The 72,089-nt window shown below is 32.4% G+C and overlaps 2 protein-coding genes and 2 non-coding genes across 6 annotated transcripts; 2 read left to right on the forward strand and 2 right to left on the reverse strand.

Moving 5' to 3' along the window:
• The first annotated feature begins 19,868 nt into the window (after positions 1–19,868).
• On the forward strand, positions 19,869–19,975 carry LOC139873875 (small nucleolar RNA R71). The gene has a single exon (XR_011767588.1). It is a non-coding gene; the product is annotated as a small nucleolar RNA R71 (small nucleolar RNA).
• Positions 19,976–51,141: 31,166 nt separating this feature from the next.
• Positions 51,142–53,573, forward strand: LOC139872884 (E3 ubiquitin-protein ligase CSU1). Its single transcript, XM_071860817.1, has 2 exons — positions 51,142–51,407; positions 52,814–53,573. The coding sequence occupies exons 1-2, from the start codon at positions 51,169–51,171 to the stop codon at positions 53,487–53,489; spliced, it is 915 nt and encodes a 304-aa protein (XP_071716918.1). The 5' UTR covers positions 51,142–51,168; the 3' UTR covers positions 53,490–53,573.
• Positions 53,574–55,180: 1,607 nt separating this feature from the next.
• On the reverse strand, positions 55,181–64,333 carry LOC139872166 (uncharacterized). Of its 3 annotated transcripts, XM_071860002.1 has the most exons (15): positions 64,317–64,333; positions 60,898–61,009; positions 60,054–60,135; positions 59,832–59,935; positions 58,097–58,223; positions 57,800–57,894; positions 57,562–57,685; positions 57,359–57,439; positions 56,995–57,093; positions 56,750–56,908; positions 56,604–56,652; positions 56,450–56,514; positions 56,304–56,348; positions 56,038–56,208; positions 55,181–55,812 (listed from the first exon to the last, which is right to left on the reverse strand). In XM_071860002.1, the coding sequence occupies exons 2-15, from the start codon at positions 60,933–60,935 to the stop codon at positions 55,405–55,407; spliced, it is 1,647 nt and encodes a 548-aa protein (XP_071716103.1). In that variant the 5' UTR covers positions 60,936–61,009; positions 64,317–64,333; the 3' UTR covers positions 55,181–55,404. The 3 variants fall into 3 exon arrangements, with proteins under 3 accessions (XP_071716103.1, XP_071716102.1, XP_071716104.1); XM_071860001.1 differs by lacking the exon at positions 64,317–64,333 and having other exon boundaries at positions 60,898–61,210; XM_071860003.1 differs by lacking the exon at positions 64,317–64,333 and having other exon boundaries at positions 60,049–60,135; positions 60,898–61,210.
• Positions 64,334–65,825: 1,492 nt separating this feature from the next.
• TRNAS-UGA (transfer RNA serine (anticodon UGA)) lies at positions 65,826–65,908 on the reverse strand. Its single transcript has one exon. It is a non-coding gene; the product is annotated as a tRNA-Ser (tRNA).
• Positions 65,909–72,089: the final 6,181 nt, after the last annotated feature.

Raw genomic sequence — 72,089 nt, forward strand, 5'->3', positions numbered from 1 at the left:
CGCTGCTTTTTCTATCTGGCCTGTTTTCCAGCCTCATGCGATCGCATGAGGTTGGAGTGTAAACCCCATGCGATCGCATGGGGGTCCGGGTACAGTAAATTTTTGTTTTATATATATATATATATATATATATATATATATATATATATATATATATATATATATATATATATATAAACCTTAAAACTTATAAAACATATAATTAATAAAATTTTAAAAATTTGTTTCTTTTTAGGATGAGGGCGTTTCGGATCGATGTCCTAGTCCGTCCCTCGACAAAATTTTAAAATTTGTCAATTCAAAGCGCGGTTTTAAAAGTAAAGATTTTTGGGTTTTTTTTAATGTTTTTTGCATACTTTAGTTCAATAAGATTAAAAATAATGATAATAAAAGTTCTCGTCCCTCCCTTGGGTAGAGCAATTTCGGTTCAATTACCTAGTCTTCAACTCACAACGAATTTTTAGAAATCAATATTTAACTTAGCGAAATAAAGTAAATTTTTGTTTTTAAATTCACACCAAACTTAAATTTAAAATGCATAAAATTAAAAATTCATATTAAAAATTCACACCAAACTTAAATTATATTTTTGTTTTTATACATACAAACTTATATTAAAAATATTAATTTTTCAAATATTTACAATTTTAAATCTTTTGATTTTAAAAAGTTTAAAATATCAATTTAATATTTATATATTAATTTTAAAAACAAAGTAAAAATAAAATTAAAAATCTTTTTGGTCTTTTATCCCACTTTAATCAATCAAATATTATAAAAAATATACGCCCCTCTTTTCGGTAAAGTAATTTCGGTTTCATAACCTAGTTTAACTCATGACGAATTTTTGAAATATTTTGGGTTGATTGATTAAAGATATTTATACCCTAAGAATAAACGGTAAATTTTGCAGTGATGTAATAAATTTTTGTATGATATCAATAATTTCGATCGCAAGACCTAATTTTATTGAATACCAATTTAATACTTTATAGCGAACAATTTAGCGTTTATTATCAAAAGGTTAAAAATAAAAATAAAAATGAAAACTGTACATACTTACCTGTGAAATAGATTTCTTAGTGATATGCTCTATCCCACTCATAAGATAGTCGGACTAATTGGTTTTCCATAGCTACATAGGCGTAACCTCGAGTATTCAACGTTTTTTCTTCTAAACATATGAACGGTCCGTCTCTGCATAAAGTAACAAATTCGGTATTGGAATATGTCTGATTCGTCGAGCATTTTCCTTCGTGTGACCATTTTCCGCATTTGTGACATCTTTCAAGGTGTCGTGCTCTTCTTTTCGCTGCGGATTTTGATTTTCCTTTACCAAACTGTAACTTATTATTTTCGTTCCTGGATTCTTTTCTTACTCCGTCCAATTTACCTCTGATTAATGATACTATTTCACTTGGAAGGGTGTCATTATTACGTTTAGTGATCAAAGCGTGTAGCATTAGACCATGGTTTAGTTCACAGGAAGTCTTCATCTCGTAAAACCTAAAAAAAAATAAAAATTCAGAATGGGGGAGAAGACTAGTTCTTTAGGGTCTGCTAGGGAAAGACCATTCGAATTCCATTTTCGAGAACTACACGAAAACAGAAAATCTAACTCTAACAGAAATATGTATTACCCTAACAAGATTCGAACCTCCCCACACTTAGTTGAAATTGTGATTAAATTCATTGTCAACTTCCATCGGATCATGTACGTAATGTTTAACTCTGTGACCATTAACTTTAAATTCAATCCCATTTGAATTTATTAACTCTATTGTTCCATATGGGAAAACTCTTTTGACTATGAATGGTCCAGACCATCTTGATTTCAATTTTCCAGGAAATAGCTTGAATCGTGAATTGAAAAGAAGAACTCTGTCTCCTTCTTTAAATTCTTTTGAACTTCTGATTCTTTTATCATGCCATTTCTTCATTCTTTCCTTATAGATCAACAAATTTTCGTATGCTTCTTGTCTTAATTCTTCTAATTCGTTTAATTGACTTAATCGTAGACGTCCGGCTTCATGTAAATCAAGATTACATGTCTTCAAAGCCCAAAATGCTTTGTGTTCAATTTCTACTGAAAGATGACATGCTTTTCCGTAAACGAGTCTAAAAGGTGTGGTTCCAATTTGAGTTTTGTAGGCTGTTCTAAAAGCCCAGAGTGCATCCTCCAATTTCATGGACCATTCCTTTGGATTTGATCCTACGGTTTTCTCTAGAATACGTTTTAAAGCTCGGTTGGTATTTTCAACTTGTCCACTTGTTTGTGGATAATAAGCGGTGAAGATTTTATGAGTTACTCCATATCTTTTGAGAACTTTCTCAAGTTGATTATTACAAAAATGAGTACCCCGATCACTTATTAAAGCTTTTGGTGTTCCGAACCTTGCAAAAAGACGTTTTAAAAAGTTGACTACAACTCGTGCATCGTTAGTTGGGAGAGCTTGTGCTTCCGCCCATTAAGATACATAATCAATGGCAACGAGAATGTAGAGATTATTATGAGATTTTGGAAATGGACCCATAAATTCAATACCCCAAATGTCAAATACTTCACATACTTGAATGACATTTTGTGGCATTTTATCACGTTGACTTATTTTTCCGGTCCTTTGACAAGCATCACAGGATTTGCAAAGAAGGTGTGCGTCTTTGAAAATTGTAGGCAAATAGAATCCAGTATCATAAACTTTTCTTGCTATAAGTTGAGGCCCATAATGCCCTCCTGTTGGTCCTGTGTGACAATGGTTTAAGATTTGACTAGCTTCGTCTCCAAAAATAGTGTTTTATATCACTAAAGAATTTCTTTCGTTTTTGGTACGACAACCCTTTTTCAAGGAATCCACATACTAAGTAGTTTGCATAGTCTGCAAACCATGGAATTTCATTATAATCTATCTTCAATAGATATTCATCAGGAAAGTTGTCTTGTATGGCCGATTCATTTAGAACTTCTAATTCGGGATTTTCTAGACGAGAAAGATGATCAGCGGCGAGATTTTCTGCTCCCTTTTTATCTCGGATTTCAATATCAAACTCTTGTACGAGTAAGATCCAACGGATTAATCGTGGTTTAGCATCTTGTTTCGAAAATAGGTATCTAAGAGCAGAATGGTCGGTATAGACCACCGTTTTTGCTAGAACGAGATATGAACGAAATTTGTCAAAAGCAAAGACAATAGCAAGGAGTTCTTTTTCAGTAGTTGTGTAATTCGTTTGTGCTCCTTGTAACGTCTTACTAGCATAATATATAGGTTGAAATCGTTTTTCAATCCTTTGTCCTAAAACGGCTCCCTTTGCAAAATCACTTGCATCGCACATTAGTTCGAATGGTAGATTCCAATTTGGAGTTATCATGATCGGCGCATTAGTGAGTTTCTCTTTAAGAATATTAAAAGATTTGATACATTCATCCGAAAAGATGAATGGAGCATCCTTTTCTAGGAGTTTATTCATAGGAGTGGCAATTTTAGAAAAATCTTTTATGAAACGTCGGTAAAAACCGGCATGCCCTAGAAAACTCCTAACTCCTTTAACATTGGTGGGATGTGGAAGTTTAGCAATTACATCTACTTTAGCTCTATCCACTTCAATTCCTTCCTTTGAAATTTTATAACCAAGAATGATGCCTTCTTTAACCATGAAATGGCATTTCTCCCAATTAATTACTAGATTTGATTGTTCGCATCTAATAAGCATTCGTTCAAGATTAACTAGACATGTTTCAAATGTATCACCGAAGACTGAAAAGTCATCCATGAAAACTTCCATGCATTCTTCTATCATGTCGTGAAAAATCGCCATCATGCACCTTTGAAAGGTTGCAGGGGCGTTGCTGTAGTGACCCAAACTTTTCCATGTTTATATACATATTAAATGAAATTTTTATTTACATGATTAAGTGTTTCCAACATGTTAAGCAATCAAACTTGTTAAGACTTGATTAATTGAAATAGGTTTCATATAGACAATTGACCACCCAAGTTGACCGGTGATTCACGAACGTTAAAACTTGTAAAAACTATACGATGACATATATATGGTTATATATATAGTTAACATGATTTTATTATAAGTATGTATCTCATTAGGTATTTTAACAATGAGTTATATACATAAAAATGAGACAATTAATTTAAGAAACTCGAAAACGATATATATAACGATTACCGTTATAACAATGTCTTACTAGGTACATATGAATCATATTAAGATATTGATACACTTGGTTAATTATGTTAAATTATAAGTAAATATATTATTAAGTGTATTAACAATGAAATACATATGTAAAAATAAGACTACTAACTTAATGATTTCGAAACGAGACATATATGTAACGATTATCGTTGTAACGACATTTAACTGTATATATATCATACTAAGATATATTATATATCATAATATCATGATAATATAACAATTTAACATCTCATTTGTTATAATAAACAATGGGTTAACAACATTCAACAAGATCGTTAACCTAAAGGTTTCAAAATAACATTTACATGTAACGATTAACGATGACTTAACAACTCAGTTAAAATGTATATACATGTAGTGTTTTAATATGTATTTATACACTTTTTAAAGACTTCAATACACTTATCAAAATACTTTTACTTAACAAAAATGCTTACAATTACATCCTCGTTCAGTTTCATCAACAATTCTACTCGTATGCACCCGTATTCGTACTCGTACAATACACAGCTTTTAGATGTATGTACTATTGGTATATACACTCCAATGATCAGCTCTTAGCAGCCCATGTGAGTCACCTAACACATATGGGAACCATCATTTGGCAACTAGCATGAAATATCTCATAAAATTACAAAAATATGAGTAATCATTCATGACTTATTTACATGAAAACAAAATTACATATCCTTTATATCTAATCCATACACCAACGACCAAAAACACCTACAAACACTTTCATTCTTCAATTTTCTTCATCTAATTGATCTCTCTCAAGTTCTATCTTCAAGTTCTAAGTGTTCTTCATAAATTCCAAAAGTTATAGTTTCATAAAATCAAGAATACTTCCAAGATTGCAAGTTTACTTTCAAGTTTTCTAAATCCATTCCAAGTAATCATCCAAGATCAAGAAATCTTTGTTACTTACATTAGGTTATCTTTCTAATACAAGGTAATAATCATATTCAAACTTTAATTCAATTTCTATAACTATAACAATCTTATTTCGAGTGGAAATCTTACTTGAAATTGTTTTCGTGTCATGATTCTGCTTCAAGAACTTTCAAGCCATCCAAGGATCCTTTGAAGCTAGATCTATTTTTCTCATTTCCAGTAGGTTTATCCAAGGAAATTGAGGTAGTAATGATGTTCATAACATCATTCGATTCATACATATAAAGCTATCTTATTCGAAGGTTTAAACTTGTAATCACTAGAACATAGTTTAGTTAATTCTAAACTTGTTCGCAAATAAAAGTTAATCCTTCTAACTTGACTTTTAAAATCAACTAAACACATGTTCTATATCTATATGATATGCTAACTTAATGATTTAAAACCTGGAAACACGAAAAACACCGTAAAACCGGATTTACGCCGTCGTAGTAACACCGCGGGCTGTTTTGGGTTAGTTAATTAAAAACTATGATAAACTTTGATTTAAAAGTTGTTATTCTGGGAAAATGATTTTTATTATGAACATGAAACTATATCCAAAAATTATGGTTAAACTCAAAGTGGAAGTATGTTTTCTAAAATGGTCATCTAGACATCGTTCTTTCGACTGAAATGACTACCTTTACAAAAACGACTTGTAACTTATTTTTCCGACTATAAACCTATACTTTTTCTGTTTAGATTCATAAAATAGAGTTCAATATGAAACCATAGCAATTTGATTCACTCAAAACGGATTTAAAATGAAGAAGTTATGGGTAAAACAAGATTGGATAATTTTTCTCATTTTAGCTACGTGAAAATTGGTAACAAATCTATTCCAACCATAACTTAATCAACTTGTATTATATATTATGTAATCTTGAGATACCATAGACACGTATACAATGTTTCGACCTATCATGTTGACACATCTATATATATTTCGGAACAACCATAGACACTCTATATGTGAATGTTGGAGTTAGCTATACAGGGTTGAGGTTTATTCCAAAATATATATAGTTTGAGTTGTGATCAATACTGAGATACGTATACACTGGGTCGTGGATTGATTCAAGATAATATTTATCGATTTATTTCTGTACATCTAACTGTGGACAACTAGTTGTAGGTTACTAACGAGGACAGCTGACTTAATAAACTTAAAACATCAAAATATATTAAAAGTGTTGTAAATATATTTTGAACATATTTTGAACATACTTTGATATATATGTATATATTGTTATAGGTTCGTGAATCAACCAGTGGCCAAGTCTTACTTTCCGACGAAGTAAAAATCTATGAAAGTGAGTTATAGTCCCACTTTTAAAATCTAATATTTTTGGGATGAGAATACATGCAGATTTTATAAATGATTTACAAAATAGACACAAGTACGTGAAACTACATTCTATGGTTGAATTATCGAAATCGAATATGCCCCTTTTTATTAAGTCTGGTAATCTAAGAATTAGGGAACAGACACCCTAATTGACGCGAATCCTAAAGATAGATCTATTGGGCCTAACAAACCCCATCCAAAGTACTGGATGCTTTAGTACTTCGAAATTTATATCATATCCGAAGGGTGTCCCGGAATGATGGGGATATTCTTATATATGCATCTTGTTAATGTCGGTTACCAGGTGTTCACCATATGAATGATTTTTATCTCTATGTATGAGATGTGTATTGAAATATGAAATCTTGTGGTCTATTGTTACGATTTGATATATATAGGTTAAACCTATAACTCACCAACATTTTTGTTGACATTTAAAGCATGTTTATTCTCAGGTGAATACTAAGAGCTTCCGCTGTTGCATACTAAAATAAGGACAAGATTTGGAGTCCATGTTTGTATGATATTGTGTAAAAACTGCATTCAAGAAACTGATTTCGATGTAACATATTTGTATTGTAAACCATTATGTAATGTTCGTGTGTAAACAGGATATTTTAGAGTATCATTATTTGATAATCTACGTAAAGCTTTTTAAACCTTTATTTATGAAATAAAGGTTACGGTTTGTTTTAAAAATGAATGCAGTCTTTGAAAAACGTCTCATATAGAGGTCAAAACCTCGCAAGGAAATCAATTAATATGGAACGTTTTTAATCAATAAGAACGGGACATTTCAGTTGGTATCCGAGCGTTGGTCTTAGAGAACCAGAATTTTGCATTAGTGTGTCTTATCGAGTTTGTTAGGATGCATTAGTGAGTCTGGACTTCGACCGTGTTTACTTGAAAAATGATTGCTTAACAAATTTTGTTGGAAACTATATATTTTTAACATGTGAATATTATGTGATATATTAATCTCTTAACGCGTTTGATATTATGTGATAGATGTCTACCGCTAGAACAAGTCCCATTGACTCACCTAATAATAATGAAGAGTCAAATGTAAATTGGAATGATTCGTGGACTGATTCACAAGTTCCCGAAGAGGAACCGGAAGAAGAGTCGGAACCGGAAGAAGAATCGGAACCGGAAGAAGAATCGGAAATGGTGGGGGAAATAATAAAACGGTTAAGTAAAAGAAAATCCTCAACCAACCGACCAAGGTTAATTATGGTCAATGGTGTTTCCGCCAAGGAAGCAAAATATTGGGAGGATTACCAATTCTCCGATGAATCGGATTCCGACGAGAATTCCGATGATGTTATAGAAATTACCCCAACTGAATTTAAAAAAGCAAAAGAAAATAATAAGGGAAAGGGCATAAAAATAGAGAAATCTAATTCCAACCCCGATGAACTTTATATGTATCGTCAACCCCCGAAGCCCTTAAGTTATAACAATGACCCGGGAACCTCTAAACCACCAGGTTTTTCTAAACCGTTGTGGAAAACGACAGCTCGTATTAGGGGAACATCATATATCCCTAGAAACTTGGCAAAACGAACCAAAACCGAAGAAGAAGAAACGAGCGAGTCGGAATAAGATAGTTGTATTCGTGTGGTGTAATATATGTAATATAGTGTGCTTATGCTTTATGATATATGTAAAAATTGCTTGTATTAATAAGTATTTTTTTTATGAATCTAACTCTTGTCTATTTTACAGTATAAAAACACAAAATGGATAGACAACCCAATATTTAAAGAGACCTACCCGGAGACATGATTGATGAAATCTTGTCTAGAGTCGGTCAGAATTCTTCGGCACAACTATTTATGGTGAAATCAGTTTGTAAGATATTCGAAGAACGTTCCAAGAATGTCTTGGTTTATAAGAGACTTTCGCTTGAAAGATGGGGGATATCACATTGGGAAACCCATAAGTTACGATGTGTTTACTTTGACGCATATATTGCGGGGAACCCAAATGCTATTTTACGCAACGGGTTAAGAAATTATTTTGACTCAATGTATCCGAATATAGGACTTCATGATTTAGAAAAAGCGGCTAACATGCAACATAAAGAAGCATGCTATGCTTACGGGTTAGTAATGTTCGCTTCTCACCAAAGTGAGAAAAAGAACATCGGGCTACAACTATTAAACAAAACGTTCCCACAAGTGACGGAGTCGGTAATTGGGGTAAGAAATGAGGTTTTTAGGTTATTACGAGACTGTTGGTCATTACGTAACCCTCGTCCCTTTGACGACGTTACAACACGCTGTCTTATCAACGGCCATAACGGTTATGTTCCACAAGATCAAGGATGGGAAGTAGTCCTAGTAAAACCAGAATGCATGACTTGTTTCTGGACATATGAATTACGTGTCTTTATTGCCTTTGCTAAACGACTTGTGTACTAGCTAGAATTATCTTCACAACTATCTTGTATCAAAGTTATTGTGTGCTATATTTCATGCTTTATGTAAAATAAGCGGTATTGTAAGTTTGTAAAATATTGTATAAAAGTTTGAACGCGAAATATTATTATAATCAGTTTTTCATATAGAATTGTAGTAGTTGAATTGTATATTAGCTACTAAGTATGAACTTAACGGGTAGGTACTACCCGAATTTAAACTTATAAAACGCTAATATGAAGAAAAAGCTTTTATAAATGAGTTCATATTATGCTACGAAATACTATTAACTACTCTTAATATTCTGTATGATTAACTTGTTCCATTTGACTATTTTGAAGGAAATGGCACCGACTACTCGACATACCGTGAATATGAATGAAGAGGAATTCCGTACTTTTCTAGCTTCAAACATAGCCGCAGTACAGGCTGCGCTACATACCAACAATAACCTTGGATCTAGCAGTACAGGAAATCGTGTAGGATGCACCTACAAAGAATTCACTGCCTGCAAACCTTTGGAATTTGATGGAACCGAAGGTCCGATCGGATTGAAACGGTGGACCGAGAAGGTCGAATCGGTGTTTGCCATAAGTAAGTGTACTGAAGAGGACAAAGTGAAGTACGCTACGCATACCTTCACAGGTTCTGCGTTAACAAGGTGGAATACCTATCTAGAGCAAGTGGGACAAGCCGATGCGTACGCACTACCGTGGTCAGCATTCAAGCACTTGATGAACGAGAAGTACCGTCCCAGAACCGAGGTCAATAAGCTCAAGACAGAACTTAGAGGGTTACGAACCCAAGGATTTGATATTACCACGTACGAAAGATGATTCACAGAATTGTGCCTATTGTGTCCGGGAGTGTTCGAAGATGAGGAAGAGAAGATCGACGCGTTTGTGAAAGGATTACCAGAAAGAATCCAAGAAGATATAAGTTCACACGAGCCCGCCTCCATACAACAGGCATGTAGAATGGCTCACAAACTAGTGAACCAGATTGAGGAAAGAATTAAAGAACAGACGGCTGAAGAGGCCAATGTGAAACAAGTCAAAAGAAAGTGGGAGGAAAACGGTGATAAGAATCACCAATACAACAACAACAGCAATTACAATAATAATCGCAACAATTATCTCAACAATCGCAACATCAATTGCAACTACAACAAACGGCCCAACAACAACAACAACAACAACAACAAAAACAGCAACTACAACAATCATCCCAACAACAATAACAACCGCAACAACAACAACAATCAGAAGCAGCTATGCCAAAGGTGTGAAAAGTATCACTCGGGGTTCTGCACCAAATTTTGCAACAAGTGTAAAAGAAATGGTCATAGCGTGGCGAAGTGTGAGGTCTACGGACCAGGGGTTAACAGAACGAAAGGAACAAATGGTGTCGGAACGAGTAATGGCGGAGCAAGTAGTGTCGGAGCAAGTTATGCCAATGTAGTTTGTTATAAATGTGGAAAACCGGGCCACATTATTAGAAATTGCCCAAACCAGGAGAACACGAATGGACAAGGCCGCGGAAGAGTTTTCAATATTAATGCGGCAGAGGCACAGGAAGACCCGGAGCTTGTTACGGGTACGTTTCTTATTGACAATAAATCTGCTTACGTTTTATTTGATTCGGGTGCGGATAGAAGCTATATGAGTAGAGATTTTTATGCTAAATTAAGTTGTCCATTGACGCCGTTGGATAGTAAATTTTTACTCGAATTAGCAAACGGTAAATTAATTTCAGCAGATAATATATGCTGGAATCGAGAAATTGAACTGGGTAGCAAAATATTTAAGATTGATTTGATACCAGTAGAGTTAGGGAGTTTTGATGTAATAGTTGGCATGGACTGGCTGAAGAAGGTGAAAGCAGAGATCGTATGTTATAAATATGCAATTCGCATTATACGAGAAGAAGGAGAACCCTTAATGGTGTATGGAGAAAAGGGCAATATGAAGCTACATCTTATTAGTAATTTGAAGGCACAAAAACTAATAAGAAAAGGTTGCTATGCTGTTCTAGCACACGTCGAGAAAGTACAAACTGAAGAAAAGAGCATCAATGATGTTCCCATTGCAAAATAATTTCCCGATGTATTTCCGAAAGAATTACCGGGATTACCCCCACATCGATCCGTTGAATTTCAAATAGATCTTGTACCAGGAGCTGCACCAATAGCTCGTGCCCCTTATAGACTAGCACCCAGCGAGATGAAAGAACTGCAAATCCAACTGCAAGAACTATTAGAACGTGGTTTCATTCGACCAAGCACATCACCATGGGGACCTCCTATTTTGTTTGTCAAGAAGAAGGATGTTACATTTAGGTTGTGTATTGACTACAGAGTGTTGAACAAACTTACCATCAAAAACCGTTATCCACTTTCGAGAATTGATGACTTATTTGATCAACTACAAGGCTCGTCGGTTTATTCGAATATCGATTTACATTCTGGATATCATCAAATGCGAGTAAAGGAGGATGATATTCCAAAAACTGCTTTTAGGACGCGTTATGGTCATTACGAGTTTATGGTTATGCCGTTTGGATTGACTAACGCACCAGCTGTGTTCATGGACCTTATGAACCGAGTGTGTGGGCCATATCTTGATAAGTTTGTCATTGTTTTCATCGATGACATACTTATTTACTCAAAGAATGATCAAGAGCACGAAGAACATTTGAGAAAAGTGCTAGAAGTATTGAGGAAAGAAAAACTGTACGCTAAATTTTCAAAGTGTGCATTTTGGTTGGAAGAAGTTCAATTCCTCGGTCACATAGTGAACAAAGAAGGTATTAAGGTGGATCCGGCAAAGATAGAAACCGTTGAAAAGTGGGAAACCCCGAAAACTCCGAAACACATACGCCAGTTTTTAGGACTAGCTGGTTACTACAGAAGGTTCATCCAAGACTTTTCCAGAATAGCAAAACCCTTGACTGCATTAACGCATAAAGGGAAGAAATTTGAATGGAATGATGAACAAGAGAAAGTGTTTCAGTTATTGAAGAAAAAGCTAACTACGGCACCTATATTGTCATTGCCTGAAGGGAATGATGATTTTGTGATTTATTGTGACGCATCAAAGCAAGGTCTCGGTTGTGTATTAATGCAACGAACGAAGGTGATTGCTCATGCGTCTAGACAATTGAAGATTCACGAACAAAATTATACGACGCATGATTTGGAATTAGGCGCGGTTGTTTTTACATTAAAGACTTGGAGGCACTACTTATATGGGGTCAAAAGTATTATATATACCGACCACAAAAGTCTTCAACACATATTTAATCAGAAACAACTGAATATGAGGCAGCGTAGGTGGATTGAATTATTGAATGATTATGACTTTGAGATTCGTTACCACCCGGGGAAGGCAAATGTGGTAGCCGATGCCTTGAGCAGGAAGGACAGAGAACCCATTCGAGTAAAATCTATGAATATAATGATTCATAATAACCTTACTACTCAAATAAAGGAGGCGCAACAAGGAGTTTTAAAAAAGGGAAATTTAAAGGATGAAATACCCAAAGGATCGGAGAAGCATCTTAATATTCGGAAAGACGGAACCCGGTATAGGGCTGAAAGGATTTGGGTACCAAAATTTGGAGATATGAGAGAAATGGTACTTAGAGAAGCTCATAAAACCAGATACTCAATACATCCTGGAACGGGGAAGATGTACAAGGATCTCAAGAAACATTTTTGGTGGCCGGGTATGAAAGTCGATGTTGCTAAATACGTAGGAGAATGTTTGACGTGTTCTAAGGTCAAAGCTGAGCATCAGAAACCATCAGGTCTACTTCAACAACCCGAAATCCCGGAATGGAAATGGGAAAACATTACCATGGATTTCATCACTAAATTGCCAAGGACTGCAAGTGGTTTTGATACTATTTGGGTAATAGTTGATCGTCTCACCAAATCAGCACACTTCCTGCCAATAAGAGAAGATGACAAGATGGAGAAGTTAGCACGACTGTATTTGAAGGAAGTCGTCTCCAGACATGGAACACCAATCTCTATTATCTCTGATAGGGATGGCAGATTTATTTCAAGATTCTGGCAGACATTACAGCAAGCATTAGGAACTCGTCTAGACATGAGTACTGCCTATCATCCACAAACTGATGGGCAGAGCGAAAGAACGATACAAACGCTTGAAGACATGCTACGAGCATGTGTTATTGATTTCGGAAACAGTTGGGATCGACATCTACCGTTAGCAGAATTTTCCTACAACAACAGCTACCATTCAAGCATTGAGATGGCGCCGTTTGAAGCACTTTATGGTAGAAAGTGCAGGTCTCCGATTTGTTGGAGTGAAGTGGGGGATAGACAGATTACGGGTACGGAGATTATACAAGAAACTATCGAGAAGATCATCCAAATTCAACAACAGTTGAAAACCGCCCAAAGTCGACAAAAGAGCTACGCTGACATTAAAAGAAAAGATATAGAATTTGAAATTGGAGAGATGGTCATGCTTAAAGTTGCACCTTGGAAAGGCGTTGTTCGATTTGGTAAACGAGAGAAATTAAATCCAAGGTATATTGGACCATTCAAGATTATTGATTGTGTCGGACCAGTAGCTTACCGACTTGAGTTACCTCAACAACTCGCGGCTGTACATAACACTTTCCACGTCTCGAATTTGAAGAAATGTTTTGCTAAAGAAGATCTCACTATTCCATTAGATGAAATCCAAATCAACGAAAAACTTCAATTCATCGAAGAACCCGTCGAAATAATGGATCGTGAGGTTAAAAGACTTAAGCAAAACAAGATACCAATTGTTAAGGTTCGATGGAATGCTCGTAGAGTACCCGAGTTCACCTGGGAGCATGAAGATCAGATGAAGAAGAAATACCCGCATCTATTTCCAGAATATTCGTCAACACCTCCAACTGCTTAAAATTTCGGGACGAAATTTATTTAACGGGTAGGTACTGTAGTGACCCAAACTTTTCCATGTTTATATACATATTAAATGAAATTTTTATTTACATGATTAAGTGTTTCCAACATGTTAAGCAATCAAACTTGTTAAGACTTGATTAATTGAAATAGGTTTCATATAGACAATTGACCACCCAAGTTGACCGGTGATTCACGAACGTTAAAACTTGTAAAAACTATACGATGACATATATATGGTTATATATATATAGTTAAAATGATTTTATTATAAGTATGTATCTCATTAGGTATTTTAACAATGAGTTATATACATAAAAATGAGACTATTAATTTAAGAAACTCGAAAACGATATATATAACGATTATCGTTATAACAACGTCTTACTAGGTACATATGAATCATATTAAGATATTGATACACTTGGTTAATTATGTTAAATGATAAGTAAATATATTATTAAGTGTATTAACAATGAAATACATATGTAAAAATAAGACTACTAACTTAATGATTTCAAAACGAGACATATATGTCACGATTATCGTTGTAACGACATTTAACTGTATATATATCATACTAAGATATATTATATATCATAATATCATGATAATATAACAATTTAACATCTCATTTGTTATAATAAACAATGGGTTAACAACATTCAACAAGATCGTTAACCTAAAGGTTTCAAAACAACATTTACATGTAACGATTAACGATGACTTAACGACTCAGTTAAAATGTATATACATGTAGTGTTTTAATATGTATTTATACACTTTTGAAAGACTTCAATACACTTATCAAAATACTTCTACTTAACAAAAATGCTTACAATTACATCCTCGTTCAGTTTCATCAACAATTCTACTCGTATGCACCCGTATTCGTACTCGTACAATACACAGCTTTTAGATGTATGTACTATTGGTATATACACTCCAATGATCAGCTCTTAGTAGCCCATATGAGTCACCTAACACATGTGGGAACCATCATTTGGCAACTAGCATGAAATATCTCATAAAATTACAAAAATATGAGTAATCATTCATGACTTATTTACATGAAAACAAAATTACATATCCTTTATATCTAATCCATACACCAACGACCAAAAACACCTACAAACACTTTCATTCTTCAATTTTCTTCATATAATTGATCTCTCTCAAGTTCTATCTTCAAGTTCTAAGTGTTCTTCATAAATTCCAAAAGTTATAGTTTCATAAAATCAAGAATACTTCCAAGATTGCAAGTTTACTTCCAAGTTTTCTAAATCCATTCCAAGTAATCATCCAAGATCAAGAAACCTTTGTTACTTACAGTAGGTTATCTTTCTAATACAAGGTAATAATCATATTCAAACTTTAATTCAATTTCTATAACTATAACAATCTTATTTCGAGTGGAAATCTTACTTGAAATTGTTTTCGTGTCATGATTCTGCTTCAAGAACTTTCAAGCCATCCAAGGATCCTTTGAAGCTAGATCTATTTTTCTCATTTCCAGTAGGTTTATCCAAGAACTTGAGGTAGTAATGATGTTCATAACATCATTCGATTCATACATATAAAGCTATCTTATTCGAAGGTTTAAACTTGTAATCACTAGAACATAGTTTAGTTAATTCTAAACTTGTCCGCAAATAAAAGTTAATCCTTCTAACTTGAATTTTAAAATCAACTAAACACATGTTATATATCTATATGATATGCTAACTTAATGATTTAAAACCTGGAAACACGAAAAACACCGTAAAACCGGATTTACGCCGTCGTAGTAACACCGCGGGCTGTTTTGGGTTAGTTAATTAAAAACTATGATAAACTTTGATTTAAAAGTTTTTATTCTAGGAAAATGATTTTTATTATGAACATGAAACTATATCCAAAAATTATGGTTAAACTCAAAGTGGAAGTATGTTTTCTAAAATGGTCATCTAGACGTCGTTCTTTCGACTGAAATGACTACCTTTACAAAAACGACTTGTAACTTATTTTTCCGACTATAAACCTATACTTTTTCTATTTAGATTCATAAAATAGAGTTCAATATGAAACCATAGCAATTTGATTCACTCAAAACGGATTTAAAATGAAGAAGTTATGGGTAAAACAAGATTGGATAATTTTTCTCATTTTAGCTACGTGAAAATTGGTAACAAATCTATTCCAACCATAACTTAATCAACTTGTATTATATATTATGTAATCTTGAGATACCATAGACACGTATACAATATTTCGACCTATCATGTCGACACATCTATATATATTTCGGAACAACCATAGACACTCTATATGTGAATGTTGGAGTTAGCTATACAGGGTTGAGGTTGATTCCAAAATATATATAGTTTGAGTTGTGATCAATACTGAGATACGTATACACTGGATCATGGATTGATTCAAGATAATATTTATCGATTTATTTCTGTACATCTAACTGTGGACAACTAGTTGTAGGTTACTAACGAGGACAGCTGACTTAATAAACTTAAAACATCAAAATATATTAAAAGTGTTGTAAATATATTTTGAACATACTTTGATATATATGTATATATTGTTATGGGTTCGTGAATCAACCAGTGGCCAAGTCTTACTTCCCGACGAAGTAAAAATCTGTGAAAGTGAGTTATAGTCCCACTTTTAAAATCTAATATTTTTGGGATGAGAATACATGCAGGTTTTATAAATGATTTACAAAATAGACACAAGTACATGAAACTACATTCTATGGTTGAATTATTGAAATCGAATATGCCCCTTTTTATTAAGTCTGGTAATCTAAGAATTAGGGAACAGACACCCTAATTGACGCGAATCCTAAAGATAGATCTATTGGGCCTAACAAACCCCATCCAAAGTACTGGATGCTTTAGTACTTCAAAATTTATATCATATCCGAAGGGTGTCCCGGAATGATGGGGCTATTCTTATATATGCATCTTGTTAATGTCGGTTACCAGGTGTTCACCATATGAATGATTTTTATCTCTATGTATGGGATGTGTATTGAAATATGAAATCTTGTGGTCTATTGTTACGATTTGATATATATAGGTTAAACCTATAACTCACCAAAATTTTTGTTGACATTTAAAGCATGTTTATTCTCAGGTGAATACTAAGAGCTTCCGCTGTTGCATACTAAAATAAGGACAAGATTTGGAGTCCATGTTTGTATGATATTGTGTAAAAACTGCATTCAAGAAACTGATTTCGATGTAACATATTTGTATTGTAAACCATTATGTAATGGTCGTGTGTAAACAGGATATTTTAGATTATCATTATTTGATAATCTACGTAAAGCTTTTTAAACCTTTATTTATGAAATAAAGGTTATGGTTTGTTTTAAAAATGAATGCAGTCTTTGAAAAACGTCTCATATAGAGGTCAAAACCTCGCAAGGAAATCAATTAATATGGAATGTTTTTAATCAATAAGAACGTGACATTTCAGTTGCAAAGTCCAAATGGCATGCGTTTGTAAGCAAAAGTACCAGAAGGGCACGTGAACGTGGTTTTTTCTTGGTCCTCGGGTGCTATTGGAATTTGAAAATATCCAGAAAAACCATCAAGAAAACAATAGTAACTATTTCCGGCTAATCTTTCCAACATTTGATCAATGAAAGGTAAGGTAAAGTGATCTTTTCTGGTGGCATCATTTAATTTTCTATAATCAATACAAACACGCCATCCTGTTACAGTCCTAGTAGGAATAAGCTCATTTTTCTCATTTGTGATGACAGTCATGTCACCCTTCTTAGGCACGCATTGAACTGGGCTTACCCATGGACTATCAGAAATTGGATAAATTAAACCTGCATCAAGCAGTTTAATAATTTCTTTCTTAACAACATCTTTCATATTAGGATTTAGTCTTCATTGACGTTGCACATACGTTTTATGACCTTCTTCCATAAGGATTTTATGTGTGCAATACGAAGGACTTATTCCTTTAATATCATGAATCTTCCATGCAATAGCTGGTTTATGAGCTTTCAACACATAAATGAGTTGAGATTTTTCATTTTCAGTAAGAGAAGACGATATTATTACAGGTAATTCAGATTCATCATGTAAATAAGCGTATTCTGGAATGGTTTGGAAGTGGCTTTAACTCTAATGTCGGTGGTTCTTCTATCGATGATTTATATCGATATCTGTCTTCTTTTTTTAGCATTTGAATTTCTTCTGTTGTTGGTTCATATCCATTAGCCATAAATGTAGCTAACATTTCAATTTCATCAATTGGTTCAGTTCCTTCTCCTAAAGAACATTCTCCTGTTTCTTGTAATTCTGGAAATTCTTCTAACAATTCTGCATGTGATTCTATAGTTTGAATATAATAACATGTATCATCTGCAGATTGCGGTTGTTGCATTGCTCTATCAACTGAAAAGGTAACACTCTCGTCCTCTATACTTAGGGTCAGTTTCTTACCGAACACGTCTATCATTTCTTTAGCCGTGTTTAAAAATGGTCTTCCTAATATGAGAGGAAATTGAGAATCTTCTTCCATGTCCAGAATAACAAAATCTACTGGAAATACTAAAGTACCAACTTTAACTAGCATGTTCTCCATTATCCCTCTAGGATATTTTACTGATCGATCTGCTAGTTGTATACTTATTCGTGTTGGTTTCAATTCTCCAAGGTCTAGTTTAGTGTATAGTGAATATGGCATTAAATTTATACTAGCACCTAAGTCTGCCAATGCTTCTATTGAACTAAGACTACTCAGAAAACATGGAATTGTGAAACTTCCTGGATCTGATAATTTTTCTGGTATCTTATTCAACAGCACTGCAGAACAATTAGCATTCATAGTAACAGCCGAGAGTTCTTCCATTTTCTTTCTATTTGTGATTAGATCTTTCAGAAATTTAGCATATCTAGGCATTCCTGAAATTACATCAATGAAAGGAAGATTTACATTTATCTGTTTAAACATATCCAAGAATTTGGATTGCTCGGCTTCAAGTCTCTCTTTTCTCATTTTACTCGGATAAGGAAGTGGTGGTTGATATGGTTTAACATAAGGTTTAGCCTTAACTGTGTTATCTTCATTAACCTTTTTAACTACCGGTTCTTTTTCCTTATCTTGCTCAGGTTGTGGTTCTTGTGGAGTAGGAATAGCTTCATCAGAAATTACAGGTATTTCAGGTGGTTTAAGTGTAATACCACTTCTTGTGGTAATAGCTTTAGTTGTTTCATTCCGGGGGTTAGCATTTGTATCACTAGGTAGACTTTCCGATTTTTTTTCACCTATTAACCTTGCTATGTTGCTTACTTCTTGTTCCAGATTTTGAATAGAAGCTTCTTGATTTCTAAATGCTTGAGTATTTTGTTCATTCGTTTGTTTTTAAGATGTGAACAATTGCGTTTGAGATTCAACTAGCTTCGACATCATATCTTCTAAATTTGGCTTTTTATCATCGGTTTGTGGTGGTTTGTTTTGAAAATTAGGTCTTTGCTGGTTGTAAGTATTATTGGATACTTGTTGATTACTAGGACCTTGTTGGTTGTTGTATGGAACATTTCGGTTATAATTCTGGTTTTGATTGTAGATTGGTCTTGGCGGTTGATAATTATTCTGATAATTATTTTCAGGCCTTTGGTTTATGTATGAAACATTCTCTCTTTGTTCCATTGTTAGTTCAATACTGAGACAATCTTTTATCAAATGTGGTCCTCCACACTGCTCACGACTAATTCGTATTGAGTGAATATCCTTTGTCATCTTTTCCATTCGTCTCTCGACAGCATCTATCTTTGCGAAAATGGAATCTAAGTCATGGCTAGAATCGGCTCTAGCTGCTTTAGATGATCTAACGATATTTTTTTCTTGGTGCCACTCATGTGAGTGGGAAGCAGTGTTATCAATAATTTTGTAAGCATCAGTTGCTGTTTTCTTCATAATAGAACCACCAGCTGCTATATCGATGTCTTTCTTTGTAGTGATGTCGCATCCTTGGTAGAATATTTGTACTATTTGACAGGTGTCTAAACCATGTTGCGGACATCCTCTTAATAACTTTTCAAATCTTGTCCATGCCTCATATAGAGTTTCATTTGGTTTCTGTGTGAATGTAACAATTTCTTCTTGAAGTCTTACGGCTTTAGATGCCGAAAAGAATTATTTAAGAAATTTTTCAACTAAAACATCCCATGTATCAATTGCCCCTTCAGGTAACGATTCCAACCAATCTTTGGCTTCCCCCTTTAAAGTCCAGGGAAATAACATGAGATATATCTGTTCATCCTCCACTTCTCGGATTTTAAATAGAGTGCAGATCCTATTAAATGTATGAAGATGTTCATCTGGATCTTCCTTAGGCGCACCACTAAATTGGCATTGATTAGTCACCATGTGTAGGATTTGTCCTTTGATTTCATAATCTGGCGCATTAATGTCTGGTTGAGTAATTGCGTGACCTTGGCCAGTGCGTTTAGCTCTCATTCGGTCTTCCATACTTAGAGGTTCCAGATTTTCCATAATTGAATTTGTTGAATCTGAATCACTGGAGAATTCTGATTTAATGGTTGGTTCCTCAACAATCTCTGTTTGAATGATTGGTGGTTCCGGAGGAAAGATTAGTGGTTCAGAATCTATGAATCGTCCCTGAATATTCTTCGAATTCTCAATTGTGAGGTCGGGTTCAAAAAATGGATTATCGGAAATTTGAATTGTAGTAATTGGTCGACTGGATGACGATTCTAAAGAAAAATCAACGGCGACAATATTTGCTAGATGTCTTGATCGAGTTACAGGTGGTGAACGTACAAAAGGTGGTGAACGTTTTGCTCGGTGCATTCACTGAATATCCTATTAGTTATAAAAATAAGAAAAATTATATAAGTTATCAAATTAATAGACTTTTATGATTTTGCCCACGTTTTGAATAGCCAAAAGATGCAGCAGAAGGGCAGGATTCGTTTGGTCTCAATATAATTGAGTACTGTTTGGCTCCAATAACCCGGTCCACGTACAAATCCAACTATTACTACGAACCATAAAATTTTGATGTCTATCAATTTAACCACTTAAAATAATTTTTCGTTTAAATTTAAAGAAATTTTAGATAAGAAATAGAAAAAAAAATCTAAGTCCTAAAACTAGAATGTCGAGAAAGAAGAAAGAAAAAGAGTGCGTCAAAAAACGTCGAAAAATAATAGGCGTCGAAAAATAAAAATAAGAAAGTAGCGCGTCGAAACTTAAAAAGGAACTAAAAACTAAGAATTAAAAGTTGCGTCTAAAAATATTAAAGCTTAAAAGGAATACTATATCCCAAATGGCAATGACTTAAAAAGGTACTAAAACTTAAAAAGGCGTCGCAAAATTCTAAAGCACCTAAATCTTAGTCTAAAGAAAAAGCACTTAAGGGATTTTACGGCAAAGCCTAAAAATCTAGAAATAAAAATACTATGGCAAAAACTATAACTTAAAATTAAATACGAGCGAAAAATACAAATATTACGCTAAAACGAATAAAAAGAGGTACAAAATATAAAAATATACTTAAAGTTGTAAAAAGTACAATTTTTATAAAAATATTATTTTTATATTATTTATTTTATAAAACAATTAATTTTATAATTTATTAAAACTAAATAAACTAAATAAAACAAATTAAATCTAAAAACTAAACTAAATAATTAATAACTAAAAACCTAATTAGGTTTTAAATAATAATAATAATAATAAACTCCGTAATTAATGTTGTTTTAGGGCAACAGTTGGCGTGTCAGACAGCTTCATGCGATCGCATGAAGTTTTGCCTTCGGGCTCATGCAATCGCATGGGCTAGGGCCAGGTTACGGACTGCTACTGTACTGGGCCGAGAGTTTTTATTATTTTTTGTTTTCAGTTTTCTGTTTTATATATTTATATAATATATTTATATAAATTAAATAAAACTTATATTTTTATAAAATAAAAATAAAGAAACCTTATAGTTTTATATATATATATAACAAACTATTAAAAATATATAAATATTTTATTTTTCTTTTTATATTTTCAAATATTTAAAACGTATTTTTACAAAAGCGTAGTTTTATAAAAGTAAACTAAAAAATTAATAAATTTTTTTTTATATAGCGTTGCGCTTCTGGCGTTTAAGCAGAATTGTCCCCGGCAGCGGCGCCAAAAATACTTGATGTGTGCGAGGTGTACTAGGAAATAGTATTATTTTTGCAACGAAATACTATTAAATACGATACAATTTTACACAAGATATTTATTTATTTATAGAATGGATATACCTAAACCTTGCTACAACACTTATAGGCAGTGTACCTAATCGTACAGTAGTGTAGTTTTTAGTGAGTCCGGTTCGTTCCACAGGGAATCTTTTAAACAAAGCTTAACGCTATATTAGTTTAACTTATAAAAATACAAATATATATAAGTAATATTATTATTATAAAAAGGGGGTTTTTACCATTTAATGACCGGTTTGTCGATTTTTAAAACTTTAGTCGCAGTTAAAACCTAATGTAAAATATTAAAAATAAATATAACTTAATTTAAAGTGTAAAGTAAATAACGATAATGAAATTGCGATAAAAGTGCGATAATTAAAAGTGCAATTAAATATGAAATAAAGAAAATTAAATATGAAATAAAGGAATTATGCTTATTTAAACTTCCATAATCATGATGTTCGATGTGTTGATTTTAGTTTATTCCCATGGGTTAATTGTCCTTTGTCCTAGATTATTTGATATGTCCATACGGATTTGTCCATAATAGTCCATCAGGCATAAATATAAAGTGCGAAAGTCTTCGTCAAATTATTCTTATTCCCGAAGTCAAATATTCCAACTAATTGGGGATTCGAATTGTAACAAGGTCTTAATACTTTGTTTAATGAATACACCAAGTTATCGACTGCGTGTAAACCAAGGTTTTACTACTTTGTTAACAATTACACCAATTACCCTTGAATGTAATCGACCCCTGTTTCAACAAGTCTATTAACTATTAATCCAATTCCGTATCCGGTAAAATGAACAATTATTGGTATTTATAGATATCCCGCCCACCGTGCCTAGTCAAGCGTATGTGGTTATATATAAATACGTCAAATTATAAGTCTATATATTAAATTAACGAGGTATCATTTAGTTAATATAAAGCCCATTAATAGCCCATAGTCTAATTTCCACAAGTATCATTCTTTTGTCCAAACCCCAATTATGGTACAAAGCCCAATTACCCAATTTTAATATTTAGCCCAACATCATGATTACTTCGGCATTAAATAAGCATAATAATAACTTAGCTACGAGACATTAATTTAAAAATAACATTAACCATAACTTACAGTGATTAAAAATAGCGTAGCGTTACACGGACAGAGTTCCGACTTACAAAACCTTAAAACATTCGACTAACCCAACCTTATTATTATCACTAACTTAAAATTAAAATTACAAATTGAGATTACTAATTGGAGTGATACTTGGTACATTAGATAAGAGAAAGAAATTAGAAAAAGGTGTGTGTGTTTTTTACGTCCAAAACATGCGCGATTTATAGGTGAGGCCTGGATTTTAGGGCCATGCGATCGCATGGTTTTTGTTCTTCCAGGCCATGCGATCGCATGGCCAGCTGGGAGAGCTCAAAAGTCTTTAAAAACGTGGGCTGCTTATTTATTTATTATATAATATAATATATATAATTAAATATAATTATATATATATATTATATTATATTCTTGTACTCCGTTGACTTGTAATTTTTAGTCCGTTGCGTCTAGCGTTGAGAGTTGACTTTGGTCCCGGTTCTGGATTTTCGAACGTCCTTGCGTATAATTTAATATCTTGTATTTTGCGTTTTGCTTCTTGTACTCTTGTAATTTTGAGACGTTTCTTATCAATAATTGGAACCACTTTAATTGTACTTTGTACTTTTGAGCTTTTTGGTCGTTTGCGTCTTCAATTTGTCGAATATGTCTTTTGTCTTCACCTTTTATTATTTAAACGAATATCACTTGTAAATAGAACAATTGCAACTAAAAGCTTGTCTTTCTTGAGGGATAATGCTATGAAATATATGTTCGTTTTTAGCATTATCAAATACAAACGAAGTTATCACAATAGAGTGAAATGAGTAAGTGTAGATTCGTCATATCTTTTAACGTCATCACGGTTGATCTCCGGATTAAAGAAAATCTTTGTAATCTATATAGGATTTGATTCTTCGGCGATTAAAGAAATTTTGATCCTCTTTGATTTAATGCGATAATTCACCTCAATTTCTCTGTCGGATATTTCACTATAAATCCACCTCCTTCATTTTCTTACAACTCACACCTTCTATTCTTTCTCCCTCAACTCATACTTTGAAGCATTCTTCAATATGCTTCATCCAGTTCTACTTCTTGATATATTTCCAACTTTCATATCTGTCATTCTTCTTTTTCATCTATCGCCTGAAGAATCTATTTACTTCTACTATACCCTTGGGTTTATTGTGTTTTTAGTTCTCCCATGTCTTTATATCGCTATATGTATCGATATATATGGTTTGTAATTTTCTGGGTTGTTATTGGGTTTTATATCTTCTTTTATATTTCGAAGTCCCTGCTTCGGTCTTCTATAATCATTGTCATTCACCGTTAATGTTCCCTTCTATTTACTGTGATTTATACTCCCATTTCTATTTCGGATCTTCATTCTTTCGTTTCCTCTTCTTGTGGTTAAGCACCACTTGTAATGGTTCAGAATTCGCAGATATGAATTTTCGAAATGAACATAATTAATGTTCTAAGAAGGAAATGGAAATGGCACGATCTTGGCTTGTCAAATTACCAGAATACTCCGAAAAAGGCCGAATCATCAAGAAAAATATTTTCTTGATATGTTTAGAGGTTAAGTAGAATACAAGAGTCGTGTAACATGGCACATGATGACGTTATGATCTGTGAATCATCACGTTCCATTTAGAAACTCAGCATGACTTACTGTAATATAATCACGTTGATCAAGTGTCATTATATTATACTAACTCATGATTCAGTTCCCAACACTACTTCAAAACATTTCTATTCTAAACTCGATGGTTTCAGAATTTAGAAACTAAACAGTTTCCTTTATGATGTAATACAGATAACGCGAAGAGATAAATGAGTTCAGATAAGAATAGTTATGAAAATATCTTCAGAAATATGGAGAATATTTATAATGAAGGATACGATGATATCTTAGAATTTCTAATATCAGATGATGATGAAGAATATTGTCCGCAAGGGTTTAGAGTCAACAGTAAGGTATTCGTCAATGATTTCAGCAGATACTGAATCATTTAGATTATTTGAAGGTATATTTCGTCTTTGTGATTTATTCACAGCCTCCTTCATACTTTGCTCAATCCGTTTTCCAGTTCCAAACCTTCTCTTTTTCTGAGCTTTGCTAACACACTATTATTTATCGTCAAATTTTTACTGTTACGGTTGTCTTACAGTTTCTGCTGCTTCATTCTGCTTTTCCAAAAATTCAGAGAACTAAATCGTAGATTGGGGTGTTTTTCAGAAACTTCATATTCGAAATATGTAAGTCTAGGAGATAGACGTTATATGTACACATATAACTGTTGGCGTAGACATGCTGTGAGATTTCAAAATACTGATTGCTGATTCCCAGTACTTGGCATGACAATTCTTGTTACAGGATGCGGATGAGTAAATGATGGGGTTTCGATAAATATAATGATTTTTCAGAAAATCCTAGATCATTACGGTTGCTGATAAGTTTACTGCTAATGTGGTGGAATATAAACGGTTCTCCGATAACGATGATGAAAAGGGCAACATATATATCAAGGTTATAATAAAGCTGTTTCGACTGAAAAGTCAAAGTTGACTTGCTGGAGCTGTGACAAAACTGACTACTTTGGAAAGGAATTGAAAAGTTATTTTAGCTAATAAATTCCAAAGGATTTGACGCGTATACGTGTTAAATTATGACTCTGGTTTCAAGAGTTTTTCAGGTGTATAACTGTGGGTAACATGTGGTTGGATCATCATCTCGATTGTTCATTGTTTGAAGTGTCTTCAGGAATTTCGGAGGGTGTGAACACAGATTGTAATCGTTAATATACATATGATGTTCTAGCATAGTTTTGAAGTCAAAGTATAATTTCAAAAGATGTAGGGATCTAAGAGTGATGCCTTCTGTTAAATCTTGACTTGGATTTTGATTTGTCAAAAATCGGAATATATACTCAAATTTGGATGAGAATGGTTGTTTTGATTTCTTTGAAAGAATATATATTGTTGTGAAAGAAGTGAGTATAGTTGATGATTGCGGAATCAGATTCGAATAATGTAACATATTAATTGTGAATTTATATATCTCTTGGGTATTACCTACCTGTTAAAAAAAATTCACAATTAATATTTTGTATAAAAGAATTTTATTACAGTCTTTCTGAAAATATATATGTGTATATTTTCTTCAGATGTAACATAGATGTAGTGAGTTAATATTAAACTCATTTGATTTACGGTCGAAACTAGAATTGAATAATCCCTAACAATTTAGTATTTCTTCAATGTATTATGACTCAATACTTTGCATGATGTTGGTATTCGTGGAATTCTTGTGAACTTCGCAAGGTACGAATGATGTTATTTGAAAAGTTTCAAGTACATTGATGATGAACGTGTAAAATCAAACATATATTTGAATAATACACTTGATTTATTATGAAATGGAATTTATTGAATTACAACAGATATTGTAGTTAACGATGGTTAAGTTGCTGACAAAGGATGTACATCATAGCTTATTAGTAATATGAATGAACCGAGTAGTTATGATTCATACATAATAACTTAGTACGGAAAGATTTTATTATGGTTTAAAATTTATAAATATAAGATATACATATAAATCTTTCAGTGGAATTGAGTTAATACTTCATAACTCGTTGATATGACATACTTGTTGTTGATTTGTAATTGTGTCCACGATGATTCTTGAACTGTCGGAGCTGTTGATGTTATAGGTGTTGCTAGTGCTGATGATGCTGACGGTACTGACGGTGCTGGTGATACTAACGGTACTGTTGATGCTGCTGATAAAACAAGTCCAACTTGTAAATCACGCACCATTCTTGTCAGGGTTTCTATTCTTCTTTCTATCATTTTGGTTCATTCATCTGATTTTCTGGTTAAGGTTAGAATAGATAATCTCTAAGACTTTAGAGATTACATAATTGCCGTAGAACATTTCTCCAATGAAGTTATGAATCAATACTTCATCGGTTATTGTTGTTGGTACTCCTTGGTATCTATGATGAGTATGATGTTGATGCTCGTGGAACAGTTTATGATGTTAAAGCATGGGATGTGGATGTCGTTGGTGGTGGTAATGGTTCCGTTGGCATTGTTGATGGTGGTACTGGTTATGCTGCTGGTGCTGTTGATAGTGTTTGTAACCTTTGCACCATATTCTCCAAAGCCACTACCCGAGCGCGAAGCTCATTGACTTCTTCTATTACACTGGGGTGATTGTCGGTTCGGACGAGCAGATAAATAAAATCTAGAATTTGATGTAGTATATAATCGTGACGAGATACTCTGGAAATGAGAGAGAAAATAGTGTTTCGAACAGGTTCGCCGGTAAGTGCTTCAGGTTCTTCGCCAAGAGGGCAATGTGGTGGATGGAAGGGATCACCTTCTTCTTGTCTCCAATGATTGAGGAGGCTACGAAACCATCCCCAATTCATCCAGAATAGATGATGGCTGATTGGTTGATCCATTCCGGTCACACTGCTTTCGGAGCTTGATTGGGATTCCATTTCGGAATCCGAAGGACTTGAACTGATGACGAATTCCATTTCGTACGATTGAATAAAGGATTTTTCGATATGAGATGATTTTCTGGCTATCGGATGGTATTCTAATTACATAGAATATCTATATATATATAGAGCAAAAGATTTCGTAGATTACGGAGGAATTTATGAAATATGTCAGGCAAAATTTACAGTAATAGATACGCTATGATATGATTTAGCAGATACGCTAAGATATGGATTTTGTCTATACACTATTCATGCAATCAATGCAATAAGATGTGTCTAGACTAAGAATGATAAACAAGCAATTTTCGACAAACATGATAAGCAAAACTTTTGACATGCAGACACGGTCGAAGTCCAGACTCACTAATGCATCTAAACAACTATCAGTTAGACACACTAATGCAAGACCTGGTTCGCTAAGACCACCGCTCTGATACCACATGTAAAGACCCGTCCTAATCTGTAAGAACGAATACAATAACATATGATTACATTGCGAGGTATATGACCTCTATATGATACATTTTACAAACATTGCATTCGTTTTAAAAGATAAACTTTCATTTCATCGAAAGTTGACAGGCATGAATACCATTTCATAATATACAACTATAAATGATCTAATCTGTCATTTACATAATCATAATCTTTACTGAACTCAATGACTTGAATGCAACGTCTTTTGAAATATGCCATGAATGATTCCAAGTAATATCTTTAAAATGAGCAAATGCACAGCGGAAGATTTCTTTCAATCCTGAGAATAAACATGCTTTAAAGTGTCAACCAAAAGGTTGGTGAGTTCATTAGTTTATCATAAACAACCATTTCCATTATTTTAATAGACCACAAGATTTCATTTTTCGTTTTAAGGTGCAGGTCTGCTCACTGCTATAAAATTCATTCATATGGATTGAACACCTGATAATCGACATTAACAAGATGCATATAGAATATCCCCATCATTCCGGGACACCCATCGGATATGATAAATTTCGAAGTACTAAAGCATTCTAAATTCCAGAATAGGATTTGTTAAGCCCATAGATCTATTAGGGGCCAGTTCCCTAATTCTTAGATTACCAGGCTAAAAGGGGCATATTCGGTTTCGATCCATTCAACCATATAATGTAGTTTCAATTACTTGTGTCTATTTCGTCAAATATTTATAAAAGCACATGTATTCTCAGTCCCAAAAATATATATTGCAAAATCATTTAAAAAGGCAGCAAATGAAACTCACAATACTGTATTTTGTCGTAAAAATACATATGACGGCATTGAACAAGTACAAGGTTGGCCTCGGATTCAGGAACCTATATTAATTATATATATTTATATGTTGGTCAATATCTGTCTAACAATTTAGGTCAAACCGTAGTGTATCACAATCATAATGCTCGAGACTAATATGCAAAAGTCAACAAAAGTCAACTTGATCCAATATAACTTTCAACATCTATACATGATTATTATTATATAAATTAATTAAATTCGTTTTATATATTTAAATATATTTAACAGATTTTATTAGAGTAAATACTATAAATCATTTATTAATAAAAATTTATATTAAAATTTATATATTAAAAATATACTTTTATATATCATAAGTAATAAAATTTATAAAGTTCATCTAATATCATAAAAATAGTATGATAGGTATTATTAATGTAATTTTATTACACGTAGTAAAATATCTTTGTATCACATATTTATTTGGTAAAATAATATCGATAATAACAATAGTACGTAAAAATTGTATTATTTTGTAATAATATTTATTATTATTCTACTTAATAATAATAATAATATTTACTAAAAAATAATATTATGATAAAATGATAATTTTTATTAAAATGAAAATGATATTTTATATTAAAAATGATATTCCTATAAATAATAATTTTTGATAAAATGATAGTTTTAATATTAATAATAATACTTTTAATAATAATAATAATAATAAAAACGATATTTTTCTCTTAAATCAATATCTTACAATATTTTAATTTCATCATGATACTCATACTCATTATTTCCTAATTGATTTGTTTAATAGCTTTTAGTTCTCTTTTATATCGCATTCATAATAATGATAATAATTGTAATCATAATAATTAAATGATACTAATATTAGTTTTAATGACAATGATACTAATAAGTATTATAATAATATTAATGATAATACTAATAATTATAATAACAATAATGATAATATAAATAATAATTTTTAATGATAATAACAATAATAATAACAATGACAATAACAATTTTTAATAATAATACTTATATTTATAATGATAATATTAATAAATATAATAATAATAATAATAATAATAATAATAATAATAATAATAATAATAATAATAATAATAATAATAATTAGATAAAAACTGTAACGACGATATTAATAATCATTTTTAATAATAATACAAAAATTCAATTGACTATAACTTCTAATCCGTTCATCGAAATCATTCGATATCTAAATGAAAAGTTCTTAATTTTTCGCTAGCTTTCCAACGACATGCATATCTTATACCTTATCTCAACCGCATATGTAACTAATTCAGGATTCAACATAAACTATCTAACGATAATATTAAGCATACAAGCATGCACAATCCTATATACTCGAGCACTAGTCAGGGATACACTAATAATATATAAAAGTTAAGTTATGAGTGCTCACATATCAATATTGAGATTCATTATTGCAGAAAAGGTACGTAGACGCAACGGAGATGATAAACACTAAATTGACCTCACGAGCATACCCATAAACATTACCCATCACCTCCATAGCTATAACCCATAATTTCCTTAGCCCTATCCCGCTCATAAAACTCGTTTTGAAAATGACTCGCTTATGACCTCGTCGTAATATTTTATGTAATATACTACTAATAATAATACTACTAATATTAATATCATAAGATTAATAATAATCTTTAATAATAATATTAATAATTAAAATAAATAAATAAGATAAGTAATACGGAGCATTATAGAGAGAATTGAGAGAGTGGATGAAAAATGGAACCGAAATCGTGCATTTTAAACAACATACGCCCACCTAACCCCCATGTAATCGGATGGGAATTAGCCTGTGTGGCCATGCGATCGCATGGCTATGTAATACAGCTCAAATTCTTGCCGACACTTCATTTGTGTAACATAAATAATTATATATATTATTTAATATATAATATATTTAATCTTTAGAATTAATTAAATATTATATTATATTCTCGTGCATAGTTGATTTGTAATTTTAGCACTGATGAATTGTACGTTGATGCTCGACTTACGTGCCGGTTCCGGTTTTTCGAACGTCTTTTCGTACGCTTAGAAAACTTGTACTTTACGTTTCGCGACACGTACCTTTATCAATAATTTGACTTATTTCACCAATAATTATACTCCATGAAATGTAACTTGTACATTTGAATGTTTTGGTCATTTGCTTCTATAAATCGTTGTCTCGTTATATATACATATGATAATTTAAATCAAAACGTTTTGTATCTAGTTAATATTATAATTAATCACTTTGCAATATATATATATATATATATATATATATATATATTCTCAAAGAAAAATATAATTTTGTACATATTATATAAGATTGAAATATTTATTTAATAATATTACATTTTAGTTTTTCAAAAAAAAAATATATTACAACGTTCAATATAATTTAAAATCGTTTAAATAATAGATATTATTATATCACCTAACGTTTATGCTCTAGAGCTTAATTTGATATAATTCATTTATGCGCCAACGTTTATTTTAACTTCTCAAACATTCTAAAAATCAATCGATTCGAATAACCAAATGTTACTATCGTTTATTTAACTAATTTTGAAATAATATATATATTCAATATTCATAAACACGTTTTAAATACACGATGCAAGTTATTTATATATATAGTTCTAACAATTTACATTCCAACTTATTGTATATATTCAATTTCATTCTTTAAAAGGTTTCACCTATATCATAAACGTTTTCAATAATATGAAAACTAAATAATTATCTTATCACAGACACGAGGCAATCATTGCATTGAAAGTTAAGCAGGAATCTCTACTAACCTTTGTCCAGTTATCATTAATTGACATATTTGTTCTTACTTGTAATTCACTTTTACCATTTTCCGGATATTGTTAAAATGGAAAGATTTCTCAAATCAAATTGGACCTAGTAACAGAGACCCGTAATCATATCGCTATGTATCTGATAAATCAATCAGTTGATATTATCTTTTAATCTCGTCGATAAATATATTAAACTTACATCGAACAAATACGTTCATGTAAAGTATTATTCATTCACTACTTTGATAACGTTTCCAAGTTCATAAAATAGATCTGATAGCTTATATTCATATCAACTAAACTGTTAAATGTTTTATTAATATATCTCAGTTTAATAATCACACATATGTATATATATATTTATTTACACATAATTGTTCGTGAATCGTCAAGAGCAGTCGAAGGGTAATTGCTTACATGAACATAATTCAAAGTTTTTGAGATTTCAACATTACAGACGTTGCTTATCATGTCAGGATATATAAAGATCAAGTTTAAATTTGTTCGGAAATTTCCGGGTTGTCACACTATGTTCTTTACATTACTTCATTTATCATTTTGAACATATACACTACACACATCAAGTTTGAGTTGAGTAGGTTGATCAAAGTTGAATCGAAATCGGTGATCAATCGAAAAAGTGTTAAAAACGTATTAAGTAACTATTCACCCCTCCCCTAGTTACTTACACACTCCATGTCTTTGCGGGTTCGATGTTGTTGCCGGCGTTGTTGACTTAGTTGACTTCGGTAAATAGGCCTCGGGTTAAGCGTTCTTAGGTTGCCCGGTGATTGGTTTAGATTTTCGGTTTTTGAGAAGTGTTGTTGCAGGGTTGAATACGGGATCAGGTTTATGTGTTTGTGTTTTAGGATTAGGTTTGGTGGGTTGTGTTTGTTTGACTTTGCAGTTGTAATTCTTATAGTGCTTATGTGTCGTTCTTATTGTTTAGAACGGACATAGTTTCTCTAGAGATCGTTATGATCTGTTTAATGTTGTACTACCAGAATATATATATATATATATATATATATATATATATATATATATATATATATATATATATATATATATATATATATATATATATATAATTTTTGCCAAAAAAATAAAAAATTATGTAATGATTGTGAGGTAGTCGTAGAAAAAAATATAGATTATAATTATTGGTTAATGAAATTTTATTAATATATTAAAATAGGATTTTTCTAATAACAATTTTAAGAACTGCCATTAACATGCATTTAAACATTGTATAAAAAGGTTATCACTCACTTTAAAAAACGGTTAGAACTTTGAGGTCTTTGCGAGTGACTCAGGTTTGAATCCCATCAAGGATTTTACCTCCCATGCAATAATCAACTATGAGATTTTCTACTTGACATTGTTTGAGTTGATAAGTTTCTTTGAAAGGTGTGTCCGTGGAGATGATTGGGTGAGTTGCGTATTCAAGTATGAGATTTCTTGCTTGGTACATAATGCTCCTGTCAATGACTACAAATGACTTTCGGGAAAAAAAAATTATTTTGAAGCACATTAACGACATATTAGGGTTGTCATTAGCAAAATTCATAAAAGTATTGATATTTTATTTTATTTTAATATTAATAATAACACTCCGTATTTATTGGGAAGTTGTGAAAGGACCCGTTCATATACATTATAAACGATTCACAATAGTTGATTACATCACGAGGTATTTGACCTCTAAATGATACATTTTACAAACATTGCATTCGTTTTTAAAAGACAAACTTTCATTTCATCGAAAGTTAAACAGGCATGCATACCATTTCCTAATATATCAATCTATCAATGACTTCTTATCAATCTTGATGAACTTAATGACTAGAATGCAATGTTTTTTGAAATATGTCATGAATGACTCCAAGTAACATCCTTAAAATGAGCTAATGCACAGCGGAAGATTTCTTTAATATCTGAGAATAAACATGCTTTAAAGTGTCAACCAAAAGGTTGGTGAGTTCATTAGTTTATTATAAATAATCATTTCCAATAGTATAATAGACCACAAGATACTCATATTTAGAAAACAATCAGTGCAGGTCTACTCCTGCTGTAAAATCATTCATATGAAGAACACCGGAACCTTTCAAACAACACACCAACGGTAGCTAATGCGTGCGTGCAATGCAAAATCATCTCACCGTGATAGTTAATACAATATAATTTTACAACGGGAGCTAATGCGTGAGTTGAAATGTCCCGTTCTTATTGATTAAAAACGTTCCATATTAATTGATTTCGTTGCGAGGTTTTGACCTCTATATGAGACGTTTTTCAAAGACTGCATTCATTTTTAAACAAACCATAACCTTTATTTCATCAATAAAGGTTTAAAAAGCTTTACGTAGATTATCAAATAATGATAATCTAAAATATCCTGTTTACACACGACCATTACATAATGGTTTACAATACAAATATGTTACAACAAAATAAGTTTCTTGAATGCAGTTTTTACACAATATCATACAAGCATGGACTCCAAATCTTGTCCTTATTTAAGTATGCGACAGCGGAAGCTCTTAATAATCACCTGAGAATAAACATGCTTAAAACGTCAACAAAAATGTTGGTGAGTTATAGGTTTAACCTATATATATCAAATCGTAACAATAGACCACAAGATTTCATATTTCAATACACATCCCATACATAGAGATAAAAATCATTCATATGGTGAACACCTGGTAACCGACAATAACAAGATGCATATATAAGAATATCCCCATCATTCCGGGACACCCTTCGGATATGATATAAATTTCGAAGTACTAAAGCATCCGGTACTTTGGATGGGGTTTGTTAGGCCCAATAGATCTATCTTTAGGATTCGCGTCAATTAGGGTGTCTGTTCCCTAATTCTTAGATTACCAGACTTAATAAAAAGGGGCATATTCGATTTCGATAATTCAACCATAGAATGTAGTTTCACGTACTTGTGTCTATTTTGTAAATCATTTATAAAACCTGCATGTATTCTCATCCCAAAAATATTAGATTTTAAAAGTGGGACTATAACTCACTTTCACAGATTTTTACTTCGTCGGGAAGTAAGACTTGGCCACTGGTTGATTCACGAACCTATAACAATATATACATATATATCAAAGTATGTTCAAAATATATTTACAACACTTTTAATATATTTTGATGTTTTAAGTTTATTAAGTCAGCTGTCCTCGTTAGTAACCTACAACTAGTTGTCCACAGTTAGATGTACAGAAATAAATCGATAAATATTATCTTGAATCAATCCACGACCCAGTGTATACGTATCTCAGTATTGATCACAACTCAAACTATATATATTTTGGAATCAACCTCAACCCTGTATAGCTAACTCCAACATTCACATATAGAGTGTCTATGGTTGTTCCGAAATATATATAGATGTGTCGACATGATAGGTCGAAACATTGTATACGTGTCTATGGTATCTCAAGATTACATAATATATAATACAAGTTGATTAAGTTATGGTTGGAATAGATTTGTTACCAATTTTCACGTAGCTAAAATGAGAAAAATTATCCAATCTTGTTTTACCCATAACTTCTTCATTTTAAATCCGTTTTGAGTGAATCAAATTGCTATGGTTTCATATTGAACTCTATTTTATGAATCTAAACAAAAAAAGTATAGGTTTCTAGTCGGAAAAATAAGTTACAAGTCGTTTTTGTAAAGGTAGTCATTTCAGTCGAAAGAACGACGTCTAGATGACCATTTTAGAAAACATACTTCCACTTTGAGTTTAACCATAATTTTTGGATATAGTTTCATGTTCATAATAAAAATAATTTTCTCAGAATAACAACTTTTAAATCAAAGTTTATCATAGTTTTTAATTAACTAACCCAAAACAGCCCGCGGTGTTACTACGACGGCGTAAATCCGGTTTTACGGTGTTTTTCGTGTTTCCAGGTTTTAAATCATTAAGTTAGCATATCATATATATATAGAACATGTGTTTAGTTGATTTTAAAATTCAAGTTAGAAGGATTAACTTTTGTTTGCGAACAAGTTTAGAATTAACTAAACTATGTTCTAGTGATTACAAGTTTAAACCTTCGAATAAGATAGCTTTATATGTATGAATCGAATGATGTTATGAACATCATTACTACCTTAATTTCCTTGGATAAACCTACTGGAAAAGAGAAAAATGGATCTAGCTTCAATGGATCCTTGGATGGCTCAAAGTTCTTGAAGCAAAATCATGACACGAAAACAAGTTCAAGTAAGATCATCACTTGAAATAAGATTGTTATAGTTATAGAAATTGAACCAAAGTTTGAATATGATTATTACCTTGTATTAGAATGATAACCTACTGTAAGAAACAAAGATTTCTTGAGGTTGGATGATCACCTTACAAGATTGGAAGTGAGCTATCAAACTTGAAAGTATTCTTGATTTTATGAAACTAGAACTTTTGGAATTTATGAAGAACACTTAGAACTTGAAGATAGAAATTGAGAGAGATCAATTAGATGAAGAAAATTGAAGAATGAAAGTGTTTGTAGGTGTTTTTGGTCGTTGGTGTATGGATTAGATATAAAGGATATGTAATTTTGTTTTCATGTAAATAAGTCATGAATGATTACTCATATTTTTGTAATTTTATGAGATATTTCATGCTAGTTGCCAAATGATGGTTCCCACATGTGTTAGGTGACTCACATGGGCTGCTAAGAGCTGATCATTGGAGTGTATATACCAATAGTACATACATCTAAAAGCTGTGTATTGTACGAGTACGAATACGGGTGCATACGAGTAGAATTGTTGATGAAACTGAACGAGGATGTAATTGTAAGCATTTTTGTTAAGTAGAAGTATTTTGATAAGTGTATTGAAGTCTTTCAAAAGTGTATAAATACATATTAAAACACTACATGTATATACATTTTAACTGAGTCGTTAAGTCATCGTTAGTCGTTACATGTAAGTGTTGTTTTGAAACCTTTAGGTTAACGATCTTGTTAAATGTTGTTAACCCAATGTTTATAATATCAAATGAGATTTTAAATTATTATATTATCATGATATTATCATGTATGAATATCTCTTAATATGATATATATACATTAAATGTCTTTACAACGATAATCGTTACATATATGTCTCGTTTAAAAATCATTAAGTTAGTAGTCTTGTTTTTACATATGTAGTTCATTGTTAATATACTTTATGATATGTTTTCTTATCATAGTATCATGTTAACTATATATATATATCCATATATATGTCATCATATAGTTTTTACAAGTTTTAACGTTCGTGAATCACCGATCAACTTGGGTGGTCAATTGTCTATATGAAACATATTTCAATTAATCAAGTCTTAACAAGTTTGATTGCTTAACATGTTGGAAACATTTAATCATGTAAACATCAATCTCAATTAATATATATAAACATGGAAAAGTTCGGGTCACTACAGTACCTACCCGTTAAATAAATTTCGTCCCGAAATTTTAAGCTGTTGAAGGTGTTGACGAATCTTCTGGAAATAGATGCGGGTATTTCTTCTTCATCTGATCTTCACGCTCCCAGGTGAACTCGGGTCCTCTACGAGCATTCCATCGAACCTTAACAATTGGTATCTTGTTTTGCTTAAGTCTTTTAACCTCACGATCCATTATTTCGACGGGTTCTTCGATGAATTGGAGTTTTTCGTTGATTTGGATTTCATCTAATGGAATAGTGAGATCTTCTTTAGCAAAACATTTCTTCAAATTCGAGACGTGGAAAGTGTTATGTACAGCCGCGAGTTGTTGAGGTAACTCAAGTCGGTAAGCTACTGGTCCGACACGATCAATAATCTTGAATGGTCCAATATACCTTGGATTTAATTTCCCTCGTTTACCAAATCGAACAACGCCTTTCCAAGGTGAAACTTTAAGCATGACCATCTCTCCAATTTCAAATTCTATATCTTTTCTTTTAATGTCAGCGTAGCTCTTTTGTCGACTTTGGGCGGTTTTCAACCGTTGTTGAATTTGGATGATCTTCTCGGTAGTTTCTTGTATAATCTCCGGACCCGTAATCTGTCTATCCCCCACCTCATTCCAACAAATCGGAGACCTGCACTTTCTACCATAAAGTGCTTCAAACGGCGCCATCTCAATGCTTGAATGGTAGCTGTTGTTGTAGGAAAATTCTGCTAACGGTAGATGTCGATCCCAACTGTTTCCGAAATCAATAACACATGCTCGTAGCATGTCTTCAAGTGTTTGTATCGTCCTTTCGCTCTGCCCATCAGTTTGTGGATGATAGGCAGTACTCATGTCTAGACAAGTTCCTAATGCTTGCTGTAATGTCTGCCAGAATCTTGAAATAAATCTGCCATCCCTATCAGAGATAATAGAGATTGGTATTCCATGTCTGGAGACGACTTCCTTCAAATACAGTCGTGCTAACTTCTCCATCTTGTCATCTTCTCTTATTGGTAGGAAGTGTGCTGATTTGGTGAGACGATCAACTATTACCCAAATAGTATCAAAACCACTTGCAGTCCTTGGCAATTTAGTGATGAAATCCATGGTAATGTTTTCCCATTTCCATTCCGGGATTTCGGGTTGTTGAAGTAGACCTGATGGTTTCTGATGCTCAGCTTTGACCTTAGAACACGTCAAACATTCTCCTACGTATTTAGCAACATCGGCTTTCATACCCAGCCACCAAAAATGTTTCTTGAGATCCTTGTACATCTTCCCCGTTCCAGGATGTATTGAGTATCTGGTTTTATGAGCTTCTCTAAGTACCATTTCTCTCATATCTCCAAATTTTGGTACCCAAATCCTTTCAGCCCTATACCGGGTTCCGTCTTCCCGAATATTAAGATGCTTCTCCGATCCTTTGGGTATTTCATCCTTTAAATTTCCCTCTTTTAAAACTCCTTGTTGCGCCTCCTTTATTTGAGTAGTAATGTTATTATGAATCATTATATTCATAGATTTTACTCGAATGGGTTCTCTATCCTTCCTGCTCAAGGCATCGGCTACCACATTTGCCTTCCCCGGGTGGTAACGAATCTCAAAATCGTAATCATTCAATAATTCAATCCACCTACGCTGCCTCATATTCAGTTGTTTCTGATTAAATATGTGTTGAAGACTTTTGTGGTCGATATATAATACTTTTGACCCCATATAAGTAGTGCCTCCAAGTCTTTAATGCAAAAACAACCGCGCCTAATTCCAAATCATGCGTCGTATAATTTTGTTCGTGAATCTTCAATTGTCTAGACGCATAAGCAATCACCTTCGTTCGTTGCATTAATACACAACCGAGACCTTGCTTTGATGCGTCACAATAAATCACAAAATCATCATTCCCTTCAGGCAATGACAATATAGGTGCCGTAGTTAGCTTTTTCTTCAATAACTGAAACGCTTTCTCTTGTTCATCATTCCATTCAAATTTCTTCCCTTTATGCGTTAATGCAGTCAAGGGTTTTGCTATTCTGGAAAAGTCTTGGATGAACCTTCTGTAGTAACCAGCTAGTCCTAAAAACTGGCGTATGTGTTTCGGAGTTTTCGGGGTTTCCCACTTTTCAACAGTTTCTATCTTTGCCGGATCCACCTTAATACCTTCTTTGTTCACTATGTGACCGAGGAATTGAACTTCTTCCAACCAAAATGCACACTTTGAAAACTTAGCGTACAATTCTTCCTTCCTCAATACTTCTAACACCTTTCTCAAATGTTCACCGTGTTCTTGGTCATTCTTTGAGTAAATAAGTATGTCATCAATGAAAACAATGACAAACTTGTCAAGGTATGGTCCACACACTCGGTTCATAAGGTCCATGAACACAGCTGGTGCATTAGTTAAACCAAACGGCATGACCATAAACTCGTAATGACCGTAACGTGTTCTGAAAGCAGTCTTTGGAATATCATCTTCTTTCACCCGCATTTGATGATACCCGGAACGTAAGTCAATCTTTGAATAAACAGACGAGCCTTGTAGTTGATCAAATAAGTCGTCGATTCTCGGTAGTGGGTAGCGGTTCTTGATGGTAAGTTTGTTCAACTCTCGGTAGTCGATACACAACCTGAATGTACCATCTTTCTTCTTGACAAACAAAACAGGAGCTCCCCACGGTGATGTGCTTGGTCGAATGAAACCACGCTCTAAAAGTTCTTGTAATTGGCTTTGCAGTTCTTTCATCTCGCTGGGTGCGAGTCTGTAAGGAGCACGAGCTATTGGTGCAGCTCCTGGTACAAGATCTATTTGAAATTCAACGGATCGATGTGGGGGTAATCCCGGTAATTCTTTTGGAAATACATCGGGAAATTCTTTTGCAATGGGAACATCATTGATGCTCTTTTCTTCAGTTTGTACTTTCTCGACGTGTGCTAGAACAGCATAGCAACCTTTTCTTATTAGTTTTTGTGCCTTCAAATTACTAATAAGATGTAGCTTCGTGTTGCCCTTTTCTCCGTACACCATTAAGGGTTTTCCTTTTTCTCGTATAATGCGAATTGCATTTTTGTAACAAACGATCTCCGCTTTCACTTCTTTCAACCAGTCCATACCGATTATCACATCAAAACTCCCTAACTCTACTGGTATCAAATCAATCTTAAATGTTTCGCTAACCAGTTTAATTTCTCGATTCCGACATATATTATCTGCTGAAATTAATTTACCATTTGCTAATTCGAGTAAAAATTTACTATCCAAAGGTGTCAATGGACAACTTAATTTAGCACAAAAATCTCTACTCATATAGCTTCTATCCGCACCCGAATCAAATAAAACGTAAGCAGATTTATTGTCAATAAGAAACGTACCCGTAACAAGCTCCGGGTCTTCCTGTGCCTCTACCGCATTAATATTGAAAACTCTTCCACGGCCTTGTCCATTCGTGTTCTCCTGGTTCGGGCAATTTCTAATAATGTGGCCTGGTTTTCCACATTTATAACAAACTACATTGGCATAACTTGCTCCGACACTACTTGCTCCGCCATTACTCGTTCCGACACCATTTGTTCCTTTCGTTCTATTAACCCCTGGTCCGTAGACCTCACACTTCGCCGCGCTATGACCATTTCTTTTACACTTGTTGCAAAATTTGGTGCAGAACCCCGAGTGATTCTTTTCACACCTTTGGCATAGTTGCTTCTGATTGTTGTTGTTGTTGCGGTTATTATTGTTGTTGGGATGATTGTTGTAGTTGCTGTTGTTGTTGTTGTTGTTGTTGTTGTTGGGCCGTTTGTTGTAGTTGCGATTGATGTTGCGATTGTTGGGATAATTGTTGCGATTATTGTTGTAATTGCTGTTGTTGTTGTATTGGTGATTCTTATCACCGTTTTCCTCCCACTTTCTTTTGACTTGCTTCACATTGGCCTCTTCAGCAGTCTGTTCTTTAATTCTTTCTTCAATCTGGTTCACTAGTTTGTGAGCCATTCTACATGCCTGTTGTATGGAGGCGGGCTCGTGTGAACTTATATCTTCTTGGATTCTTTCCGGTAATCCTTTCACAAACGCGTCGATCTTCTCTTCCTCATCTTCGAATGCTCCCGGACACAATAGGCACAATTCTGTGAATCGTCTTTCGTACGTGGTAATATCAAATCCTTGGGTTCGTAACCCTCTAAGTTCTGTCTTGAGCTTATTGACCTCGGTTCTGGGACGGTACTTCTCGTTCATCAAGTGCTTGAATGCTGACCACGGTAGTGCGTACGCATCATCTTGTCCCACTTGCTCTAGATAGGTATTCCACCATGTTAACGCAGAACCTGTGAAGGTATGCGTAGCGTACTTCACTTTGTCCTCTTCAGTACACTTACTTATGGCAAACACCGATTCAACCTTCTCGGTCCACCGTTTCAATCCGATCGGTCCTTCGGTTCCATCAAATTCCAAAGGTTTGCAGGCAGTGAATTCTTTGTAGGTGCATCCTACACGATTTCCTGTACTGCTAGATCCAAGGTTATTGTTGGTATGTAGCGCAGCCTGTACAGCGGCTATGTTTGAAGCTAGAAAAGTACGGAATTCCTCTTCATTCATATTCACGGTGTGTCGAGTAGTCGGTGCCATTTCCTTCAAAATAGTTAAATGGAACAAGTTAATCATACAGAATATTAAGAGTAGTTAATAGTATTTCGTAGCATAATATGAACTCATTTATAAAAGCTTTTTCTTCATATTAGCGTTTTATAAGTTTAAATTCGGGTAGTACCTACCCGTTAAGTTCATACTTAGTAGCTAATATACAATTCAACTACTACAATTCTATATGAAAAACTGATTGTAATAATATTTCGCGTTCAAACTTTTATACAATATTTTACAAACTTACAATACCGCTTATTTTACATAAAGCATGAAATATAGCACACAATAACTTTGATACAAGATAGTTGTGAAGACAATTCTAGCTAGTACACAAGTCGTTCGGCAAAGGCAATAAAGACACGTAATTCATACGTCCAGAAACAAGTCATGCATTCTGGTTTTACTAGGACTACTTCCCATCCTTGGTCTTGTGCAACATAACCGTTATGGCCGTTGATAAGACAGCGTGTTGTAACGTCATCAAAGGGACGAGGGTTACGTAATGTCCAACAGTCCCGTAATAATCTAAAAACCTCATTTCTTACCCCAATTACCGACTCCGTCACTTGAGGAAACGTTTTGTTTAATAGTTGTAGCCCGATGTTCTTGTTCTCACTTTGGTGAGAAGCGAACATTACTAATCCGTAAGCATAACATGCTTCTTTATGTTGCATGTTAGCCGGTTTTTCTAAATCACGAAGTCCAATATTCGGATATATTGAGTCAAAATAATTTCTTAACCCGTTGCGTAAAATAGCATTTGGGTTCCCCGCAATATATGCGTCAAAGTAAACACATCGTAACTTATGGGTTTCCCAATGTGATATCCCCCATCTTTCAAACGAAAGTCTCTTATAAACCAAGACATTCTTGGAACGTTCTTCGAATGTCTTACAAACTGATCTCGCCTTAAATAGTTGTGCCGAAGAATTCTGGCCGACTCTAGACAAGATTTCATCAATCATGTCTCCGGGTAGGTCTCTTAAAATATTGGGTTGTCTATCCATTTTGTGTTTTTAAACTGTAAAATAGACAAGAGTTAGATTCATAAAAAAAATACTTATTAATACAAGCAATTTTTACATATATCATAAAGCATAAGAACACTATATTCCATATATTACACCACACGAATACAACTATCTTATTCCGACTCGCTCGTTTCTTCTTCTTTGGTTTTGGTTCGTTTTGCCAAGTTTCTAGGGATATATGATGTTCCCCTAATACGAGCCGTCGTTGTCCACATTGGTTTAGAAAAACCTGGTGGTTTAGAGGTTCCCGGGTCATTGTTACAACTTAAGGACTTCGGGGGTTGACGATACATATAAAGTTCATCGGGGTTGGAATTAGATTTCTCTATTTTTATGCCCTTTCCCTTATTATTTTCTTTTGCCTTTTTAAATTCAGTTGGGGTAATTTCTATAACATCATCGGAATTCTCGTCGGAATCCGATTCATCGGAGAATTGGTAATCCTCCCAATATTTTGCTTCCTTGGCGGAAACACCATTGACCATAATTAACTTTGGTCGGTTGGTTGAGGATTTTCTTTTACTTAACCGTTTTATTATTTCCCCCACCGGTTCTATTTCTTCATCCGGTTCCGATTCTTCTTCCGGTTCCGATTCTTCTTCCGGTTCCGACTCTTCTTCCGGTTCCTCTTCGGGAACTTGTGAATCAGTCCACAAATCATTCCAATTTACATTTGACTCTTCATTATTATTAGGTGAGTCAATGGGACTTGTTCTAGAGGTAGACATCTATCACATAATATCAAACACGTTAAGAGATTAATATATCACATAATATTCATATGTTAAAAATATATAGTTTCCAACAAAAATGTTAAGCAATCATTTTTAAAGAAAACACGGTCGAAGTCCAGACTCACTAATGCATCCTAACAAACTCGATAAGACACACTAATGCAAATTTTCTGGTTCTCTAAGACCAACGCTCGGATACCAACTGAAATGTCCCGTTCTTATTGATTAAAAACGTTCCATATTAATTGATTTCGTTGCGAGGTTTTGACCTCTATATGAGACGTTTTTCAAAGACTGCATTCATTTTTAAACAAACCATAACCTTTATTTCATCAATAAAGGTTTAAAAAGCTTTACGTAGATTATCAAATAATGATAATCTAAAATATCCTGTTTACACACGACCATTACATAATGGTTTACAATACAAATATGTTACAACAAAATAAGTTTCTTGAATGCAGTTTTTACACAATATCATACAAGCATGGACTCCAAATCTTGTCCTTATTTAAGTATGCGACAGCGGAAGCTCTTAATAATCACCTGAGAATAAACATGCTTAAAACGTCAACAAAAATGTTGGTGAGTTATAGGTTTAACCTATATATATCAAATCGTAACAATAGACCACAAGATTTCATATTTCAATACACATCCCATACATAGAGATAAAAATCATTCATATGGTGAACACCTGGTAACCGACAATAACAAGATGCATATATAAGAATATCCCCATCATTCCGGGACACCCTTCGGATATGATATAAATTTCGAAGTACTAAAGCATCCGGTACTTTGGATGGGGTTTGTTAGGCCCAATAGATCTATCTTTAGGATTCGCGTCAATTAGGGTGTCTGTTCCCTAATTCTTAGATTACCAGACTTAATAAAAAGGGGCATATTCGATTTCGATAATTCAACCATAGAATGTAGTTTCACGTACTTGTGTCTATTTTGTAAATCATTTATAAAACCTGCATGTATTCTCATCCCAAAAATATTAGATTTTAAAAGTGGGACTATAACTCACTTTCACAGATTTTTACTTCGTCGGGAAGTAAGACTTGGCCACTGGTTGATTCACGAACCTATAACAATATATACATATATATCAAAGTATGTTCAAAATATATTTACAACACTTTTAATATATTTTGATGTTTTAAGTTTATTAAGTCAGCTGTCCTCGTTAGTAACCTACAACTAGTTGTCCACAGTTAGATGTACAGAAATAAATCGATAAATATTATCTTGAATCAATCCACGACCCAGTGTATACGTATCTCAGTATTGATCACAACTCAAACTATATATATATTTTGGAATCAACCTCAACCCTGTATAGCTAACTCCAACATTCACATATAGAGTGTCTATGGTTGTTCCGAAATATATATAGATGTGTCGACATGATAGGTCGAAACATTGTATACGTGTCTATGGTATCTCAAGATTACATAATATATAATACAAGTTGATTAAGTTATGGTTGGAATAGATTTGTTACCAATTTTCACGTAGCTAAAATGAGAAAAATTATCCAATCTTGTTTTACCCATAACTTCTTCATTTTAAATCCGTTTTGAGTGAATCAAATTGCTATGGTTTCATATTGAACTCTATTTTATGAATCTAAACAAAAAAAGTATAGGTTTCTAGTCGGAAAAATAAGTTACAAGTCGTTTTTGTAAAGGTAGTCATTTCAGTCGAAAGAACGACGTCTAGATGACCATTTTAGAAAACATACTTCCACTTTGAGTTTAACCATAATTTTTGGATATAGTTTCATGTTCATAATAAAAATAATTTTCTCAGAATAACAACTTTTAAATCAAAGTTTATCATAGTTTTTAATTAACTAACCCAAAACAGCCCGCGGTGTTACTACGACGGCGTAAATCCGGTTTTACGGTGTTTTTCGTGTTTCCAGGTTTTAAATCATTAAGTTAGCATATCATATATATATAGAACATGTGTTTAGTTGATTTTAAAATTCAAGTTAGAAGGATTAACTTTTGTTTGCGAACAAGTTTAGAATTAACTAAACTATGTTCTAGTGATTACAAGTTTAAACCTTCGAATAAGATAGCTTTATATGTATGAATCGAATGATGTTATGAACATCATTACTACCTTAATTTCCTTGGATAAACCTACTGGAAAAGAGAAAAATGGATCTAGCTTCAATGGATCCTTGGATGGCTCAAAGTTCTTGAAGCAAAATCATGACACGAAAACAAGTTCAAGTAAGATCATCACTTGAAATAAGATTGTTATAGTTATAGAAATTGAACCAAAGTTTGAATATGATTATTACCTTGTATTAGAATGATAACCTACTGTAAGAAACAAAGATTTCTTGAGGTTGGATGATCACCTTACAAGATTGGAAGTGAGCTAGCAAACTTGAAAGTATTCTTGATTTTATGAAACTAGAACTTTTGGAATTTATGAAGAACACTTAGAACTTGAAGATAGAACTTGAGAGAGATCAATTAGATGAAGAAAATTGAAGAATGAAAGTGTTTGTAGGTGTTTTTGGTCGTTGGTGTATGGATTAGATATAAAGGATATGTAATTTTGTTTTCATGTAAATAAGTCATGAATGATTACTCATATTTTTGTAATTTTATGAGATATTTCATGCTAGTTGCCAAATGATGGTTCCCACATGTGTTAGGTGACTCACATGGGCTGCTAAGAGCTGATCATTGGAGTGTATATACCAATAGTACATACATCTAAAAGCTGTGTATTGTACGAGTACGAATACGGGTGCATACGAGTAGAATTGTTGATGAAACTGAACGAGGATGTAATTGTAAGCATTTTTGTTAAGTAGAAGTATTTTGATAAGTGTATTGAAGTCTTTCAAAAGTGTATAAATACATATTAAAACACTACATGTATATACATTTTAACTGAGTCGTTAAGTCATCGTTAGTCGTTACATGTAAGTGTTGTTTTGAAACCTTTAGGTTAACGATCTTGTTAAATGTTGTTAACCCAATGTTTATAATATCAAATGAGATTTTAAATTATTATATTATCATGATATTATCATGTATGAATATCTCTTAATATGATATATATACATTAAATGTCTTTACAACGATAATCGTTACATATATGTCTCGTTTAAAAATCATTAAGTTAGTAGTCTTGTTTTTACATATGTAGTTCATTGTTAATATACTTTATGATATGTTTTCTTATCATAGTATCATGTTAACTATATATATATATCCATATATATGTCATCATATAGTTTTTACAAGTTTTAACGTTCGTGAATCACCGATCAACTTGGGTGGTCAATTGTCTATATGAAACATATTTCAATTAATCAAGTCTTAACAAGTTTGATTGCTTAACATGTTGGAAACATTTAATCATGTAAACATCAATCTCAATTAATATATATAAACATGGAAAAGTTCGGGTCACTACATGAGTGCAATGCAAAATCATCTCTCCGAGGGTAGCTAAAATGGGAGCTAATGCGTGTGTGCAATGACAAAATCATCTCTCCGTTACTAACTACAAAATTGAATACAATACAATACGATACATCGGGAGCTAATGCGTGCGTGCAATGCAAAATCATCTCGCCGATGGTAGCTAAAACGGGAGCTAATGCGTGCGTGCAATGACAAAATCATCTCTCCGTTACTAGCTACAAAATCAAACCATTTCGGGAGCTAATGCGTGCGTGCAATGACAAAATCATCTCGCCGATGGTCGATAATATAATCTTTATAGAAATAGAACCTCTGAATCCAAATAATTCTATTATAGAATGTAGTTTTGAATATTGGTGTCTACTTCATCAAACGTTTATAAAAGAAGTTCATGTATTCTCAGTTCAAAAATATATCTCAAAGCATTTAGTAAAACAGTTATAAAAATAGCGCATGTATTCTCAGTCCCAAAAATGTAAAGAGTAAAAGGGAGCAAATGAACTCACAATCCAATATTTTGTAGTAAAAATATTCATACGACGAAACTGAACAAGGCAGGGTTGGCCTCGGATTCACGAACCTATATCATGTATATATATTAACACCAAATAGTAATCGAACAACTTTATATATATTTAGTTATGTGTTAATATCAATTTTTATATATACTTTTATTAATACTTATAATATATTATTATGCTTAGTTGATATATAATTTAGTTATCGTTATATCAATATCAATAATATTATATCATAATATTAAGCGATATTAGTATAATTATGTAACAAATATATTTGTATATAAATTTCTTTAGTTTGCAAAGTAATAGTTATTGTAATAATAATACTAGAATAAAGTTAATAATAATAATTATAATGCTAATATCAATAATGATAGTAATAATAATAGTTTTATAATAATGATAAGATAAAAATGATAGTTTTAAATAAAATAATATTTTTAGTAATAACGGTAATTTTAATAATAATAGTTTTTAATAATAATTTTAGTAATCATATTAATAATATTAATGTTTAAATTATACTTCTAATAATAATAGTTTTAAATATTAATAATAATAATGATAATACTAAATAAAAAAAAATATGATAGATTTAAAATAATGATACCTTTAATAATGATAATAATAATAATAATAATAATAATAATAATAATAATAATAATATTAAAATGATAAAATTAATAATAATAACAATACTAATAATACTAATGATAATTATAATACTTTTAGATATAATCATAATGATGATAATTATAACCTTTATAATAACAATAATAATAAATAATCATAAATCTTGTATTAGTAATAATAACAATAATAATAATTATATTACTAATAATAATAACAATAACAACAACAACAACAACAACAATAATAATAATAATAATAATAATAATAATAATAATAATAATAATAATAATAATAATAATAATAATAATAATAATAATAATAATAATAATAATAATAATAATAATGATAATAGAAGTAAAAATAGTAAAGTATACCCTTTAAATTCTTTTCTAAAAAGAATTGCCCAAGACGAGGCTCGGACCCACAACCTCCCGCTCACCCGCAACACCCCTTAACCATTACACCAATGCTTGTTTTCTGATATAATTCCAAACCCAGAAATATATAACTCGTATACTAATCTGTGTTCATATTCATCTTCCTCACAACAATTTCCAATCGACCAGGGTTACTTCAACCACAGTAGTGAATTCGTTTATTTGATTTAAGTCTAAAATTGAAACAGATTACTCGTTTATGATTTTTCTTGATTGATAGAATAAAAATAAATAAACAGATAGCAGAGGTTTAAAAAAAAATGAACTCGTAATTTGATTTTGAAATCCAGATGTTTTTAGAGTACAATTACTATATGAATTACGTGTTAAATCATTCACAGAAACTTTATAAATTATCAATTTCAACTGCAACAACATCTACCTCATCAATTTGATCTTTGAACGTTCATTGACTTTTTGGTTTTGAAACTTTAACCCCGAAATTTATACTCAACTCGAGGAATTAGGGACTGGAAATTTGCAGGTAGATCTATTAAATGATTCCTAACACCTCTGCTATTATAGATTTTTGAATAAAGAACTGCATTTGAGCTTTTGAATTCAAGGTTTGGCGAAACAGAGGAGTCGGTTGGCTTCTTAAAAAAATTCTGTTTTCTTTTACTAATAATGGCAGACGAGTTATACGGAGTAATTGAATGATTAATGCAGCAACAATATTTGATTGAGAGTTGTTTGATAGCGATGATTGAATGGACAACATGTCACGAGCAGAAGAAAAGAAAAGAACGAAAAAGAAAGAAGGAATAAAATGAATAAAGCAGATCGTGATAGTAAGATATATTCTATATATTTTGTTTATTATTAATAATTTAATAATTAAAATTAATACCATAATTAATTAACACTAATAAAAATATCTTAATATTAATATTAATAATACTGTTTTTAATAGATATCTTTCTAATAATAATAATGTTGTTATTAAAAATAATATTAAGTTAGTATATATATATATATATATATATATATATATATATATATATATATATATATATATATATATATATATATAGCAAATTAATATTATCACATAATTATGAAATATTATAAATTTTTATATATAATATTTATAAATTACTTATATTACAATATTCATTTAAATAATTATGTATAGAAGTTATATATATATTACATATATTTATCTACAGTTTTTAATATATAAATATTCGTTGTTAACTTCGTTGAGAAAAATAAAACAAGTATTTATAAATAATGTATTCAAAAGTTTTAAAATATATAATTATATATATTTTAAAATACTATATATATATATATAATTATGAAATATTATAAATTTTTATATATAATATTTATAAATTACTTATATTACAATATTCATTTAAATAATTATGTATAGAAGTTATATATATATTACATATATTTATCTACAGTTTTTAATATATAAATATTCGTTGTTAACTTCGTTGAGAAAAATAAAACAAGTATTTATAAATAATGTATTCAAAAGTTTTAAAATATATAATTATATATATTTTAAAATACTATATATATATATATATATATATATATATATATATATATATATATATATATATATATAATTACTTAACAAATTGATTCTAAATATATTTTTAATAAACCCAAAATTTATAGAACTCATTTTTGTATCACCGTTTATTTTAAAATTACATAAGTTTGAAGTTAACTTGCTTAATATCAATCGAAACATCAAACGAGTATTACAATCATTTAATATTTATTTTTAATATACTTTATTTATATATAGAGATATATTTTAAATAATAATTATTATAATATCCTATTTTTATTTTATTAATTTTTTATAACAACAACATATAATACTTCAAATTATATTTCGAATTATTATTTATATATACATACACACATATCCATTTACAGTTAATTGTTCGTGAATCGTCGAGAGCAGTCGAATGTCAATTGAATATATGAACATAGTTCCAAAATTTTCGAGACTCGACATTATAGACTTTGCTTATCGTGTCGGAAACATATAAAGATCAAGTTTAAATTTGGTCGAAAATTTTCGGGTCATCACAAGTTGATTCTCTCACACACCACTTTTTTAATCCATCTACATCTAATTTATTATCATATTTTTAATTATACTTAAAGTAATAGTATAAGTTCTAACTCCTTAAATAAATTTAAGGTATAATTGTTAGTTTTTGATATAAAAATGTAGATGGATAGAAAAAATAGTGTGTGAGAAATTAGAATCAACCCTATTTATTATTATTATTATTATTATTATTATTTAATTTAATATAAAAAATAAAATATAATCGCTTGAATAAAAACATAAAATATAAATCAAAGGGATCCAAACAGTACTTTACACAATATCATCCCGGATACAAATTCTAGGGTTTATAATTTCACTCGAGCTTTGAATCAATTCGAACTAAATCAATAGACCTCGTTATCGATCTTTCAAGATGCCTCAGAGACATTCGAAGAACAATAACGATCTAGCTTTTTTCACGTATGACGAAAAGAAAAAGTTAGGTTACGGTACTCAAAAAGAAAGGCTCGGTAAAGACTCGATTAAACCGTTCGATACTTGTTCCCTGTGCTTGAAACCATTCATCGATCCATTGTGCTGTCAAAAAGGTCATGTTTTCTGTAAAGAATGCATCTTTGAGTGCCTGTTGTCCCAAAAAAAGGATATCCAAAGGTACTAACTAATACTCCACTAATAATGTTTACATACATACATATATACATTTATTTTAGGTTGTTTTTATGAGTATCAATTAGAGATTTAGAGTGTGAATTTGAAGATGATGCAAGTTAGACTTGAATTGTATATAATTTGGTTTGCAAAATAAAGGCGTTAGGGTTTTAATTGTGTGATAAAAATTGATGCTGATTTACTGGTTTTTGATTATTTGGATGAAAAAGTTGATGTATTTGATTAGAATTTTGTATCTGTTTGTTTGAAATTACATAATTAAGTCTAGAAATTAGAACTACCATAAGTGTTTATGATGCAAGTTTGAAACTTTTTTTGATTGTTTTACATTATTGTAATGATTTGGTTTGCATAATTGAACATTGTGTATTTCAGAATCAGTTTACAGTTATACGTGTTAAAAAAAAAAACTTTGGTTTTGTATTAAGGAAGAAGATGAGATTCTATACTTGATAATAGCTCCATAGTACCTTGTTGATGTGTTCTCATAGATATGGATACATTGATACATAAGACTGAGCTATTCGGTCATCTGTTTATCAACTCTTAAATTCACCTTTTGTTTCCAATTGAAATCACTGTATTCTAATTGACTTCTATTAGTTTAAGGGTGTGTTTGGGTGACGAGCTTGTTGGAGCTTATGGGAGCTTATAGGAGCTTGAACTTATGATTTTAATAAGCTCCAAGTCATAAGCTTCGTTTGGTAGAGAAAAAAAGTAGAGCTTATGAAAATCATAAGCTCTGAAAAAATAAGCTACTTTGCTGGAGCTTATAGCTAGAACTGGAGCTTATGAGCAGGAGCTGGAGCTTGAGCTTATTTTTTTAGCCGGTAGCTGGAGCTTATTATTTTTTATAAATGTTTGGTAAACTAGCTGGAGCTTATTTTTCAGTTCATAAGCTCTACTTTTTTTCATAAGCTACTACAAGTAGCTTATTTTTCAGAGCTTATGATTTTCATAAGCTCTACTTTTTTTGTCTACCAAACGAAGCTTATGACTTGAAGCTTATTAAAATCATAAGCTCAAGCTTCCATAAGCTTCCATAAGCTCCAATAAGCTACGCGCCAAACACACCCTATGAAAAAAAGTAGAGCTTATGAACTAGGAAATAAGCTCCAGCTAGTTTACCAAACACTTATAAAAAATAATAAGCTCCAGCTACTAGCTTAAAAAATAAGCTCCAGCTCCAGCTCTATCTTATAAGCTCCAGCTCCAGCTCCACCTACTTTCATCCAAACACACCCTAACTATACATTTTTATCTGTAGAAACATGGTAAAATTGTTTTTTTTTTTTGTGGTTGATGATGGTAGTCTGAAGACCAAAAAACCTTTTTAGATGTTTCTTGAATGTTTTCTGAAAAGCTTGTATGTTATAATCTTGTTACAGGAAGCAGGCTGCTCACACTACTCAACTGAAGCAAGAAAAAGACGACGAAACAGAGAAGTTAACGCTACAAAAAGCAAGAGAACTCGATGCATTCGATCAAACCAACCATGGTGCACTACCACAATACAGTGATAAAAACATCGACATGGATCGAAACGGATTTCATGGAGCAAACAGTGTTAAAACCACTTCATACGAAGAAGAAGCACTTCGTACCATGAAAGCATTTTGGTTACCTTCTGCTACCCCCGAAGCTGCAGTCAAAGTCAACGCCCCGTCTACCTGCACAACTTGCCCAGAAGGTAACGAGAAGCTTAGATTGAAGTCCCTCTTCCCTATTAGTTTTACAGAAGACCCAAATGAGGAAAAGAAAGCTTCTGCACTAGATAAAACATATATCTGCCCTAGCTGCCAGGTTACTCTAACTAATACAACGTCACTCGTGGCGTTAAGTTCTTGCGGCCATGTTTTCTGTAAAAAGTGTGCAGATAAGTTTATGGCGGTTGATAAGGTGTGTCTGGTGTGTAATAAGGGTTGTAAAGAGAGAAATTTGATTAATTTGGAGAAAGGTGGAACTGGGTTTGCGGGTCATGGGGATAATCTTGAAGCAAAAGATTTTAAGCATTTAGGAAGTGGTTCGGGACTAGGGTTGGTCAGGCCAGCTCAGAAAACATGATCTTTTTGATGTTTGGTTTGTGTTGGATACTAGTGTTATTGTACTCTTACTTGACAGTCATATAATCAAGCTGTTTGTTCTTTACTTCGGTATCTGACACTTGCAGTTATACTTTGTATTTGTTTCCATATGTTCTCTTGATTTTGACATTTTCTTCAGTTGATTGTACAATCTTCATTTGCATTGTTATTTTGCTCTATTGTCTGAATTCACCCAAATATGAATTGAAATGTAAACATTACTGGATATTTGTTCAGCCACAGGGTTTACCTAGGTTTACCGTCACTTTTCACTTGAGAACTCCATTTTTGTTATAAGAGTGCAGATCGCGTAATTCACCAACTCACTTAGGTTTCTGTTGAGACTGTTACATTCTGTTTACTCTGTATCAATTACATGTCTGTGTACTTACGTAATAAGAGTATAAATAGACGTCTCTAGTTTAGATGGTTTTTGTCGCAGCGTAGTTGTTTTATATGTAGGATCTTTATCGTAATAAGTTTATGATAACAAGGACAAGTGAGTAAAGACTACGAGTTCCAAACTAAAGATTGAACAAAGAAAAGTTGGAATGAAATTGAGTATGAAACATTTTGCCGCAGAATGAAGCTTAGACCAAAAATATAAATATATTGTGAAAGGCAAAAATGAAGCTTAGACAAATACATAGTTTCTTTCTCACCACCGAGCCTTTGGTTGACTCGTATGGGAGACTAAACTTTGAGGACTGTGTCCCAGGTTCGAATCCTTGGAGAGGCAAACTTTGAGGATTTTCCCGAGTTTAAATCTCCTCGGTGGTCTTCCCTTCCTGGTTTCCAGATCGGTTTCCTCCTTAGCGTGTGTGGGTGGCAATGACCATGAATGTGGTTCAGTACCATAAGGTGATGCTGAAATAGCCATTCAAAAAAAAAAAAAAAAAACATAGCTTCTTTCTTTGCTTTAACAAATAGTAAAAAGAACATATAGAAAGAAGTTTACAAAGAATGTATACAAAAGAATTTTACAAAATTGATATGTATATTTGTCTAATTTTTCCTTACTATTCTCTCTTTTATCCTAATGCAATAAAATTGTAGAACTTCTATTTCTTAAACGATCATCCTAAGGCTCCTTAGTGTTGTCGTTAAAATGCTTAAAATAATTGTACGTAGCGGTTATTCCTACTCGACTAGTTATTAATTTTGTGGTAACGATTACTTGATTGTACAATTATTATATAATACATGTTAATGACGCCTCTAAGAGCTTCCATTAGAAAATAGCTTTCTCAAAATATAAGGAAAATTACATATATATATTTTTTTTGACCGGCAATTTTCACATCGAATACTCTCATTTACGACCCACACACGCTAGGTAGGAAACTCCAAGGATCATCCCGGGTTGCTCGGCAACTAATCGCGGGAACTGAGTTGCTTGGCAACTAATCGCAGTAAATCCTGAAAAAAAAACCTCCCCCTCCTCGGAATCGAACCCGGGTTGCTTGGCAACTAATCGCGAGCCCACCCTACCAAGGCATTGGATACCATTGAAGCAATGCTTACAGTACACACAATACGTCGATGTATTAGTCATACGATATTATTGTACCCACTGGTGTAAATATTTAACACTTGTTATTCTATTTCTATAAGATAGTCATAAGATACAATTATTTTGTTGTAGGAACAAACAAAAGCATTTAAGCTTTCATGCAAACATTCAATTGGCATTCTACACTTGCATAAATTACAGAAACACAACCATTGATTAAAACCTTATATACATCAAATTACAACACTCGAGCATCAAATTCTATCACATTTCCAGTTCCATTTCGAGTATCAAATCAATGAATCACCACACCACCTCAAAAAAAAAAAAAAAAAAAAAAAAAAAAAAAAATCATAATCACCATAAATAACCCCTGAAATCATCATCTATTCTTAAACAATTTAAGATCCCAACGTTTTAACAACCCGTCCATTATGTTACTCGATGGACCTCTTTCAACTATTACTGTAGCTTTTGTTCTATCTGCCATGTCAGCATCTGAGGAACCAACTAATCCAGTATCTGAAACAGAACGTTTACTTGCACTACCAGAACCATCTGCAGATGCAGTTATATCTGACGACTGTTCAGCTGACGATGTGCTATTACATGGAGACATAAATTCGGAAGGCGAATTGCTGCTGCTTGCTGTTGAAAAGCGTGTCTGATCCGTTTTTATAGGTGGGCCGTCATTGGCGGCCAAAGGCTTGCTATCATCTGCTGTTGGTTGCTCGCTAGGTTGTTTCGGTTCTAAATCTTTTAACGACAGGAGTACGGCTTCCATGAGCATCTATAAAAAATTAACAACACGAATTGATATAAGTTATCAAATTATGTACTTCAATTAGTTAGTTTTCTATCATATTTATTACTTTAATACTTGATAATGTATAAAGTTTGAATTAAAAAACAAAATTAAGGTTGCAGGTCAACGCGACCCAACGTGTTTTAATCAGTGTAAGATTATGTTGGTCCTGACCCAACCCGTAAGACCTGCCCATTTTACAATGCTTACCCTTTCTTCTTCCTCGAGATCGCACGGGAAACCTTCCACGTGTTGAAGTGGGTACTCGACATACTCATTATCATCTACTGATGATGGATACCGATGGCCATTAGAAAACTCAAAGTTTATCATTTTAGACGATGATGACGATGGAGTAGGCACAGTCGAACTTCCTTCATCCTAAAACAAGAATATCCAAAACAAGTTCAATATTTGGATGGTTGATGGCTTCCATCAAAAAATAAAGATTAAAAAAAAATAAAAAACGAATATACCTCGGAATTACATTGTTTATCTGTTGACGGGATATCAGAAGGGACCTGAAAGTAAAGTAAATATACATGAATAAATTATTTGCAAAACAGGGAACTTCGCATACTACAAAGCCAAAAAAATAACCCACATAAAATCATATACTTACCTCAGTCCTACTCATCGGCCTTTTAGAACGGAGTTGATTAATTGCATCCTCCGTACTACTTGATGCTAAACGATTTCATTAGACATAAATATTATTAAGTCACAACTTTTCAAAGAACGCGTAATCAAACGAACTAAAAAACATTAAAACCTACCTTGAGGGGTAACGAAAAAATCATCTTCATATCCAACTCCATGGATATCCTGAAAATAACCAATTAAAAGATCATAGTTTAGTAACATATACCTAAAATTCTTCATAATAAAAAAAAAATAAATTAATATGATTTGTAAAATATACCTTGCCGAGGTAATCAAGAGACGAATCAAAGAAGTTGCCCTTAACTTCATCTTCTGGTGGTTGCAAAACGTTGTGGAAAAAGATGTTTATAGAATCGAAATAGAATTGAGGGCGTGGTGAATTATGGTCGCCCTCAAATTTGATGATATTCTTGTCCCCCTGTGTCGATATTTTATGGTAATAAAAATAAAATTACGAACGTCTAGTCATTGTCTTAACCAACAGATATATAGTAAGTAGATTACCATGTAAGCTTCGTAGATACGATCAGAATGATGTGGTTGTATAAAATCATCATCGCCAGCATGACCAATTAGAACTGGAACAAAAGAAGACTTTGCAACCTATAATCAGAAATCCGAATCAGCTTTTAACATAAAGCATTAAAATTAAAAATACATATTAGTACATATACTAATATACATATATATGTTAGTACAAATACATATGTATGTTAGTATATATATACATATGTATATACATATACATATGTATATGTATATGTATATATATACATATGTATATACATAATTATATACATATACATATGTATATATAATATATATAGATATAGATATGTATATATATTAAAGGTGGAACAGTGGTAACCTTTATGGTATTGAGCTCCACAATATCGAATTTCGCCTTTTTAAGAATAGCTCTTCGCATGTACTGGATAGCAAACTTAACCTGAAGACAAACACGACACAAAATCAGATAATTAAGTAACAAAAACTGAAAAAAATCTGATTATATAATATAGTCTTAGCTTGATAGACAAATCATGGATGCATAAATTTTAATCAACGTACGGTAAACTTAGGCAGACGAATTTTGTAGGTATCAACAAGTTCCATCATTAAATCTACCAAATCAGAGAAAGGGCTATCAAGAACCATTCCTGCTATTGACGGATCTTCGGCTCCATACATCAGGCTGACATCATCAACACTTAAGTCAATAAAACTGCTGACCATATAAAGCTACTAAATGAAATTAACCAATATTATCTCTACTTTGATAATCAAGACAACAAAACATGCATGTTACCTTGTTACAGCACCCATTGATCGGCCCCAAAGGCCAATTAATGAAACATTTCCATCAGCCCGCAAATAATCTACCACTGATTTCAAATCGTCCTTCTGTGAAATGAAACAATCCTTGTTAATCTATTTGGTGAAAAATATACAAGCTAATATTTAACTATTAATGCTAAAATAAGCTCAGTTCATGATGAATAGGGATCATATATTAGTTAAAACTCAAACTAGCATTATTTAAATACAAGTCTGGTATAAGATAAAGTTAACATTTATACTAGAAAATGATTATTCTTTCACTTACTTCGTACCACCCTAAACTGACATGTTCTCCTCCAGATAGTCCAGACCCAGAGAAATCAAGGGTAAATACGGTAATATTTGACGGAAGTAATATTATAGCAGCTTCACTAGCATCTGCTCGGCAACCACTACAACAAAATCACATTATGCACCTTGTAACTATTAGTTAAATGATCATACCTATGACATGTTAATAAACAAAACCGGTAACTATAATGTGGGATTATGTAAACGATTGTCTATAACAACAAGCTTAGTGAACCTAGGGGTGGCAAAAAAACCCATACCTGACGGGAAACCCGAAACCCGATATTTTTGGGCCGGGTTCGGGCCGAGTAAATAGGTCTAGGGCCGGTATGGGGATGGCTTTTAATTTTTTTGTGGGTTGGAAAAAGAGGAGTTGAAAAGCTCTAGTCTTTACGCCCTTTGTTAAAAATTCCCACGAACCCGATTACTCGGCCCGTACACCCGAAACAAGACCGTGTCCATATACTCTACCCGTAAACCCGATAACCCAGACCGTATACCCAATTACTCGGCCTGTATACCCGATTACTCAGCCCGTATACCCGAAAAGACTCGAATACCCGTGGGAAAACCCATTTATCCAATAATTCGTAAGTAAATGCGGACCCGGATACCATAGGGGAAACCCGTTAATCAGCTATCTGGTAACCAAATGGGGAGTCGACGGGTCCGGGTTTAGGACGGGGTTTTCTAATCGGGTTCGGGATTACCTAAACCCGGCCTAATGCCATCCCTAAGTGAACTTTAAGAGACACGTGGCAAAGGATGACATATATATATATATATATATATATATATATATATATATATATATATATATATATATATATATATATATATACACACATTGATACTTCACTATATATGGCGATCCAAGTCAACATAGTTTGGTGCAACTAGGCATTATCAATAATCTTGATCTATAACTCCTAGATTAAAGACGATCAAGTTAGTTCAATAACCCTAATTTCTCTTTCCCGTTATGTTTAATCCTTTCTATATATATGATATCAACCATTGTTGTCTTCTCTTCGGGGTATGTCTTCCAACATTCCAGACATAAAGAGAGCTTGTTTGTCAATGTCATATCTTCTCAAACTGATTATAACTCTTGTCAATCCATAAAGCTTCTTAACTTACTTAATTATTAGCGAAAACAAACAATAAATGGGGTAACATAATCATATCACTGTTCGGAGAATACGATCATCAAGTTGTGTTTTAGCACAATCGCATACCCTAGCAGTGTATTGACACGGACATAACCAAAAAGGTAAGTTGATGCATTTAAAAGCGGCTTGATTATCAGATTCTCCCATTGATCTAATTTGGTTACCACTTTTACTATTTTTCGTCACTCGTAATCAAGTAAGTTAAGAAGCTTTACGGACTGGAAAGAGTTATAATCAGCTAAAGTAGATATAACATTAACAAACGAGCTCTCTTTATGTCTGTTATGTTGCAAGACACACCCTGAAGACAACAACACAAGTTGATATAATATATAGAGAAAAAGGATTAAACATAACGGGAAAACGAATTAAGGGTTATTGAACTAACTTGGTCGTCTTAAATCTGGGAGTTATAGATCAAGATTATAATTATTAATAATGCTTGATTGCACCAAACCAGGTTGACTTGGATGGCCATATATAGTGGAGTATCAACCTAATATAGAGTATTTAGGGTTATTGAACTAACTTGCTAACCTGTTTCCATGGCAGTATATTACACACGGCAAAGGCTTTCCTTCTGGACTCACAATAGGCAAGTAATGACTACACTGTAGAACATCTCCTCGACTATTTACAATCTGAAAATATATGAAATTCTTAATAACATAGCTAAAATTTGTTTGTGTTTTCTGTATGATTGCCCAAATATGTATAAAGTACATGCATAGATCTGAAGAAAAAACTAACAAACCTTACCTCTATATCTTTCCTTTGAAACCATTTTCCTTTAAGCATGAATTCTTGATCTAGTAAATCATTGTTTGGCTCGTATTCAGCTCTGTCACATAAGCAAAGAAACATCACAACATCTATTAATTAAATCTAGCAAAAAAATATAAATGAATACGAATAATATGAACTATCGTCGTCACAGTACAATGAAAACGAAATTATGAAAAAATAAGTATCAACTGATATTGCAATATGAAAAAAACCAAGTATAGCGCATGGATTGCCTTTGTATTAAGAAACATACAACTCATGAAAAAAAAACCCAACATTTAGGTCAAAACCATGTATGCATAAATTGCTGCAAAAACATATCATTTGAAACAATCTTTTAACAAACATAAAACTATCTTTTGTTCATATCAACTGATATTGCAATATGAATCACTGAGTGCATCTATCTATCTCTAATCGAACGATCACAACTACTTGTATATGTATTAGTTACCAAATGAACATGATATCACCAATAATCCCCTAAACACACTCCATATATAATCCACTACATATTCCTACAACAACGTATAGTTAACTATCCATAAAATTATCCATTTAATTATCAGAAACCAAAAATAGTGCAGAAACCAAACAACCCACCAGAAGCTAAAACGAAAAGGGAAGTACAAAAATAAGTAAAATTCACATTTTTTAACAAAACCCAACATGTAGAACACCCAAAAAAGCAAACTTTACGTACAACCATAAAAACCCAGATCAAGAATTAGGATAAAAACATATATTATACATCATGTATCTGTAACATGATACAAACGGGAACTGAAATTAAAGAAAAATGGAAAATGTAAATAACCTAGGTGGACGGATAATGAAGTTAATAAGCTGTTCCATTAAAATTCAACAGCAACAGATCTTCTTAGTTTCCAAGATCCTGATTTTTCTTCAACTTGTGTGTGTATATATAACTGTATGTATTCGATTTGTGAATTGACAAACCCTAGACAAAATTGAAGTCAAATTTCGGAAGAAATCATAAAAAAAGTAGGGATTTTTTTGGTAAAGGGGGATTTTTTGGGTTGCCTGGGTGGTGGTGTTGTAGAATTGATTATTGTCAACGGTGTTTCGGTTCAAAGTTTATGTTTTGTGTAAAAAAAGATTGAATTTTTTTTTCCCAATTTGAAGACGCATCTATGTGTATGTGTATTACTATTATTTTTCTCTCTAAAGAACACCATGTAGTGCTAGGGCACGTGCTTAGCAGTTAGCAATTTAGCATTACCTAAAAATCGAAATGATTTCTGTACAATCGTAATTAAGTTAATTGACAAAATCGAATGGAAGTTAACAGAAACGATTTGTAATTCGATAAGTAACATTGCAAATTTTGATTAACCGGAATCGTTAACTTGATTATAGATGTTGGTAAGAGTTAATTGATGAGAAAATCAGCTACATGTAGGTCGAAATAGTTATAATTATAAACACACTATAATTTGTGTTAACCTTGGCTTAAAAGACTTACCGCTCAAACTTAGTTGCTTTTATTAAAGCACATTGTTGACCGGTTTAATTAAGTGGAACTTTAACATGAAACCTTGAGGTGTCCGACATCTCTTTTGAGACTTTGACATGGAACGTCAATGAACGTGTGCATAGAACATCGAGGAAACGCTAGAGCAGAGTAGTGGAAAGTGGAATGTCAAATCTCAATATTCTCATAGTTAGTAATTTGAAAAATTGAAGGGAAGATCAACACGCTATTAAGCTAAAAGGGATGAATTGAGATGGTTCAGTAAACCTATAGGCTATCGACGCTTTATCAACAAATGTTTAGTAGCTAACTAGTGAAATTACCCATGAATCACGGGTTTATTTAAATAAAATAGTTTAATAATATGTGTAAGTATTTAGTTAATGTAAATGCAAAAGTCATTTAGTTTAATGACCCGTGGAACCACGGATTCTAACTAAAAAATTAATAGTTGTTTTTAAAAACATATTTATTTACTTAACCTATCAAATAACCATTTTAACTTCAATTGACAAACATGAGCTCGTTAAAAGATATTTTTACCTATTAACTGATGGGAATATGGAGGCGACATGTATCGGTTTATGTGGCAAACTTTTTCTTTCGATACGTAAGTTTTTTTTAACGTGTCAATATTGGAGCTTCTTAAAAATTTATAATACTATGTCATTTGAGATTTTTCTTCAAGATTTGAAAATAATATTAATATTAAGTAATTAAATATAATCATATCTTCAAATAATTATATTTTATATTTTAATGTTATTCATATTTAGTTAATTTAGTTAATAATTAGGTAAGGCCTATTGTGTCATTTTTAAATTGAAAAACGTGATTTAAAATTTATATAGATTAATAAAATATATTCTATTTATAAATAAACCGTCCTATAACTATAACTAAATAGAGTAAGAATTAAAATAATTAATAATTTAATATTCTAAGTAATAATACGTTAATACTATTTTAAACTAGTAAAATGACCCGTAAAATCACGGGTTTGTTTTAATGAAACAGTTTAATAATATGTTTTAGGTATTAGAGAATGTAAATGTTAAAGTCATTTAGTTTAATGACTCGTGAAACAACGAATTTCGACTAAGAAACTTGTCGTTGTTTTTACAAATATATTGATGTACTTATTAACTTGGTCAGAATAAATGAACTACCTTGATGTACTTAACTTTGTCATAAAAGCCTACATTACAACCTTTTATTGAGACATTTAATTCGCATACATATGTAACGTAATTAATATCATTAAAATTACTCATATTTGAATAATAATAAAAATATAATAACTATAATTATAATTATAATTATAATAGATAATAATAAAGATTTTTTAGAAATTGAGTATTTATATTTTTAATAATAATTATTAGTAATAACAAATGCTTCTTGATTAATTTTTAAAAATATAATTACATTTATTATATAATTCTTATTTATGATATCATTAAGTAGATTTAATTTAATTGTAAAAATAATTCTATATATGACATCAACTACATTTCTTCACAATTTTCTTTTAACTTTTATGTTTTTTTATAGAAGGGAAAATGATAATTATCGCATCATCATTTTAGCATTTTAATAAAACTTATAGATTGAATAATATCTATCTATGATATCTGTGATTCAAATAGATTAATAATGACATCATAATTAAGTAAAATTAAAGGGTAATTAGTGAAATGATGACATCATCATTTTAGAGGTTTATATAATATATAGATAACTAATCGTTATTTATATCAAAAGTTTTTTACTGATGATCGTGTGAATTACTGTTATCAACTTCTTTTTCTATTCATTAAAGTTTTAAGATGTGAAAATGTTAATATTGAGATTCTTATATAGTGGTTGATTGCATAATTACATGTACATGAAGAGAAATAAATTAATTGCTTCCATTTATTTCTAACATTAGTAAATATAAGTATTCCTAAATGTATAAGTTTTTCTAGATAAAAGTTTTATAAATGTATAAAAATCACTAATTCAGTCACATATTCAACCCATGTATATAGAGTATAGATATAGATATATTGATTTTTTCTTCATTCTTACTTAATACTCCGAAGTTAAAATACATTGATTTCCATGTAATTACTAAGCTAATTTCTCCATTTATATTAGGGTATTTGAGATGCAAATCTTTATATTTGAGTCATGATTTTGTCCTTTCTTTTTGTTGTTTTCAGTTGTATATTTGTACTTGACGACTTCATAACAAACTAAAAGTATAACGTCTACCATTTCTGTCATAGTTGAATACGGATCACAATCAAACAACTTAATAAAAACTTTAAAGGACACATAAATATAACTAACAGAATATCCATACAATGCAGCTAATGTAAAACAAACAAACAACAACAAAACTCAATTCTACAAAAGTGAAGTATGAGGAGGTGAGATTTTGACAATCTTTCTCATATACTAGATTAAAGAGAAGTCATTTCTCCACTCAAAGAGAGAGAAAATTGTGCGGTTGGTCCATGTGGTTTATATGAAATGAAGTTGTTGATGGAAAACCGTGTGTACTTTTAACAATTCATATTAACGCAGCGGATAGTAAAAATAATAATCTTTTATTATTTCATAAAAAATATTTACAAGATTAAATATTCATATATTTAATGAAACGTGCACACGATTAATTTATCCCAATGAGATCCAGTTACACCACAATAATTGTCATGAATATAAAAACAAAGGAGGAGTTAACGATATACCTTTCTTGAAGAAACTGATTGAAGGAGAGAAACCTACGATCAAAAATATGACCGTCTCTTTGGATAGTCCACACTACACTTCAAACGATCGTCAATAGATGTTAGTCCAAACTCCAAGTAACAAATTAATATAATCAAATTATATTAATAAGCAATAGATAAATAATACTCCGTATGATTTTTCTTTCACTCAAAAAGTACCCAAAGAAACTTGGGTTGTTTTTAATTTCGTACAACAACAAAAGAAATATAGTGTGGTTTTCTTTTTCTACCTTTTTGTGTATATCTTCTCTCAAAAAAAAAATTTAGCTAGCATATATAACACTTTTGTCACTGACTCATTGATTGGATATTATTCATATCATATCTCAAAAAGATCTATCATATATTATAATATGGAATAGAATTGTAGTTGGTAACCAACTTTTGACTTTGTTATAAGAAAACAAGATTGTGAGCATACACACTCAATATGTTTATTTCCTTTTTGTGACTCAACCTCTGTACTAGTAAAAAATGACAAACATATTGATTATAAAAAGATACGGAGTAGGATTAATTAAATTACTTATTTAATATTAAAAAATTAATCAATTCATAATTAAAAATTTAACTTGTTTCGTTACTTGAGTAATATATATACATCATATATATATTTCATATGACGTCTAGGTGTATATGTGTGTGACCCCGAAGGCTCAAATGAATTTAGCCATATAGTTGTATGTTGTAGCTTGCACATTAATCCTACAGTTGTTGGTCCCCAAACTTTATTTTTGGGGTGGTTGGTCCATGTGGTTTTCTAAACGTGTGTGGGTGGTCCCTGTCAGTAACGAACTTTAACAAATTCCGTTAAGCCATGCATGTGCAGTGCACACGAGGGGTATTTTTGTCTTTTCTTCGTAATCTATCTTTTTTTCTTCACCTTCTTCACATCTTCATCTTCTCCATTTTCTTCCACTTCAAATTTTCTTCACCGAGCTTCAGGGGCGTTTTTATTTGGGGGGAAGGGGGCGGACGCTCCCAGTGAATTTGTATTTTTTAGTGTTAAAATTTTGAATTTTTCGACTTTGTCCCCGGTGAATTTTTTTGCCCCAAAACCTACATATTTTGCCCAAAACCTTCAAATTTTGACCAAATTACTCCAAATTTTTCCCTAAAAACTTCAAATTTTGCTCACAAACCTTCAAATTTTGTCCAAAAATCTCCATATTTTAGCCAAAAAACTTGTCACGGTTTTAATTATTATTTTTTTTGCACCGGGTGAAAACAAATCCTGGTTTCGCCACTTTAGGTTTCGGTGCCGGGTTTTAGAACCTAAGATAGAAGGGAAGCGTGAGGTCCCTTTCCTGATGTGGTTGGGGGAGCTATGGAACCACTTGTTGGCATTGGCTTCTTGGATCAGCCCCTCATCTTTGGATCTTCGTATGTTATACTATTCAATTCTCGAAGACGAATTAATTTAATAGCTCAGATATTGTTATTCATGATATTGATCCGATTCAAAAAAGGAGAGAGAGGGATTCGAACCCTCGATAGTAAACTATACCGGTTTTCAAGACCGGGGCTTTCAACCACTCAGCCATCTCTCCAAAAGACAATTTTATTTTATTCTTCCGAATAGAAAATGGCCATCGGGTCTGGGATTACCTAAACCCGACCCAAACCCGACCAGATTCCATCTTCGTGTGTGTATATATATATATATATATATATATATATATATATATATATATATATATATATATATATATATATATATATATATATATATATAAATAATCAAGAGGGAAGCACTTTTTTCAGGGGGAAGTAAATTTTTTTCCTTTTTTCGATTTTTTTTTCAAGCATCAAGATCACATGAAAATATGAGCATTTAAAAAAGACACTTTCTGATGAATGTTATTATTTTGACGGTAAAACACTCGAAGAAAAAAATGAAAACATTCAATGCATTAGATGTTTTGATTCTGAGTATTTTTTTTAAGGGGTTAGAAATTAGGGTTTAGACATTAGGGGGTTAAAATATAGGGTTTAGTGATATGCCACTAACGGACGGTTTTGTTTTGTACGGTGTCGTTAGGTCGCACGATGTCCGATTCGGTAGCACACAGCGTCTTCGTTTATTTATATTTTGCGGGGCCTAAATTTACTTTTACTTTCTAAGGTGTAGAAGGTGTAAGTTAACCTATTGTCGAATTTTATGCTAATTAACGAATTGAAGATCAAGTGGATAATTGTCTTTTAGTTAAATTACCAGGATAAAAGATAGTAGTTGATTTTAGCTAAAGGTCTTAAATGCATAAAAGTAAATAAATTGGAGGGATATCCGGAGTATGCAGATCAGGGAAATGTTGACCAAGACATCAGTATTGGGTTAGGGAAAGGTAATTATGCTTATGCTAAGACTATGCTTGGATTGACGTAGATCTGGTTGGATGAGCCAATTACACAGACCTACTTATCTCTGAACTCCCGGAGTTCTCTTTGAGCAGTGAGAAGTATGTCACTTGGTCGTATAACTGTGACGATCGCTCCAAATCCATATGGACGCACACGTCACTCATCGATTTCATTGCGAGGTATTTGACCTCTATATGATACGTTTTGTAAACATTGCATTCTTTTGAAAAGGCACACCATAAATGAATATTTAAATCAAAGATTTTCGACATCTGATGAATTCTACATATAGACAATTACCGTAAATAATAGTTTACAATAGTACTTCCATTGACAATGCAGTCAAAATAAGATACATGGTGATGATTTGGTGAATGCAACGTTTCCTTGAAAAATATGCCATGTACGACTCCATGCACATAGCTTGTCTAACATATAAGCAAACAGCGGAAGACTTCTAGGAAACCTGAGAATAAACATGCTAACAAGTGTCAACACAAAGGTTGGTGAGTTCATAGTTTTAATGTTTTGCATAATCTGTACATAAAAGTGGATCACAAGATTTCAGTTGTTTCATCCAGAAACGTTTATCAATAGATTCTACATAACAGAGCACCCTGGTAACTAAACTTTAACGTTATAATGATAAATACCCCATTCGTTTTAACACACGCAAACCAACGTGTCCTAAACTCAAATAACACACGTCCGTTAAAAGGCTAGCGCTCTAGCTCGGACGGGGATGTCAAGCCCTATGGATCCATATATTGTTATTCGCGCCCACAAGTCCATATCCTATGTACTGGCAGCTACTAGTTACCAAAGCTAAGGGATTTTCGGTTCAAACTCAGTGTAGAATTTAGTATGTACTTGTATCCATTGCGTTTAAAATAAATTGCATGTATTCTCAGCCCAAAAATATAGATTGCAAAAGCAATTAAAAATGGAGCAATGAAACTCACCTTAGCAGCATATAAAGTCATTCACCAAAATGTGACCGAAACTCGGATTACCAAATAACCGTAGATCTCAACCTAGAGAACATATGTTGGTCAATAAATGTCTATCAAGCTAGGTCAGGTCATAGTGTATCACAATCCTAATGCTCGAGATCGACATACAAAAGATATCCAATGTCGTTTCAAAAAGTCAATTTTGACAGTTGTTTAACAAAACGAGACGTACCTTATATAAGGATTCATTTACTCGGTTGGTAATATTCAAAAATCCAAATTATCAATCTCGTAAACGAGTTGTTTAAATCTTAATTGTAGATTCAAAAGTAATTTCAATTAACGTCAATTATAATTCAGTTGATCATATCTTTTAATCCGTTCATCGAAATTATTCGATATCTAAATGAAAAGTTATTAATTTTTCGCCATCTTTCCAAAAACATGTATATCATATACTTTTTACTAGTAATATATGTATTTAATTCGTGATTCATTATAACTGTTTAACGACGAAATTTAGCATACAAGCATATATAAATATATATATACTCGAGCACTAGACATGGATACACAATTAATATATAAAAGATAAATATGAGTGCTTACGTATCAATATTGAGATTCAATATTGTAGGAAAGTACGTAGATGCAACAGAGATGATAAACACAAGATTAGATTCACAAATATACCCCCGAACATTACCCATAATCTCCTTGGCAATAACCCATAATTTCCTTAGCTCTATCCCGCTCGAAACATATTTTGAAAGTGACACGCTCATGACCTCGTCGTAGTATTTTAGGTATATATACTACTAATAATAATATTATAATAAGAATAATAATAATAATAATAATAATAATAATAATAATAATAATAATAATAATAATAATAATAATAATAATAATAATAATAATAATAATAATACGGAGGAATGAATCGAGCTTTTATAGTATGTGGCCTGCTACAGTACCTCATGCGATCGCATGAGTTTTCAGTGTTTTTGCCATGCGATCGCATGGCCGCCTTATCCGTTTTTGTTTGCTAGTTCATCGACATCAAATAGTGTTTTACCGTAGCAAATAGTGTTTACTGTGGCAAATAGTGTTTACTGTAGCAAATCACTGTAGCAAATTCGTTTCACTGTAGCACTGTAGCAAAATACGGTTTCATTGTAGCAAATAGTGTTTTACTGTAGCAAAGTCATTTTACTGTAGCAAATAGTGTTTTACTGTAGGAAAGTCGTTTTTACTTGTACATATATATATATACATACATATAATTGTTCATGAATCGTCGAGAGCAGTCAAATGTAATGAAAAAGTTCTAAATTTTGAGATTCAACTTCATAGACTTTGCTTATCGTGTCGGAAACGTTAAATCATTTAAAGATAAAGTTTAAATTTGGTCAAAAATTTCCGGGTTGTCACAATAACTGAAGTGTAACAATACCTCGGAGGTTATCCTCAGTAAAGTACTAGGTTTATTAGTGAGTTAAGCTCTAATCCTAACCCTCGTTATCAGTTTAGGTAACTGAATAACAACGTGCCGTGTTGATTGAATACTGATCACAAACGGAAGGAGTCCTTCGGTTTAAGTTGGCAAAAGTGCAAAACCTTAAATGAAAACTAACAACCATTTCATCATACTAATGAGATCTCAACAAATCAAACATTATACAGCATTACAATTAATATACTGATAGTAAAGCAGATAAAAACCTAATGAGTACCTAAACAGTTGATATGACTAAGACCTAAGGCAACAATCAGACAAGAACATGCAATAGGCTTGGGTCATACAGTAAAGGCACTAACTAGATCTTAACAGCTCCTAAGAGGTCTCTTTGGAACAGTCAATAGGCATACTAGGTCATTCATGTCTCAATTCCTAGGTTCCGTGTCCTAAAAGTGCATTAGATGCCTCTCGGGAACTCCGGCCATACCGAGTTCATAGAATCTTCAGATACAGTATAACCAGGGGTCTTAATCCTATGAAGTAGCTAATTTCATACAAGTGGACAAGTCCTGGTCACAACCTAAGTTGGTCAATCCTTAAGATGCTAGCATACAAATCTATCAGACTTCCTAGTTCAGTATTATAATAGTGATCGTACTAAATTAACATAATTACGCTAACCTAAACTTCTATCATGGCAACATACAGATAATATAAGCTATCATGGCAATATTGGAACGCATTATTAAACATAAAAAGCAAGAATACATGTTTAATACAAAAGAGAAGCGTTTTGGATAAAAACCTGAAAAGGCCGAACAAATCTGCCCGAGATCGCAGGGACTCGCCGGGATATCCTCCGGAAAATAAAAGCTAAGCTAACTACTACTAAAAACTAACTAAAAGATTGAAAATATAAATTGAATTGCAAGTTGAGTGTGTGGTGGAATGGATGGAGAAGGCCCTTTAAATTGACCAGAATTTTGCCCAAATACGCCTGGCAGGCCGTATGGTGGCCCGTATTTGGCAGGCCGTATGGTTGGCTGGCCATTTCTTGGGGGCGTTTGTTGGGCCGTGTGGCAGACCGTACTCCATACTGGCAGCCCGTATGGCAGCCCGTATGTGGTGCTGGTCAGCCTTGATTCACTTGATCGTAACTTGATTTCTTGTCTTTCACCGTTTTCGCTCTAGAATCTTCGTTTTAGCTCCGTTTTACTTGATTTTTTTGCATTGCCTTTGTAATTACTTAATCTACAAAACCAACCGAAAAAGCGATAATTTTGCCGGCAAAGTTTTAATCTTTATTGTTTTAGGGCTTAATTTAGGGGGTAAAAACGTGACTTTTTGCCCGATATCAAATACCCCACACTTAGCTTTGCTTGTCCTTAAGCAAGAAAGCGAGAATATAAGGATCTTTCTAATAGATTCTTCATTGCCCCACCCGTAGATCTTTTTATTATGCCTTCATCATAAGTCGGCACATCTTTCAAAAGTATTAGAAAAAGTTTCGAGCTTTGATGATTTTGATCGCTAGATTTCAATTGCGTCCATAGTGGAAAAGGCGTACTTTCCAACTCTCGAATGTAGAGTATACATGATTAGGCTCCTCACTGACAGATCACTCATATCACTCAAGTGTTTAGGGTGTCCTATTCTAATTGTATTATCGCTCAGAAGTCAGTCGTGTAACAGTTCTCATCATAGGCTTGGTAAAGCATCGATATCTCCACCGGTTAAGTAAGGACGGTACTGATCTTCTTCCTAAGCATTCTTTCAAGAGGAAGACGGTTTATAGGGTTTGGTTGGAAATTTATGGATTTCAGTGAAAGGTATCCAGATCTTTTGATTTTTGAGAGAATTGATAGACTTTGATTCTTCAGAGTATCCATTTTGGATAGATAATGGCTGAGAATTCCGTAAAGGTTTTCTTCTGAAGAGGCGGATTTTGCTAAGACTTTGTCTAGAATTTTTTTTCTCTTGCTCTTCTAGCATTCTTCTTCAGGGCATCTCCTCGGGTTTCTTTTTGCCTTATTATAGACTTTGCTCTTTCAAAAATATTTTTTTTATCGGCATACCCTTTCTTCATAACTTTTGTCTTTCGTTCCTGGTGCCCAGAGAGGAAGTGATAATCCACTGAAAATAGGTCTTTGACCTATCAAAAACAATCAGGGGTTCGGAATCTTTCAACTAGTGCTTTTGAAGTGAATTTGATCGATCTATCTCTTCATTGATCTCTGGATCTTTGGATGAATGGAAAGGGGAATGAATGTGAATGGTGTATTTTGGGAGTGAATTTGGGGTGAATATTTCTGATTCATCAACTCTTCTTTTTTTTTCTTTTTTTTTGTGAGTTGATCGGTTTAAATTGCGTGGAGTGGAAACGAAAACGGATGGCTTTTTGTCTTCTCTATTCAGAATGATTTCGGAAGGAGTATCGCACCTGCACCACGTATGGCGCTCACTAACCATTGGTCTTGAAACGTATGTCTGAACCAAGTTCTAACTTGAACCGTACACCGGCACGCTCATCAATTGAAATAACAAAGTACTACAGATTTGATGGGTCATACAGATACTTTGAGTCCAATATTTCTCACTTTTTAGAGTAGGGGTCGTGCTTGATCATGCGTAGCCTTTTACATATTTTCTTAAAAGAAATCTTTTGACACAAAACATAAGTTTCAGCTTAATCGTTCCGTTCTAATAAATGTTCCGAAAACCGATTTCTAGCAATTTTATTAGATCTTTTGGGCGAAAACAAAGTAAGAATTTTTCAAAATTACCCAATATCCATTGCTCAATTACTTTTGGACAAAAGAATTTTTCAAAACTTGGCGATTTATGGTTACTTGACTATTAAAACTTCCGACCTTTAAAAACCTTACCTATTACCCCACACTTAGAAGAACATTGTCCCTAATGTTCTCTAGAAAGAATATTTTAATACTTTAAAAA

This window comes from Rutidosis leptorrhynchoides, chromosome 10 (assembly GCF_046630445.1).
Source record: "Rutidosis leptorrhynchoides isolate AG116_Rl617_1_P2 chromosome 10, CSIRO_AGI_Rlap_v1, whole genome shotgun sequence".
Classification (NCBI taxonomy): Eukaryota; Viridiplantae; Streptophyta; class Magnoliopsida; order Asterales; family Asteraceae; genus Rutidosis; species Rutidosis leptorrhynchoides.

Bases quoted from the DNA above. Each gene is read 5' to 3' on its own strand.
- LOC139872884 (XM_071860817.1), top strand. From the start codon at position 51,169: ATGCCTCAGAGACATTCGAAGAACAATAACGATCTAGCTTTTTTCACG. The intron at 51,408-52,813 runs GTACTAACTAAT...ATCTTGTTACAG, and splicing joins CAAAAAAAGGATATCCAAAG to GAAGCAGGCTGCTCACACTA.
- LOC139872166 (XM_071860002.1), bottom strand. From the start codon at position 60,935: ATGGAACAGCTTATTAACTTCATTATCCGTCCACCTAG. The intron at 56,515-56,603 runs GTAGGTTTTAAT...GAAATCGTTTAG, and splicing joins TTTTTTCGTTACCCCTCAAG to CATCAAGTAGTACGGAGGAT. The intron at 56,209-56,303 runs GTATATTCGTTT...TTCTTGTTTTAG, and splicing joins ATAAACAATGTAATTCCGAG to GATGAAGGAAGTTCGACTGT.